The sequence below is a fragment of the Nothobranchius furzeri genome, chromosome 6 (genome assembly GCF_043380555.1).
Source record: "Nothobranchius furzeri strain GRZ-AD chromosome 6, NfurGRZ-RIMD1, whole genome shotgun sequence".
In the NCBI taxonomy this organism is placed as follows: domain Eukaryota; kingdom Metazoa; phylum Chordata; class Actinopteri; order Cyprinodontiformes; family Nothobranchiidae; genus Nothobranchius; species Nothobranchius furzeri.
Window position 1 is genome coordinate 19,346,106 of NC_091746.1, and position 72,089 is coordinate 19,418,194.

The 72,089-nt window shown below is 42.6% G+C and overlaps 1 protein-coding gene across 1 annotated transcript; it reads right to left on the reverse strand.

Moving 5' to 3' along the window:
- Window positions 1–919: 919 nt before the first annotated feature.
- LOC139070481 (uncharacterized) lies at window positions 920–50,996 on the reverse strand. Its single transcript, XM_070552786.1, has 7 exons — window positions 50,496–50,996; window positions 50,198–50,417; window positions 49,880–50,091; window positions 49,634–49,781; window positions 49,446–49,555; window positions 48,771–49,053; window positions 920–990 (listed from the first exon to the last, which is right to left on the reverse strand). Exons 1-7 carry the CDS (start codon window positions 50,673–50,675, stop codon window positions 920–922), a joined length of 1,224 nt encoding a protein of 407 aa, XP_070408887.1. The 5' UTR covers window positions 50,676–50,996.
- Window positions 50,997–72,089: the final 21,093 nt, after the last annotated feature.

Sequence of the window (72,089 nt, forward strand, 5' to 3'; positions counted from 1 at the left end):
TGGACCGCTGCATCCTGAACCGGCCGAGCACCATGTCAGCCCCCGTACACACCAGGACGTCACCCCGCCGGCCGGCTCACCAACCGACGGAGGAGCCGATGCAGCTGGGACATCTTCCCCCTGAGGAACGGGCACGGCGCTACCAGGAGGGAAGATGCGCTTACTGTGGGGACTTGGGTCACCACCGTGGCACGTGCCCAAAACGACCGGGAAAAGGTCCCTCCGGGTCGGAGTAGGAGCTGTCCCGCCCGGAGTCTCCACTTTTCTGGCTCCACACCGAACCACTCTCCCGGTCTCCCTCCACCTGGACCAAGGCCCGACCAGACTGGAGGCACTTTTAGACACTGGGGCTGCGGAGTGTTTTATCGACCACGGACTGGTTACTCGGCTCAAGATACCCCTCACCGCCCTCGACCGACCCATTCCCGTGACCTCTGTGGACGGCCGGCCCATCATGCCGTACCCTCTCACCCACCGAACTCAGGGTCTCCACATGACTATTGACCAACACCGGGAGACCCTCCACTTCCTGGTCATCCAGGCTCCGGCTACGCCTCTCATCCTAGGTCATTCCTGGTTCTGCCGCCATGAGCCTCACATCTCCTGGTCCACCAGTAAAGTCCTGGCCTGGGGCACGGGTTGCCATAACCACCGGGACTCCCCTGCACCTCGGGCAGCAGCAGCTCCTCCCAAAGACGTAGACCTGACGCTCGTCCCTCCTCAATACCACGACTTCGCTCAGGTCTTCGTTAAAGAACCCACTACCAGGTTACCTCCTCACCGACCCTACGACCTGGAGATCAGGCTCCAGCCCGGCACCACCCCCCCTCGGGGTCGCCTGTTCTCCCTCTCTCCGGCGGAAACCCGGGCTATGGACAATTACATAACTGATGCCCTGCAGAAGGGATTCATCCATCCCTCAACGTCCCTTGGGGCCGCGGGGTTTTTCTTTGTTAAAAAGAAGGAGGGGGATCTCCGGCCCTGCATAGACTATCGAGGGTTAAATAAAATATCGATCCGGGACCGCCACCCTCTCCCTCTCATGGGCACCGCTCTGGACGCCATCACACAAGCCGCAGTGTTTACTAAACTGGATCTGCGCAGCGCCTATAACCTCATCCGTATTAAGGAAGGTGAGGAGTGGAAGACCGCTTTTATCACGCCCACTGGCCACTATGAATATTTGGTGATGCCTTTTGGACTCTGCAACAGCCCCGCCGTCTTCCAGCGGTTCATTACAGATGTGCTGAGAGACATGTTGGGTCGCTGGGTCTTTGTTTATCTAGATGACATCCTCATCTACTCCCGCACGGCCGAAGAGCACATCCGTCATGTTCGAGCTGTTCTGTCCCGCCTCCTGGATCATGGACTGTACTGCAAACTGGAGAGGTGTGCGTTTCACCAGGAGTCCACCTCCTTCCTGGGTTTTACCATCTCCTCCCAGGGCCTGAAGATGGACCCCCAGAAGGTTCAGGCCGTAGCTCAGTGGCCTCTACCCACGACCCTGAAGCAGCTGCAAAGCTTCCTGGGTTTCTCGAACTTTTACCGGAGGTTTATACGCAACTTCAGTTCCCTCGCAGCACCTCTGACCTCACTCACCAAAACCACCAATCAGCCTCGCCCTTTTCGCCTTACTCCAGAGGCTGTCAGTGCTTTCCATGAGCTGGTCGGACGTTTCACTAAGGAACCCATCCTCCTCCACCCGGACCAGACCCGGCCCTTCGTCGTGGAGGTGGACGCCTCGGATGTGGGAGCGGGGGCCGTTCTCTCGCAACGGGGTCCAGACTCTAAGCTCCACCCATGTGCCTACTTCTCCCGGAAGTTTTCCCCCACACAGCAGAACTACGGGGTCGGCGACAGAGAGCTGCTGGCAATAAAGTGGGCGCTGGAGGAATGGAGGCAGTGGCTCCTGGGGACCACCGATCCCTTTCTGATCTGGACCGACCACCAGAATCTCATTCATCTACAGACTGCCCGCCAGCTCAACCCTCGTCAGGCTCGGTGGGCCCTCTTTTTCGAGCCATACCACTTCCATATCGCCTACCGGCCCGGCTCCAAGAACCTCAAGGCGGACGCTCTCTCTCGGCGTTTCGCACCAGATGCCGGCCCCCCGGAGCCTCGGACCATTCTACCGGCTCAACGCTTCCTGGCCTCCCTCCAATGGCTGTTGGAGCAGTCCATACAGGCGGCACTTCCTGGCGATCCAGCGCCGTCAGAGACCCCACCGAACCGCCTCTACGTTCCCGCCTCCTGCCGGCAAGAGGCGCTCACGTGGGGGCACTGTTCACGGCTCGCGGGACATCAAGGGCAAGCCCGTACCCTCCAGTTCCTCCGTCGGGCTCTCTGGTGGCCGTCCATGAGGAGGGACGTCCGCGAGTTCACAGCTGCATGTGATGTGTGTGCCCGATCCAAGTCCTCCAACCGACCCGGCGCTGGAGAGTTGCAGCCTCTCCCTGTGCCCAAGCGGCCGTAGTCACACATCGGGCTGGACTTTGTCACGGGACTGCCGGCGGTCGACCACCTGGACACTATATTGACTATCACGGACCGTTTCTCCAAGGCCGTGCACTTAGTGGCCCTGGCCGGCCTCCCCACGGCCAAGAGGACGGCCGAACTGCTCCTGGAACAGGTGGTGCGGCTCCATGGTTTCCCTCAGGACGTGGTTTCCGACCGAGGACCCCAGTTCGTCTCACGCTTCTGGAAAGCGTTCTGTCGCCTGGTCGGTGCTTCCACCAGTCTGTCCTCTGGATACCATCCGCAGACAAACGGTCAAACAGAGAGAGCTAACCAGCAGCTTGGACGCTACCTGCGCTGCTTCGCTTCGTCCCAGCCGACCACCTGGCCCCCGCTTTCTCCTGTGGGCGGAGCTGTCACACAACCTCCAGACCTCCTCAGCCACGAGTCTGTCTCCCTTCGAGACCTGTTACGGTTATCAGCCACCTCTGTTTGATCATCAGGTGCCCGAGGTGGAGGTCCCTGCTGCCCAGACGCTGGTCCGCCGCTGTCGGCTTGCCTGGATCCGGGCCCGTGCGGCCATCACCCGGGCCAACACGGAGTATGCCCGTCAGCATCGCCGCCGCCACCGGCCTGGCCCCGTCTTCCGGTCTGGCGACCAGGTGTGGCTCTCCTCCGCTAACCTGAGGATGCCGGCTGGCTCCCGGAAGCTCACTCCTCGCTTCCTGGGTCCGTTCCCCGTCCTTAAGGTCATCAATCCTGTCACCTGCCGTCTGCGCCTCCCGGCTACTCTCCGGATCCATCCTGTCTTTCACGTCTCCCAGCTTAAGCCGGTGATCTCCTCTCCTCTCCACCCTCCACCGGTCCGGGTGCCTCCGCCCCGCGGTGTTGAGGCGGATCGCACCTACACGGTCCGCAGGATTCTGGACGCTCGCCGCCGGGGACGAGGTTGGCAGTACCTCGTGGATTGGGAGGGGTACGGGCCTGAGGAACGCTCTTGGGAGCCCACGAGCTCGTTTGTCGACCCTACCCTGCTGACTGACTTCTGGGCCCGCCGTCCTGGGACTTCGGGAGCCGTCCCTCGAGGGGGGGGTCCTGTCACGAACTCCTCCAGCTGACTGCATTCCATTCATTCCTGCCACCAACGTGGCGACTGACGTCATCACGCCGGCACTACTTAAGGAAGTGCCGGCGTTTCATTCATTGCTCAGTCATCGTTTCTCACCAGACTTTGTATCGAGTCTCCAGGCTTACCAGCCCTCAAAACACTCAAACTACACCTACAGGAGATAACCACGCCGGCTATCTCCGTCTCTCCGCGTCTGGGCAACAGAACTCTCAGTCACGCTTCAGATCTGCCAACGAACCTGACAAAATGAACCCAGAAAGATGTGAAATTGTGCTTCGTGCAACATAATTCTGGGTGCCATTTAAAAACCATAAGTGCTAATGTCTCCATTCCTTTTTGTGGTTGTAGGGGCTGTTGAATGGAGTACACTAAAACAAACCTGATCGCTCTAGGACATTCAGAAGCCAAGGTTTAAGCCCACAAATGTGTAACTGGACTACTTCTTTAAATTGACACCAGATCCGGTGACCTTTGGGACATGGTTTGACCCCCTTAGGAAAGTGCTATCATCATTAAACATTCAGATCACTTACAACTCAATAGATTCTACCTTCCTGTAACGTTTCAGCCTGATTGGACCTTGTTTTCACACAAATGAACCCAGAATGATGTGAAATTGTGCTTCGTGCAACATAATTCTGGGTGCCATTTACAAACCATAAGTGCTAATGACTCCATTCCTTTTTGTGGTTGTAGGGGCTGTAGATTGGAGTACACTAAAACAAACCTAACCTCTCTAGGACATTCAGAAGCCAAGTTATAAGCCCACAAAGGTGTAACTGGACTACTTCTTTAAATTGAAACAGATCCGGTGACCTTTGGGACATGGTTTGACCCCCTTAGGAAAGTGCTATCATCATGAAATGTTCAGATCACTTACAACTCAATAGATTCTACCTTCTTGTAACGTTTCAGCCTGATTGGACCTTGTTTTCACACAAATGGACCCAGAATGATGTGAAATAGTGCTTCGTGCAACATAATTCTGGGTGCCATTTACAAACCATAAGTGCTAATGACTCCATTCTTTTTTGTGGTTGTAGGGGCTGTTGATTGGAGTACACTAAAATAAACTTGATCTCTCTAGGACATTCAGAAGCCAAGTTATAAGCCCACAAATGTGTAACTGGACTACTACTTTAAATTGACACCAGATCCGGTGACATTTGGGACATGGTTTGACCCCCTTAGGAAAGTGCTATCATCATGAAACGTTCAGATCACTTACAACTCAATAGATTCTACCTTCCTGTAACGTTTCTGCCTGATTGGACCTTGTTTTCACACAAATGAACCCAGAATGATGTGAAATTGTGCTTCGTGCAACATAATTCTGGGTGCCATTTACAAACCATAAGTGCTTATGACTTCATTCCTTTTTGTGGTTGTAGGGGCTGTTGATTGGAGTACATTAAAACAAACCTGATCTCTCTAGGACATTTAGAAGCCAAGTTATAAGCCTACAAAGATGTAACTGGACTACTTCTTTAAAGTGACACCAGGCCCGGTGACCTTTGGGACATGGTTTTACCCCCTATAGGAATGTGCGATCATCTTGAAACGTTCAGATCACTTACAACTCAATAGATTCTACCTTCCTGTAACGTTTCAGCCTGATTGGACCTTGTTTTCACACAAATGGACCCAGAATTATGTGAAATTGTGCTTCGTGCAACATAATTCTGGGTGCCATTTAAGAACCATAAGTGCTAATGACTCCATTCCTTTTTGTGGTTGTAGGGGCTGTTGATTGGAGTACACTAAAACAACCCTGATCTCTCTAGGACATTCAGAAGCCAAGTTATAAGCCCACAAAGGTGTAACTGGACTACTTCTTTAATGTGACCTCAGGCCCGGTGACGTTTGGGTTATGGTTTGACCCCCTATAGGAAAGTGCTATCATCATGAAACGTTCAGATCACTTACAACTCAATAGATTCTACCTTCCTGTAACGTTTCTGCCTGATTGGACCTTGTTTTCACACAAATGAACCCAGAATGATGTGAAATTGTGCTTCGTGCAACATAATTCTGGGTGCCATTTAGAAACCATAAGTGCTAATGACTCCATTCCTTTTTGTGGTTGTAGGGGCTGTTGATTGGAGTACATTAAAACAAACCTGACCTCTCTAGGACATTCAGAAGCCAAGTTATAAGCCCACAAATGTGTAACTGGACTACTACTTTAAATTGACACCAGATCCGGTGACATTTGGGACATGGTTTGACCCCCTTAGGAAAGTGCTATCATCATGAAACGTTCAGATCACTTACAACTCAATAGATTCTACCTTCCTGTAACGTTTCAGCCTGATTGGACCTTGTTTTCACACAAATGAACCCAGAATGATGTGAAATTGTGCTTCGTGCAACATAATTCTGGGTGCCATTTAAAAACCATAAGTGCTAATGACTCCATTACTTTTTGTGGTTGTAGGGGCTGTTGATTGGAGTACACTAAACAAAACCTGATCTCTCTAGGACATTCAGAAGCCAAGTTATAAGCCCACAAATGTGTAACTGGACTACTTCTTTAAATTGACACCAGATCCGGTGACCTTTGGGACATGGTTTGACCCCTTTAGGAAAGGGCTATCATCATGAAACGTTCAGATCACTTACAACTCAATAGATTCTACCTTCCTGTAACATTTCAGCCTGATTGGACCTTGTTTTCATACAAATGAACCCAGAATGATGTGAAATTGTGCTTCGTGCAACATAATTCTGGGTGCCATTTACAAACCATAAGTGCTAATGACTCCATTCCTTTTTGTGGTTGTAGGGGCTTTTGATTGGAGTACAGAAAAACAAACCTAACCTCTCTAGGACATTCAGAAGCCAAGTTATAAGCCCACAAAGGTGTAACTGGACTACTTCTTTAAAGTGACACCAGGCCCGGTGACATTTGGGACATGGTTTGACCCCCTATAGGAATGTGCGATCATCTTGAAACGTTCAGATCACTTACAACTCAATAGATTCTACCTTCCTGTATTGTTTCAGCCTGATTGGACCTTGTTTTTACACAAATGAACCCAGAATGATGTGAAATTGTGCTTCGTGCAACATAATTCTGGGTGCCATTTAAAAACCATAAGTGCTAATGTCTCCATTCCTTTTTGTGGTTGTAGGGGCTGTTGAATGGAGTACACTAAAACAAACCTGATCGCTCTAGGACATTCAGAAGCCAAGGTTTAAGCCCACAAATGTGTAACTGGACTACTTCTTTAAATTGACACCAGATCCGGTGACCTTTGGGACATGGTTTGACCCCCTTAGGAAAGTGCTATCATCATGAAACGTTCAGATCACTTACAACTCAATAGATTCTACCTTCTTGTAACGTTTCAGCCCGATTGGACCTTGTTTTCACACAAATGAACCCAGAATGATGTGAAATTGTGCTTCGTGCAACATAATTCTGGGTGCCATTTAAAAACCATAAGTGCTAATGACTCCATTCCTTTTTGTGGTTGTAGGGGCTGTTGATTGGAGTACACTAAAAAAAACTGATCTCTCTAGGACATTCAGAAGCCAAGTTATAAGCCCACAAATGTGTAACTGGACTACTTCTTTAAATTGACACCAGATCCGGTGACCTTTGGGACATGGTTTGACCCCCTTAGGAAAGTGCTATCATCATGAAACGTTCAGATCACTTACAACTCAATAGATTCTACCTTCCTGTAACATTTCAGCCTGATTGGACCTTGTTTTCATACAAATGAACCCAGAATGATGTGAAATTGTGCTTCGTGCAACGTAATTCTGGGTGCCATTTACAAACCATAAGTGCTAATGACTCCATTCCTTTTTGTGGTTGTAGGGGCTTTTGATTGGAGTACACTAAAACAAACCTAACCTCTCTAGGACATTCAGAAGCCAAGTTATAAGACCACAAAGGTGTAACTGGACTACTTCTTTAAAGTGACACCAGGCCCGGTGACATTTGGGACATGGTTTGACCCCCTATAGGAAAGTGCTATCATCATGAAACGTTCAGATCACTTACAACTCAATAGATTCTACCTTCCTGTAACGTTTCTGCCTGATTGGACCTTGTTTTCACACAAATGAACCCAGAATGATGTGAAATTTTGCTTCGTGCAACATAATTCTGGGTGCCATTTACAAACCATAAGTGCTAATGACTCCATTCCTTTTTGTGGTTGTAGGGGCTGTTGATTGGAGTACATTAAAACAAACCTGACCTCTCTAGGACATTCAGAAGCCAAGTTATAAGCCCACAAATGTGTAACTGGACTACTACTTTAAATTGACACCAGATCCGGTGACATTTGGGACATGGTTTGACCCCCTATAGGAATGTGCGATCATCTTGAAACGTTCAGTTCACTTACAACTCAATAGATTCTACCTTCCTGTATTGTTTCAGCCTGATTGGACCTTGTTTTTACACAAATGAACCCAGAATGATGTGAAATTGTGCTTCGTGCAACATAATTCTGGGTGCCATTTAAAAACCATAAGTGCTAATGTCTCCATTCCTTTTTGTGGTTGTAGGGGCTGTTGAATGGAGTACACTAAAACAAACCTGATCGCTCTAGGACATTCAGAAGCCAAGGTTTAAGCCCACAAATGTGTAACTGGACTACTTCTTTAAATTGACACCAGATCCGGTGACCTTTGGGACATGGTTTGACCCCCTTAGGAAAGTGCTATCATCATGAAACGTTCAGATCACTTACAACGCAATAGATTCTACCTTCCTGTAACGTTTCAGCCTGATTGGACCTTGTTTTCACACAAATGAACCCAGAATGATGTGAAATTGTGCTTCGTGCAACATAATTCTGGGTGCCATTTAAAAACCATAGGTCTAATGACTCCATTCCTTTTTGTGGTTGTAGGGGCTGTTGATTGGAGTACACTAAAATAAACCTGATCGCTCTAGGACATTCTGAAGCCAAGTTATAAGCCCACAAATTTGTAACTGGACTAATTCTTTAGACACCAGATCCGGTGACCTTTGGGACATGGTTTGACCCCCTTAGGAAAGTGCTATCATCATGAAACGTTCAGATCACTTACAACTCAATAGATTCTACCTTCCTGTAACGTTTCAGCCTGATTGGACCTTGTTTTCACACAAATGAACCCAGAATGATGTGAAATTGTGCTTCGTGCAACATAATTCTGGGTGCCATTTAAAAACCATAAGTGCTAATGACTCCATTCCTTTTTGTGGTTGTAGGGGCTGTTGATTGGAGTACACTAAAATAAACCTGATCGCTCTAGGACATTCAGAAGCCAAGTTATAAGCCCACAAATGTGTAACTGGACTACTTCTTTAAATTGATACCAGATCCGGTGACCTTTGGGACATGGTTTGACCCCCTTAGGAAAGTGCTATCATCATTAAATGTTCAGATCACTTACAACTCAATAGATTCTACCTTCCTGTAACATTTCAGCCTGATTGGACCTTGTTTTCACACATATGGACCCAGAATGATGTGAAATAGTGCTTCGTGCAACATAATTCTGGGTGCCATTTACAAACCATAAGTGCTAATGACTCCATTCCTTTTTGTGGTTGTAGGGGCTGTTGATTGGAGTACACTACAATAAACCTGATCTCTCTAGGACATTCAGAAGCCAAGTTATAAGCCCACAAATGTGTAACTGGACTACTTCTTTAAATTGACACCAGTTCCGGTGTCCTTTGGGACATGGTTTGACCCCCTTAGGAAAGTGCTATCATCATGAAACGTTCAGATCACTTACAACTCAATAGATTCTACCTTCCTGTAACGTTTCTGCCTGATTGGACCTTGTTTTCACAAAAATGAACCCAGAATGATGTGAAATTGTGCTTCGTGCAACATAATTCTGGGTGCCATTTACAAACCATAAGTGCTTATGACTTCATTCCTTTTTGTGGTTGTAGGGGCTGTTGATTGGAGTACATTAAAACAAACCTGATCTCTCTAGGACATTCAGAAGCCAAGTTATAAGCCTACAAAGATGTAACTGGACTACTTCTTTAAAGTGACACCAGGCCCGGTGACCTTTGGGACATGGTTTTACCCCCTATAGGAATGTGCGATCATCTTGAAACGTTCAGATCACTTACAACTCAATATATTCTACCTTCCTGTAACGTTTCAGCCTGATTGGACCTTGTTTTCACACAAATGGACCCAGAATGATGTGAAATTGTGCTTCGTGCAACATAATTCTGGGTGCCATTTAAGAACCATAAGTGCTAATGACTCCATTCCTTTTTGTGGTTGTAGGGGCTGTTGATTGGAGTACACTAAAACAACCCTGATCTCTCTAGGACATTCAGAAGCCAAGTTATAAGCCCACAAAGGTGTAACTGGAGTACTTATTTAAAGTGACCTCAGGCCCGGTTACGTTTGGGACATGGTTTGACCCCCTATAGGAAAGTGCTATCATCATGAAACGTTCAGATCACTTACAACTCAATAGATTCTACCTTCCTGTAACGTTTCTGCCTGATTGGACCTTGTTTTCACACAAATGAACCCAGAATGATGTGAATTTTTGCTTCGTGCAACATAATTCTGGGTGCCATTTAGAAACCATAAGTGCTAATGACTCCATTCCTTTTTGTGGTTGTAGGGGCTGTTGATTGGAGTACATTAAAACAAACCTGACCTCTCTAGGACATTCAGAAGCCAAGTTATAAGCCCACAAATGTGTAACTGGACTACTACTTTAAATTGACACCAGATCCGGTGACATTTGGGACATGGTTTGACCCCCTTAGGAAAGTGCTATCATCATGAAACGTTCAGATCACTTACAACTCAATAGATTCTACCTTCCTGTAACGTTTCAGCCTGATTGGACCTTGTTTCCACACAAATGAACCCAGAATGATGTGAAATTGTGCTTCGTGCAACATAATTCTGGGGGACCATTTAAAAACCATAAGTGCTAATGACTCCATTCCTTTTTGTGGTTGTAGGGGCTGTTGATTGGAGTATACTAAAACAAACCTGATCTCTCTAGGACATTCAGAAGCCAAGTTATAAGCCCACAAATGTGTAACTGGACTACTTCTTTAGACACCAGATCCGGTGCCCTTTGGGACATGGTTTGACCCCCTTAGGGAAGTGCTATCATCATGAAACGTTCAGATCACTTACAACTTAATAGATTCTACCTTCCTGTAATGTTTCAGCCTGATTGGACCTTGTTTTCACACAAATGGACCCAGAATGATGTGAAATTGTGCTTCGTGCAACATAATTCTGGGTGCCATTTACAAACCATAAGTGCTAATGACTCCATTCCTTTTTGTGGTTGTAGGGGCTGTTGATTGGAGTATACTAAAACAAACCTGATCTCTCTAGGACATTCAGAAGCCAAGTTATAAGCCTACAAAGATGTAACTGGACTACTTCTTTAAAGTGACACCAGGCCCGGTGACCTTTGGGACATGGTTTTACCCCCTATAGGAATGTGCGATCATCTTGAAACGTTCAGATCACTTACAACTCAATATATTCTACCTTCCTGTAACGTTTCAGCCTGATTGGACCTTGTTTTCACACAAATGGACCCAGAATGATGTGAAATTGTGCTTCGTGCAACATAATTCTGGGTGCCATTTAAGAACCATAAGTGCTAATGACTCCATTCCTTTTTGTGGTTGTAGGGGCTGTTGATTGGAGTACACTAAAACAACCCTGATCTCTCTAGGACATTCAGAAGCCAAGTTATAAGCCCACAAAGGTGTAACTGGAGTACTTATTTAAAGTGACCTCAGGCCCGGTTACGTTTGGGACATGGTTTGACCCCCTATAGGAAAGTGCTATCATCATGAAACGTTCAGATCACTTACAACTCAATAGATTCTACCTTCCTGTAACGTTTCTGCCTGATTGGACCTTGTTTTCACACAAATGAACCCAGAATGATGTGAAATTTTGCTTCGTGCAACATAATTCTGGGTGCCATTTAGAAACCATAAGTGCTAATGACTCCATTCCTTTTTGTGGTTGTAGGGGCTGTTGATTGGAGTACATTAAAACAAACCTGACCTCTCTAGGACATTCAGAAGCCAAGTTATAAGCCCACAAATGTGTAACTGGACTACTACTTTAAATTGACACCAGATCCGGTGACATTTGGGACATGGTTTGACCCCCTTAGGAAAGTGCTATCATCATGAAACGTTCAGATCACTTACAACTCAATAGATTCTACCTTCCTGTAACGTTTCAGCCTGATTGGACCTTGTTTCCACACAAATGAACCCAGAATGATGTGAAATTGTGCTTCGTGCAACATAATTCTGGGTGCCATTTAAAAACCATAAGTGCTAATGACTCCATTCCTTTTTGTGGTTGTAGGGGCTGTTGATTGGAGTATACTAAAACAAACCTGATCTCTCTAGGACATTCAGAAGCCAAGTTATAAGCCCACAAATGTGTAACTGGACTACTTCTTTAGACACCAGATCCGGTGCCCTTTGGGACATGGTTTGACCCCCTTAGGGAAGTGCTATCATCATGAAACGTTCAGATCACTTACAACTTAATAGATTCTACCTTCCTGTAATGTTTCAGCCTGATTGGACCTTGTTTTCACACAAATGGACCCAGAATGATGTGAAATTGTGCTTCGTGCAACATAATTCTGGGTGCCATTTACAAACCATAAGTGCTAATGACTCCATTCCTTTTTGTGGTTGTAGGGGCTGTTGATTGGAGTACACTAAAAAAAACCTGATCTCTCTAGGACATTCAGAAGCCAAGTTATAAGCCCACAAATGTGTAACTGGACTACTTCTTTAAATTGACACCAGATCCGGTGACCTTTGGGACATGGTTTGACCCCCTATAGGAATGTGAGATCATCTTGAAACGTTCAGATCACTTACAACCCAATAGATTCTACCTTCCTGTATTGTTTCAGCCTGATTGGACCTTGTTTTTACACAAATGAACCCAGAATGATGTGAAATTGTGCTTCGTGCAACATAATTCTGGGTGCCATTTAAAAACCATAAGTGCTAATGTCTCCATTCCTTTTTGTGGTTGTAGGGGCTGTTGAATGGAGTACACTAAAACAAACCTGATCGCTCTAGGACATTCTGAAGCCAAGTTATAAGCCCACAAATTTGTAACTGGACTAATTCTTTAGACACCAGATCCGGTGACCTTTGGGACATGGTTTGACCCCCTTAGGAAAGTGCTATCATCATGAAACGTTCAGATCACTTACAACTCAATAGATTCTACCTTCCTGTAACGTTTCAGCCTGATTGGACCTTGTTTTCACACGAATGAACCCAGAATGATGTGAAATTGTGCTTCGTGCAACATAATTCTGGGTGCCATTTAAAAACCATAAGTGCTAATGACTCCATTCCTTTTTGTGGTTGTAGGGGCTGTTGATTGGAGTACACTAAAACAAACCTGATCGCTCTAGGACATTCAGAAGCCAAGTTATAAGCCCACAAATGTGTAACTGGACTACTTCTTTAAATTGACACCAGATCCGGTGACCTTTGGGACATGGTTTGACCCCCTTAGGAAAGTGCTATCATCATTAAATGTTCAGATCACTTACAACTCAATAGATTCTACCTTCCTGTAACGTTTCAGCCTGATTGGACCTTGTTTTCACACATATGGACCCAGAATGATGTGAAATAGTGCTTCGTGCAACATAATTCTGGGTGCCATTTACAAACCATAAGTGCTAATGACTCCATTCCTTTTTGTGGTTGTAGGGGCTGTTGATTGGAGTACACTACAATAAACCTGATCTCTCTAGGACATTCAGAAGCCAAGTTATAAGCCCACAAAGGTGAAACTGGACTACTTCTTTAAATTGACACCAGATCCGGTGACCTTTGGGACATGGTTTGACCCCCTTAGGAAAGTGCTATCATCATGAAACGTTCAGATCACTTACAACTCAATAGATTCTACCTTCCTGTAACGTTTCAGCCTGATTGGACCTTGTTTCCACACAAATGAACCCAGAATGATGTGAAATTGTGCTTCGTGCAACATAATTCTGGGTGCCATTTAAAAACCATAAGTGCTAATGACTCCATTCCTTTTTGTGGTTGTAGGGGCTGTTGATTGGAGTATACTAAAACAAACCTGATCTCTCTAGGACATTCAGAAGCCAAGTTATAAGCCCACAAATGTGTAACTGGACTACTTCTTTAGACACCAGATCCGGTGCCCTTTGGGACATGGTTTGACCCCCTTAGGGAAGTGCTATCATCATGAAACGTTCAGATCACTTACAACTTAATAGATTCTACCTTCCTGTAATGTTTCAGCCTGATTGGACCTTGTTTTCACACAAATGGACCCAGAATGATGTGAAATTGTGCTTCGTGCAACATAATTCTGGGTGCCATTTACAAACCATAAGTGCTAATGACTCCATTCCTTTTTGTGGTTGTAGGGGCTGTTGATTGGAGTACACTAAAAAAAACCTGATCTCTCTAGGACATTCAGAAGCCAAGTTATAAGCCCACAAATGTGTAACTGGACTACTTCTTTAAATTGACACCAGATCCGGTGACCTTTGGGACATGGTTTGACCCCCTATAGGAATGTTTGATCATCTTGAAACGTTCAGATCACTTACAACCCAATAGATTCTACCTTCCTGTATTGTTTCAGCCTGATTGGACCTTGTTTTTACACAAATGAACCCAGAATGATGTGAAATTGTGCTTCGTGCAACATAATTCTGGGTGCCATTTAAAAACCATAAGTGCTAATGTCTCCATTCCTTTTTGTGGTTGTAGGGGCTGTTGAATGGAGTACACTAAAACAAACCTGATCGCTCTAGGACATTCTGAAGCCAAGTTATAAGCCCACAAATTTGTAACTGGACTAATTCTTTAGACACCAGATCCGGTGACCTTTGGGACATGGTTTGACCCCCTTAGGAAAGTGCTATCATCATGAAACGTTCAGATCACTTACAACTCAATAGATTCTACCTTCCTGTAACGTTTCAGCCTGATTGGACCTTGTTTTCACACGAATGAACCCAGAATGATGTGAAATTGTGCTTCGTGCAACATAATTCTGGGTGCCATTTAAAAACCATAAGTGCTAATGACTCCATTCCTTTTTGTGGTTGTAGGGGCTGTTGATTGGAGTACACTAAAACAAACCTGATCGCTCTAGGACATTCAGAAGCCAAGTTATAAGCCCACAAATGTGTAACTGGACTACTTCTTTAAATTGACACCAGATCCGGTGACCTTTGGGACATGGTTTGACCCCCTTAGGAAAGTGCTATCATCATTAAATGTTCAGATCACTTACAACTCAATAGATTCTACCTTCCTGTAACGTTTCAGCCTGATTGGACCTTGTTTTCACACATATGGACCCAGAATGATGTGAAATAGTGCTTCGTGCAACATAATTCTGGGTGCCATTTACAAACCATAAGTGCTAATGACTCCATTCCTTTTTGTGGTTGTAGGGGCTGTTGATTGGAGTACACTACAATAAACCTGATCTCTCTAGGACATTCAGAAGCCAAGTTATAAGCCCACAAAGGTGAAACTGGACTACTTCTTTAAATTGACACCAGATCCGGTGACCTTTGGGACATGGTTTGACCCCCTTAGGAAAGTGCTATCATCATGAAATGTTCAGATCACTTACAATTCAATAGATTCTACCTTCTTGTAACGTTTCAGCCTGATTGGACCTTGTTTTCACACAAATGGACCCAGAAGGATGTGAAATAGTGCTTCGTGCAACATAATTCTGGGTGCCATTTACAAACCATAAGTGCTAATGACTCCATTCTTTTTTGTGGTTGTAGGGGCTGTTGATTGGAGTACACTAAAACAAACCTAACCTCTCTAGGACATTCAGAAGCCAAGTTATAAGCCCACAAAGGTGAAACTGGACTACTTCTTTAAATTGACACCAGATCCGGTGACCTTTGGGACATGGTTTGACCCCCTTAGGAAAGTGCTATCATCATGAAATGTTCAGATCACTTACAACTCAATAGATTCTACCTTCTTGTAACGTTTCAGCCTGATTGGACCTTGTTTTCACACAAATGGACCCAGAAGGATGTGAAATAGTGCTTCGTGCAACATAATTCTGGGTGCCATTTACAAACCATAAGTGCTAATGACTCCATTCTTTTTTGTGGTTGTAGGGGCTGTTGATTGGAGTACACTAAAATAAACTTGATCTCTCTAGGACATTCAGAAGCCAAGTTATAAGCCCACACATGTGTAACTGGACTACTTCTTTAAATTGACACCAGATCCGGTGACCTTTGGGACATGGTTTGACCCCCTTAGGAAAGTGCTATCATCATGAAACGTTCAGATCACTTACAACTCAATAGATTCTACCTTCCTGTAACGTTTCAGCCTGATTGGACCTTGTTTTCACACAAATGGACCCAGAATGATGTGAAATAGTGCTTCGTGCAACATAATTCTGGGTGCCATTTACAAACCATAAGTGCTAATGACTTTATTCCTTTTTGTGGTTGTAGGGGCTGTTGATTGGAGTACACTAAAATAAACCTGATCTCTCTAGGACATTCAGAAGCCAAGTTATAAGCCCACAAATGTGTAACTGGACTACTTCTTTAAATTGACACCAGATCCGGTGACCTTTGGGACATGGTTTGACCCCCTTAGGAAAGTGCTATCATCATGAAACGTTCAGATCACTTACAACTCAATAGATTCTACCTTCCTGTAACGTTTCAGCCTGATTGGACCTTCTTTTCACACAAATGGACCCAGAATCATGTGAAATTGTGCTTCGTGCAACATAATTCTGGGTGCCATTTAAAAACTATAAGTGCTAATGACTCCATTCCTTTTTGTGGTTGTAGGGGCTGTTGATTGGAGTATACTAAAACAAACCTGATCTCTCTAGGACATTCAGAAGCCACGTTATAAGCCCACAAATGTGTAACTGGACTACTTCTTTAAATTGACACCAGATCCGGTGACCTTTGGGACATGGTTTGACCCCCTTAGGAAAGTGCTATCATCATGAAACGTTCAGATCACTTACAACTCAATAGATTCTAACTTCCTGTAACGTTTCAGCCTGATTGCACCTTGTTTTCACACAAATGAACCCAGAATGATGTGAAAGTGTGCTTCGTGCAACATAATTCTGGGTGCCATTTAAAAACCATAAGTGCTAATGACTCCATTCCTCTTTGGGGTAATGGGGGCTGTTAACTGGAGTACTCTAAAACAAACCTGACCTCTCTAGGATATTCAGAAGCCAAGTTATAAGCCCACAAATGTGTAACTGGACTACTTCTTTAAAGTGACACCAGGCCCGGTGACCTTTGGGACATGGTTTGACACCCTATAGGGAATGTGCGATCATCATGAAACGTTCAGATCACTTACAACTCAATAGATTCTACCTTCTTGTAACATTTCAGCCTGATTGGACCTTGTTTTCACACAAATGAACCCAGAATTATGTGAAATTGTGCTTCGTGCAACATAATTCTGGGTGCCATTTACAAACCATAAGTGCTAATGACTCCATTCCTTTTTGTGGTTGTAGGGGCTGTTGATTGGAGTACACTAAAACAAACCTAACCTCTCTAGGACATTCAGAAGCCAAGTTATAAGCCCACAAAGATGTAACTGGACTACTTCTTTAAAGTGACACCAGGCCCGATGACCTTTGGGACATGGTTTTACCCCCTATAGGAATGTGCGATCATCTTGAAACGTTCAGATCACTTACAACTCAATAGATTCTACCTTCTTATAGCGTTTCAGCCTGATTGGACCTTGTTTTCACACAAATGGACCCAGAATGAAGTGAAATTGTGCTTCGTGCAACATAATTCTGGGTGCCATTTACAAACCATAAGTGCTAATGACTCCATTCCTTTTTGTGGTTGTAGGGGCTGTTGATTGGAGTACACTAAAACAAACCTGATCTCTCTAGGACATTCAGAAGCCAAGTTATAAGCCCACAAATGTGTAACTGGACTACTTCTTTAAATTGACACCAGATCCGGTGACCTTTGGGACATGGTTTGACCCCCTTAGGAAAGTGCTATCATCATGAAACGTTCAGATCACTTACAACTCAATAGATTCTACCTTCTTGTAACGTTTCAGCCTGATTGGACCTTGTTTTCACACAAATGGACCCAGAATGATGTGAAATTTTGCTTCGTGCAACATAATTCTGGGTGCCATTTACAAACCATCAGTGCTAATGACTCCATTCCTTTTTGTGGTTGTAGGGGCTGTTGATTGGAGTACACTAAAACAAACCTGATCTCTCTAGGACATTCAGAAGCCAAGTTATAAGCCCACAAATGTGTAACTGGACTAATTCTTTAAAGTGACACCAGATCCGGTGACCTTTGCGACATGGTTTGACCCCATTAGGAAAGTGCTATCATCATGAAACGTTCAGATCACTTACAACTCGATAGATTCTACCTTCCTGTAACGTTTCTGCCTGATTGGACCTTGTTTTCACACAAATGAACCCAGAATGATGTGAAATTGTGCTTCGTGCAACATAATTCTGGGTGCCATTTACAAACCATAAGTGCTTATGACTCCATTCCTTTTTGTGGTTGTAGGGGCTGTTGATTGGAGTACATTAAAACAAACCTGATCTCTCTAGGACATTCAGAAGCCAAGTTATAAGCCTACAAAGATGTAACTGGACTACTTCTTTAAAGTGACACCAGGCCCGGTGACCTTTGGGACATTGTTTTACCCCCTATAGGAATGTGCGATCATCTTGAAACGTTCAGATCACTTACAACTCAATAGATTCTACCTTCCTGTAACGTTTCAGCCTGATTGGACCTTGTTTTCACACAAATGGACCCAGAATGATGTGAAATTGTGCTTCGTGCAACATAATTCTGGGTGCCATTTAAGAACCATAAGTGCTAATGACTCCATTCCTTTTTGTGGTTGTAGGGGCTGTTGACTGGAGTACACTAAAAAAACCCTGATCTCTCTAGGACATTCAGAAGCCAAGTTATAAGCCCACAAAGGTGTAACTGGACTACTTCTTTAAAGTGACACCAGGCCCGGTGACCTTTGGGACATGGTTTGACCCCCTATAGGAAAGTGATATCATCATGAAACGTTCAGATCACTTACAAATCAATAGATTCTACCTTCCTGTAACGTTTCTGCCTGATTGGACCTTGTTTTCACACAAATGAACCCAGAATGATGTGAAATTTTGCTTCGTGCAACATAATTCTGGGTGCCATTTAGAAACCATAAGTGCTAATGACTCCATTCCTTTTTGTGGTTGTAGGGGCTGTTGATTGGAGTACATTAAAACAAACCTGACCTCTCTAGGACATTCAGAAGCCAAGTTATAAGCCCACAAATGTGTAACTGGACTACTACTTTAAATTGACACCAGATCCGGTGACATTTGGGACATGGTTTGACCCCCTTAGGAAAGTGCTATCATCATGAAACGTTCAGATCACTTACAACTCAATAGATTCTACCTTCCTGTAACGTTTCAGCCTGATTGGACCTTGTTTTCACACAAATGAACCCAGAATTATGTGAAATTGTGCTTCGTGCAACATAATTCTGGGTGCCATTTAAAAACCATAAGTGCTAATTACTCCATTCCTTTTTGTGGTTGTAGGGGCTGTGATTGGAGTATACTAAAACAAACCTGATCTCTCTAGGACATTCAGAAGCCAAGTTATAAGCCCACAAATGTGTAACTGGACTACTTCTTTAGACACCAGATCCAGTGACCTTTGGGACATGGTTTGACCCCCTTAGGGAAGTGCTATCATCATGAAACGTTCAGATCACTTACAACTTAAGAGATTCTACCTTCCTGTAATGTTTCAGCCTGATTGGACCTTGTTTTCACACAAATGGACCCAGAATGATGTGAAATTGTGCTTCGTGCAACATAATTCTGGGTGCCATTTACAAACCATAAGTGCTAATGACTCCATTCCTTTTTGTGGTTGTAGGGGCTGTTGATTGGAGTACACTAAAACAAACCTGATCTCTCTAGGACATTCAGAAGCCAAGTTATAAGCCCACAAATGTGTAACTGAACTACTTCTTTAAATTGACACCAGATCCGGTGACCTTTGGGACATGGTTTGACCCCCTTAGGAAAGTGCTATCATCATGAAACGTTCAGATCACTTACAACTCAATAGATTCTACCTTCCTGTAACATTTCAGCCTGATTGGACCTTGTTTTCATACAAATGAACCCAGAATGATGTGAAATTGTGCTTCGTTTAACGTAATTCTGGGTGCCATTTACAAACCATAAGTGCTAATGACTCCATTCCTTTTTGTGGTTGTAGGGGCTTTTGATTGGAGTACACTAAAACAAACCTAACCTCTCTAGGACATTCAGAAGCCAAGTTATAAGCCCACAAAGGTGTAACTGGACTACTTCTTTAAAGTGACACCAGGCCCGGTGACATTTGGGACATGGTTTGACCCCCTATAGGAATGTGCGATCATCTTGAAACGTTCAGATCACTTACAACTCAATAGATTCTACCTTCCTGTATTGTTTCAGCCTGATTGGACCTTGTTTTTACACAAATGAACCCAGAATGATGTGAAATTGTGCTTCGTGCAACATAATTCTGGGTGCCATTTAAAAACCATAAGTGCTAATGTCTCCATTCCTTTTTGTGGTTGTAGGTGCTGTTGAATGGAGTACACTAAAACAAACCTGATCGCTCTAGGACATTCAGAAGCCAAGGTTTAAGCCCACAAATGTGTAACTGGACTACTTCTTTAAATTGCAACCAGATCCGGTGACCTTTGGGACATGGTTTGACCCCCTTAGGAAAGTGCTATCATCATGAAACGTTCAGATCACTTACAACGCAATAGATTCTACCTTCCTGTAACGTTTCAGCCTGATTGGACCTTGTTTTCACACAAATGAACCCAGAATGATGTGAAATTGTGCTTCGTGCAACATAATTCTGGGTGCCATTTAAAAACCATAAGTCTAATGACTCCATTCCTTTTTGTGGTTGTAGGGGCTGTTGATTGGAGTATACTAAAACAAACCTGATCTCTCTAGGACATTCTGAAGCCAAGTTATAAGCCCACAAATTTGTAACTGGACTACTTCTTTAGACACCAGATCCGGTGACCTTTGGGACATGGTTTGACCCCCTTAGGAAAGTGCTATCATCATGAAACGTTCAGATCACTTACAACTGAATAGATTCTACTTTCCTGTAACGTTTCAGCCTGATTGGACCTTGTTTTCACACAAATGAACCCAGAATGATGTGAAATTGTGCTTCGTGCAACATAATTCTGGGTGCCATTTAAAAACCATAAGTGCTAATGTCTCCATTCCTTTTTGTGGTTGTAGGGGCTGTTGATTGGAGTACACTAAAACAAACCTGATCGCTCTAGGACATTCAGAAGCCAAGTTATAAGCCCACAAATGTGTAACTGGACAACTTCTTTAAATTGACACCAGATCCGGTGACCTTTGAGACATGGTTTGACCCCCTTAGGAAAGTGCTATCATCATGAAACGTTCAGATCACTTACAACTCAATAGATTCTACCTTCATGTAACGTTTCAGCCTGATTGGACCTTGTTTTCACACAAATGGACCCAGAATGATGTGAAATAGTGCTTCGTGCAACATAATTCTGGGTGCCATTTACAAACCATAAGTGCTAATGACTCCATTCCTTTTTGTGGTTGTAGGGGCTGTTGATTGGAGTACACTAAAATAAACGTGATCTCTCTAGGACATTCAAAAGCCAAGTTATAAGCCCACACATGTGTAACTGGACTACTTCTTTAAATTGACACCAGATCCGGTGACCTTTGGGACATGGTTTGACCCCCTTAGGAAAGTGCTATCATCATGAAACGTTCAGATCACTTACAACTCAATAGATTCTACCTTCCTGTAACGTTTCAGCCTGATTGGACCTTGTTTTCACACAAATGGACCCAGAATGATGTGAAATAGTGCTTCGTGCAACATAATTCTGGGTGCCATTTACAAACCATAAGTGCTAATGACTCCATTCCTTTTTGGGGTAATGGGGGCTGTTAATTGGAGTACACTAAAACAAACCTAACCTCTCTGGGACATTCAGAAGCCAAGTTATAAGCCCACAAAGATGTAACTGGACTACTTCTTTAAAGTGACACCAGGCCCGGTGACCTTTGGGACATGGTTTTACCCCCTATAGGAATGTTCGATCATCTTGAAACGTTCTGATCACTTACAACTCAATAGATTCTACCTTCTTATAGCGTTTCAGCCTGATTGGACCTTGTTTTCACAACAAATGGACCCAGAATGAAGTGAAATTGTGCTTCGTGCAACATAATTCTGGGTGCCATTTACAAACCAGAAGAGCTAATGACTCCATTCCTTTTTGAGGTTGTAGGGGCTGTTGATTGGAGTACACTAAAACAAACCTGATCTCTCTAGGACATTCAGAAGCCAAGTTATAAGCCCACAAATTTGTAACTGGACTACTTCTTTAGACACCAGATCCGGTGACCTTTGGGACATGGTTTGACCCCCTTAGGAAAGTGCTATCATCATGAAATGTTCAGATCACTTACAACTCAATAGATTCTACCTTCCTGTAACGTTTCAGCCTGATTGGACCTTGTTTTCACACAAATGAACCCAGAATGATGTGAAATTGTGCTTCGTGCAACATAATTCTGGGTGCCATTTAAAAACCATAAGTGCTAATGTCTCCATTCCTTTTTGTGGTTGTAGGGGCTGTTGATTGGAGTACACTAAAACAAAGTACACTAAAACAAACCTGATCGCTGTAGGACATTCAGAAGCCAAGTTATAAGCCCACAAATGTGTAACTGGACAACTTCTTTAAATTGACACCAGATCCGGTGACCTTTGAGACATGGTTTAACCCCCTTAGGAAAGTGCTATCATCATGAAACCTTCAGATCACTTACAACTCAATAGATTCTACCTTCATGTAACGTTTCAGCCTGATTGGACCTTGTTTTCACACAAATGGACCCAGAATGATGTGAAATAGTGCTTCGTGCAACATAATTCTGGGTGCCATTTACAAACCATAAGTGCTAATGACTCCATTCCTTTTTGTGGTTGTAGGGGCTGTTGATTGGAGTACACTAAAATAAACTTGATCTCTCTAGGACATTCAAAAGCCAAGTTATAAGCCCACACATGTGTAACTGGACTACTTCTTTAAATTGACACCAGATCCGGTGACCTTTGGGACATGGTTTGACCCCCTTAGGAAAGTGCTATCATCATGAAACGTTCAGATCACTTACAACTCAATAGATTCTACCTTCCTGTAACGTTTCAGCCTGATTGGACCTTGTTTTCACACAAATGGACCCAGAATGATGTGAAATAGTGCTTCGTGCAACATAATTCTGGGTGCCATTTACAAACCATAAGTGCTAATGACTCTATTCCTTTTTGGGGTAATGGGGGCTGTTAATTGGAGTACACTAAAACAAACCTAACCTCTCTGGGACATTCAGAAGCCAAGTTATAAGCCCACAAAGATGTAACTGGACTACTTCTTTAAAGTGACACCAGGCCCGGTGACCTTTGGGACATGGTTTTACCCCCTATAGGAATGTTCGATCATCTTGAAACGTTCAGATCACTTACAACTCAATAGATTCTACCTTCTTATAGCGTTTCAGCCTGATTGGACCTTGTTTTCACACAAATGGACCCAGAATGAAGTGAAATTGTGCTTCGTGCAACATAATTCTGGGTGCCATTTACAAACCATAAGTGCTAATGACTCCATGCCTTTTTGTGGTTGTAGGGGCTGTTGATTGCAGTACACTAAAACAAACCTGATCTCTCTAGGACATTCAGAAGCCAAGTTATAAGCCCACAAATGTGTAACTGGACTACTTCTTTAAATTGACACCAGATCCAGTGACCTTTGGGACATGGTTTGACCCCCTTAGGAAAGTGCTATCATCATGAAACGTTCATATCACTTACAACTCAATAGATTCTACCTTCCTGTAATGTTTCAGCCTGATTGGACCTTGTTTTCACACAAATGGACCCAGAATCATGTGAAATTGTGCTTCGTGCAACATAATTCTGGGTACCATTTAAAAACCATAAGTGCTAATGTCTCCATTCCTTTTTGTGGTTGTAGGGGCTGTTGATTGGAGTATACTAAAACAAACCTGATCTCTCTAGGACATTCAGAAGCCACGTTATAAGCCCACAAATGTGTAACTGGACTACTTCTTTAAATTGACACCAGATCCGGTGACCTTTGGGACATGGTTTGACCCCCTTAGGAAAGTGCTATCATCATGAAACGTTCAGATCACTTACAACTCAATAGATTCTAACTTCCTGTAACGTTTCAGCCTGATTGGACCTTGTTTTCACACAAATGAACCCAGAATGATGTGAAAGTGTGCTTCGTGCAACATATTTCTGGGTGCCATTTAAAAACCATAAGTGCTAATGACTCCATTCCTCTTTGGGGTAATGGGGGCTGTTAACTGGAGTACTCTAAAACAAACCTGACCCCTCTAGGATATTCAGAAGCCAAGTTATAAGCCCACAAATGTGTAACTGGACTACTTCTTTAAAGTGACACCAGGCCCGGTGACCTTTGGGACATGGTTTGACACCCTATAGGAATGTGCGATCATCATGAAACGTTCAGATCACTTACAACTCAATAGATTCTACCTTCTTGTAACGTTTCAGCCTGATTGGACCTTGTTTTCATACAAATGAACCCAGAATTATGTGAAATTGTGCTTCGTGCAACATAATTCTGGGTGCCATTTACAAACCATAAGTGCTAATGACTCCATTCCTTTTTGTGGTTGTAGGGGCTGTTGATTGGAGTACACTAAAACAAACCTAACCTCTCTAGGACATTCAGAAGCCAAGTTATAAGCCCACAAAGATGTAACTGGACTACTTCTTTAAAGTAACACCAGGCCCGATGACCTTTGGGACATGGTTTTACCCCCTATAGGAATGTGCGATCATCTTCAAACGTTCAGATCACTTACAACTCAATAGATTCTACCTTCTTATAGCGTTTCAGCCTGATTGGACCTTGTTTTCACACAAATGGACCCAGAATGAAGTGAAATTGTGCTTCGTGCAACATAATTCTGGGTGCCATTTACAAACCATAAGTGCTAATGACTCCATTCCTTTTTGTGGTTGTAGGGGCTGTTGATTGGAGTACACTAAAACAAACCTGATCTATCTAGGACATTCAGAAGCCAAGTTATAAGCCCACAAATGTGTAACTGGACAACTTCTTTAAATTGACACCAGATCCGGTGACCTTTGAGACATGGTTTAACCCCCTTAGGAAAGTGCTATCATCATGAAACCTTCAGATCACTTACAACTCAATAGATTCTACCTTCATGTAACGTTTCAGCCTGATTGGACCTTGTTTTCACACAAATGGACCCAGAATGATGTGAAATAGTGCTTCGTGCAACATAATTCTGGGTGCCATTTACAAACCATAAGTGCTAATGACTCCATTCCTTTTTGTGGTTGTAGGGGCTGTTGATTGGAGTACACTAAAATAAACTTGATCTCTCTAGGACATTCAAAAGCCAAGTTATAAGCCCACACATGTGTAACTGGACTACTTCTTTAAATTGACACCAGATCCGGTGACCTTTGGGACATGGTTTGACCCCCTTAGGAAAGTGCTATCATCATGAAACGTTCAGATCACTTACAACTCAATAGATTCTACCTTCCTGTAACGTTTCAGCCTGATTGGACCTTGTTTTCACACAAATGGACCCAGAATGATGTGAAATAGTGCTTCGTGCAACATAATTCTGGGTGCCATTTACAAACCATAAGTGCTAATGACTCTATTCCTTTTTGGGGTAATGGGGGCTGTTAATTGGAGTACACTAAAACAAACCTAACCTCTCTGGGACATTCAGAAGCCAAGTTATAAGCCCACAAAGATGTAACTGGACTACTTCTTTAAAGTGACACCAGGCCCGGTGACCTTTGGGACATGGTTTTACCCCCTATAGGAATGTTCGATCATCTTGAAACGTTCAGATCACTTACAACTCAATAGATTCTACCTTCTTATAGCGTTTCAGCCTGATTGGACCTTGTTTTCACACAAATGGACCCAGAATGAAGTGAAATTGTGCTTCGTGCAACATAATTCTGGGTGCCATTTACAAACCATAAGTGCTAATGACTCCATGCCTTTTTGTGGTTGTAGGGGCTGTTGATTGCAGTACACTAAAACAAACCTGATCTCTCTAGGACATTCAGAAGCCAAGTTATAAGCCCACAAATGTGTAACTGGACTACTTCTTTAAATTGACACCAGATCCAGTGACCTTTGGGACATGGTTTGACCCCCTTAGGAAAGTGCTATCATCATGAAACGTTCATATCACTTACAACTCAATAGATTCTACCTTCCTGTAATGTTTCAGCCTGATTGGACCTTGTTTTCACACAAATGGACCCAGAATCATGTGAAATTGTGCTTCGTGCAACATAATTCTGGGTACCATTTAAAAACCATAAGTGCTAATGTCTCCATTCCTTTTTGTGGTTGTAGGGGCTGTTGATTGGAGTATACTAAAACAAACCTGATCTCTCTAGGACATTCAGAAGCCACGTTATAAGCCCACAAATGTGTAACTGGACTACTTCTTTAAATTGACACCAGATCCGGTGACCTTTGGGACATGGTTTGACCCCCTTAGGAAAGTGCTATCATCATGAAACGTTCAGATCACTTACAACTCAATAGATTCTAACTTCCTGTAACGTTTCAGCCTGATTGGACCTTGTTTTCACACAAATGAACCCAGAATGATGTGAAAGTGTGCTTCGTGCAACATATTTCTGGGTGCCATTTAAAAACCATAAGTGCTAATGACTCCATTCCTCTTTGGGGTAATGGGGGCTGTTAACTGGAGTACTCTAAAACAAACCTGACCCCTCTAGGATATTCAGAAGCCAAGTTATAAGCCCACAAATGTGTAACTGGACTACTTCTTTAAAGTGACACCAGGCCCGGTGACCTTTGGGACATGGTTTGACACCCTATAGGAATGTGCGATCATCATGAAACGTTCAGATCACTTACAACTCAATAGATTCTACCTTCTTGTAACGTTTCAGCCTGATTGGACCTTGTTTTCATACAAATGAACCCAGAATTATGTGAAATTGTGCTTCGTGCAACATAATTCTGGGTGCCATTTACAAACCATAAGTGCTAATGACTCCATTCCTTTTTGTGGTTGTAGGGGCTGTTGATTGGAGTACACTAAAACAAACCTAACCTCTCTAGGACATTCAGAAGCCAAGTTATAAGCCCACAAAGATGTAACTGGACTACTTCTTTAAAGTAACACCAGGCCCGATGACCTTTGGGACATGGTTTTACCCCCTATAGGAATGTGCGATCATCTTCAAACGTTCAGATCACTTACAACTCAATAGATTCTACCTTCTTATAGCGTTTCAGCCTGATTGGACCTTGTTTTCACACAAATGGACCCAGAATGAAGTGAAATTGTGCTTCGTGCAACATAATTCTGGGTGCCATTTACAAACCATAAGTGCTAATGACTCCATTCCTTTTTGTGGTTGTAGGGGCTGTTGATTGGAGTACACTAAAACAAACCTGATCTATCTAGGACATTCAGAAGCCAAGTTATAAGCCCACAAATGTGTAACTGGACTACTTCTTTAAATTGACACCAGATCCGGTGACCTTTGGGACATGGTTTGACCCCCTTAGGAAAGTGCTATCATCATGAAACGTTCAAATCACTTACAACTCAATAGATTCTACCTTCTTGTAACGTTTCAGCCTTATTGGACCTTGTTTTCACACAAATGGACCCAGAATGATGTGAAATTTTGCTTCGTGCAACATAATTCTGGGTGCCATTTACAAACCATCAGTGCTAATGACTCCATTCCTTTTTGTGGTTGTAGGGGCTGTTGATTGGAGTACACTAAAACAAACCTGATCTCTCTAGGACATTCAGAAGCCAAGTTATAAGCCCACAAATGTGTAACTGGACTAATTCTTTAAAGTGACACCAGATCCGGTGACCTTTGCGACATGGTTTGACCCCCTTAGGAAAGTGCTATCATCATGAAACGTTCAAATCACTTACAACTCAATAGATTCTACCTTCCTGTAACGTTTCTGCCTGATTGGACCTTGTTTTCACACAAATGAACCCAGAATGATGTGAAATTGTGCTTCGTGCAACATAATTCTGGGTGCCATTTACAAACCATAAGTGCTTATGCCTCAATTCCTTTTTGTGGTTGTAGGGGCTGTTGATTGGAGTACATTAAAACAAACCTGATCTCTCTAGGACATTCAGAAGCCAAGTTATAAGCCTACAAAGATGTAACTGGACTACTTCTTTAAAGTGACACCAGGCCCGGTGACCTTTGGGACATTGTTTTACCCCCTATAGGAATGTGCGATCATCTTGAAACGTTCAGATCACTTACAACTCAATAGATTATACCTTCCTGTAACGTTTCAGCCTGATTGGACCTTGTTTTCACACAAATGGACCCAGAATGATGTGAAATTGTGCTTCGTGCAACATAATTCTGGGTGCCATTTAAGAACCATAAGTGCTAATGACTCCATTCCTTTTTGTGGTTGTAGGGGCTGTTGATTGGAGTACACTAAAACAACCCTGATCTCTCTAGGACATTCAGAAGCCAAGTTATAAGACCACAAAGGTGTAACTGGACTACTTCTTTAAAGTGACACCAGGCCCGGTGACGTTTGGGACATGGTTTGACCCCCTATAGGAAAGTGCTATCATCATGAAACGTTCAGATCACTTACAACTCAATAGATTCTACCTTCCTGTAACGTTTCTGCCTGATTGGACCTTGTTTTCACACAAATGAACCCAGAATGATGTGAAATTTTGCTTCGTGCAACATAATTCTGGGTGCCATTTAGAAACCATAAGTGCTAATGACTCCATTCCTTTTTGTGGTTGTAGGGGCTGTTGATTGGAGTACATTAAAACAAACCTGACCTCTCTAGGACATTCAGAAGCCAAGTTATAAGCCCACAAATGTGTAACTGGACTACTACTTTAAATTGACACCAGATCCGGTGACATTTGGGACATGGTTTGACCCCCTTAGGAAAGTGCTATCATCATGAAAAGTTCAGATCACTTAAAACTCAATAGATTCTACCTTCCTGTAACGTTTCAGCCTGATTGGACCTTGTTTTCACACAAATGAACCCAGAATTATGTGAAATTGTGCTTCGTGCAACATAATTCTGGGTGCCATTTAAAAACCATAAGTGCTAATGACTCCATTCCTTTTTGTGGTTGTAGGGGCTGTGATTGGAGTATACTAAAACAAACCTGATCTCTCTAGGACATTCAGAAGCCAAGTTATAAGCCCACAAATGTGTAACTGGACTACTTCTTTAGACACCAGATCCAGTGACCTTTGGGACATGGTTTGACCCCCTTAGGGAAGTGCTATCATCATGAAACGTTCAGATCACTTACAACTTAATAGATTCTACCTTCCTGTAATGTTTCAGCCTGATTGGACCTTGTTTTCACACAAATGGACCCAGAATGATGTGAAATTGTGCTTCGTGCAACATAATTCTGGGTGCCATTTACAAACCATAAGTGCTAATGACTCCATTCCTTTTTGTGGTTGTAGGGGCTGTTGATTGGAGTACACTAAAACAAACCTGATCTCTCTAGGACATTCAGAAGCCAAGTTATAAGCCCACAAATGTGTAACTGAACTACTTCTTTAAATTGACACTAGATCCGGTGACCTTTGGGACATGGTTTGACCCCCTTAGGAAAGTGCTATCATTATGAAACGTTCAGATCACTTACAACTCAATAGATTCTACCTTACTGTAACATTTCAGCCTGATTGGACCTTGTTTTCATACAAATGAACCCAGAATGATGTGAAATTGTGCTTCGTGCAACGTAATTCTGGGTGCCATTTACAAACCATAAGTGCTAATGACTCCATTCCTTTTTGTGGTTGTAGGGGCTTTTGATTGGAGTACACTAAAACAAACCTAACCTCTCTAGGACATTCAGAAGCCAAGTTATAAGCCCACAAAGGTGTAACTGGACTACTTCTTTAAAGTGACACCAGGCCCGGTGACATTTGGGACATGGTTTGACCCCCTATAGGAATGTGCGATCATCTTGAAACGTTCAGATCACTTACAACTCAATAGATTCTACCTTCCTGTATTGTTTCAGCCTGATTGGACCTTGTTTTTACACAAATGAACCCAGAATGATGTGAAATTGTGCTTCGTGCAACATAATTCTGGGTGCCATTTAAAAACCATAAGTGCTAATGTCTCCATTCCTTTTTGTGGTTGTAGGGGCTGTTGAATGGAGTACACTAAAACAAACCTGATCGCTCTAGGACATTCAGAAGCCAAGGTTTAAGCCCACAAATGTGTAACTGGACTACTTCTTTAAATTGACACCAGATCCGGTGACCTTTGGGACATGGTTTGACCCCCTTAGGAAAGTGCTATCATCATGAAACGTTCAGATCACTTACAACGCAATAGATTCTACCTTCCTGTAACGTTTCAGCCTGATTGGACCTTGTTTTCACACAAATGAACCCAGAATGATGTGAAATTGTGCTTCGTGCAACATAATTCTGGGTGCCATTTAAAAACCATAAGTCTAATGACTCCATTCCTTTTTGTGGTTGTAGGGGCTGTTGATTGGAGTATACTAAAACAATTCTGATCTCTCTAGGACATTCTGAAGCCAAGTTATAAGCCCACAAATTTGTAACTGGACTACTTCTTTAGACACCAGATCCGGTGACCTTTGGGACATGGTTTGACCCCCTTAGGAAAGTGCTATCATCATGAAACGTTCAGATCACTTACAACTCAATAGATTCTACTTTCCTGTAACGTGTCAGCCTGATTGGACCTTGTTTTCACACAAATGAACCCAGAATGATGTGAAATTGTGCTTCGTGCAACATAATTCTGGGTGCCATTTAAAAACCATAAGTGCTAATGTCTCCATTCCTTTTTGTGGTTGTAGGGGCTGTTGATTGGAGTACACTAAAACAAACCTGATCGCTCTAGGACATTCAGAAGCCAAGTTATAAGCCCACAAATGTGTAACTGGACAACTTCTTTAAATTGACACCAGATCCGGTGACCTTTGAGACATGGTTTGACCCCCTTAGGAAAGTGCTATCATCATGAAACGTTCAGACCACTTACAACTCAATAGATTCTACCTTCATGTAACGTTTCAGCCTGATTGGACCTTGTTTTCACACAAATGGACCCAGAATGATGTGAAACAGTGCTTCGTGCAACATAATTCTGGGTGCCATTTACAAACCATAAGTGCTAATGACTCCATTCCTTTTTGTGGTTGTAGGGGCTGTTGATTGGAGTACACTAAAATAAACTTGATCTCTCTAGGACATTCAAAAGCCAAGTTATAAGCCCACACATGTGTAACTGGACTACTTCTTTAAATTGACACCAGATCCGGTGACCTCCGGGACATGGTTTGACCCCCTTAGGAAAGTGCTATCATCATGAAACGTTCAGATCACTTGCAACTCAATAGATTCTACCTTCCTGTAACGTTTCAGCCTGATTGGACCTTGTTTTCACACAAATGGACCCAGAATGATGTGAAATAGTGCTTCGTGCAACATAATTCTGGGTGCCATTTACAAACCATAAGTGCTAATGACTCCATTCCTTTTTGGGGTAATGGGGGCTGTTAATTGGAGTACACTAAAACAAACCTAACCTCTCTGGGACATTCAGAAGCCAAGTTATAAGCCCACAAAGATGTAACTGGACTACTTCTTTAAAGTGACACCAGGCCCGGTGACCTTTGGGACATGGTTTTACCCCCTATAGGAATGTTCGATCATCTTGAAACGTTCAGATCACTTACAACTCAATAGATTCTACCTTCTTATAGCGTTTCAGCCTGATTGGACCTTGTTTTCACACCAATGGACCCAGAATGAAGTGAAATTGTGCTTCGTGCAACATCATTCTGGGTGCCATTTACAAACCATAAGAGCTAATGACTCCATTCCTTTTTGAGGTTGTAGGGGCTGTTGATTGGAGTACACTAAAACAAACCTGATCTCTCTAGGACATTCAGAAGCCAAGTTATAAGCCCACAAATTTGTAACTGGACTACTTCTTTAGACACCAGATCCGGTGACCTTTGGGACATGGTTTGACCCCCTTAGGAAAGTGCTATCATCATGAAACGTTCACATCACTTACAACTCAATAGATTCTACTTTCCTGTAACGTTTCAGCCTGATTGGACCTTGTTTTCACACAAATGAACCCAGAATGATGTGAAATTGTGCTTCGTGCAACATAATTCTGTGTGCCATTTAAAAACCATAAGTGCTAATGACTCCATTCCTTTTTGTGGTTGTAGGGGCTGTTGATTGGAGTACACTGAAACAAACCTGATCGCTGTAGGACATTCAGAAGCCAAGTTATAAGCCCACAAATGTGTAACTGGACAACTTCTTTAAATTGACACCAGATCCGGTGACCTTTGAGACATGGTTTGACCCCCTTAGGAAAGTGCTATCATCATGAAACCTTCAGATCACTTACAACTCAATAGATTCTACCTTCCTGTAACGTTTCAGCCTGATTGGACCTTGTTTTCACACAAATGGACCCAGAATGATGTGAAATAGTGCTTCGTGCAACATAATTCTGGGTGCCATTTACAAACCATAAGTGCTAATGACTCCATTCCTTTTTGTGGTTGTAGGGGCTGTTGATTGGAGTACACTAAAATAAACTTGATCTCTCTAGGACATTCAAAAGCCAAGTTATAAGCCCACACATGTGTAACTGGACTACTTCTTTAAATTGACACCAGATCCGGTGACCTTTGGGACATGGTTTGACCCCCTTAGGAAAGTGCTATCATCATGAAACGTTCAGATCACTTACAACTCAATAGATTCTACCTTCCTGTAACGTGTCAGCCTGATTGGACCTTGTTTTCACACAAATGGACCCAGAATGATGTGAAATAGTGCTTCGTGCAACATAATTCTGGGTGCCATTTACAAACCATAAGTGCTAATGACTCCATTCCTTTTTGGGGTAATGGGGGCTGTTAATTGGAGTACACTAAAACAAACCTAACCTCTCTGGGACATTCAGAAGCCAAGTTATAACCCCACAAAGATGTAACTGGACTACTTCTTTAAAGTGACACCAGGCCCGGTGACCTTTGGGACATGGTTTTACCCCCTATAGGAATGTTCGATCATCTTGAAACGTTTAGAGCACTTACAACTCAATAGATTCTACCTTCTTATAGCGTTTCAGCCTGATTGGACCTTGTTTTCACACAAATGGACCCAGAATGAAGTGAAATTGTGCTTCGTGCAACATAATTCTGGGTGCCATTTACAAACCATGAGTGCTAATGACTCCATGCCTTTTTTTGGTTGTAGGGGCTGTTTATTGCAGTACACTAAAACAAACCTGATCTCTCTAGGACATTCAGAAGCCAATTTATAAGCCCACAAATGTGTAACTGGACTACTTCTTTAAATTGACACCAGATCCAGTGACCTTTGGGACATGGTTTGACCCCCTTAGGAAGTGCTTTCATCATGAAACATTCAGATCACTTACAACTCAATAGATTCTACCTTCTTGTAACGTTTCAGCCTGATTGGACCTTGTTTTCACACAAATGGACCCAGAATGATGTGAAATTGTGCTTCGTGCAATATAATTCTGGGTGCCATTTACAAACCATAAGTGCTAATGACTTCATTCCTTTTTGTGGTTGTAGGGGCTGTTGATTGGAGTACACTAAAACAAACCTGATCTCTCTAGGACATTCAGAAGCCAAGTTATAAGCCCACAAATGTGTAACTGGACTACTTCTTTAAAGTGACACCAGATCCGGTGACCTTTGCGACATGGTTTGACCCCCTTAGGAAAGTGCTATCATCATGAAACGTTCAGATCACTTACAACTCAATAGATTCTACCTTCCTGTAACGTTTCTGCCTGATTGGACCTTGTTTTCACACAAATGAACCCAGAATGATGTGAAATTGTGCTTCGTGCAACATAATTCTGGGTGCCATTTACAAACCATAAGTGCTAATGACTCCATTCCTTTTTGTGGTTGTAGGGGCTGTTGATTGGAGTACATTAAAACAAACCTGACCTCTCTAGGACATTCAGAAGCCAAGTTATAAGCCCACAAATGTGTAACTGGACTACTACTTTAAATTGACACCAGATCCGGTGACATTTGGGACATGGTTTGACCCCCTTAGGAAAGTGCTATCATCATGAAACGTTCAGATCACTTACAACTCAATAGATTCTACCTTCCTGTAACGTTTCAGCCTGATTGGACCTTGTTTTCACACAAATGAACCCAGAATTATGTGAAATTGTGCTTCGTGCAACATAATTCTGGGTGCCATTTAAAAACCATAAGTGCTAATGACTCCATTCCTTTTTGTGGTTGTAGGGGCTGTGATTGGAGTATACTAAAACAAACCTGATCTCTCTAGGACATTCAGAAGCCAAGTTATAAGCCCACAAATGTGTAACTGGACTACTTCTTTAGACACCAGATCCAGTGACCTTTGGGACATGGTTTGACCCCCTTAGGGAAGTGCTATCATCATGAAACGTTCAGATCACTTACAACTTAATAGATTCTACCTTCCTGTAATGTTTCAGCCTGACTGGACCTTGTTTTCACACAAATGGACCCAGAATGATGTGAAATTGTGCTTCGTGCAACATAATTCTGGGTGCCATTTACAAACCATAAGTGCTAATGACTCCATTCCTTTTTGTGGTTGTAGGGGCTGTTGATTGGAGTACACTAAAACAAACCTGATCTCTCTAGGACATTCAGAAGCCAAGTTATAAGCCCACAAATGTGTAACTGAACTACTTCTTTAAATTGACACTAGATCCGGTGACCTTTGGGACATGGTTTGACCCCCTTAGGAAAGTGCTATCATTATGAAACGTTCAGATCACTTACAACTCAATAGATTCTACCTTACTGTAACATTTCAGCCTGATTGGACCTTGTTTTCATACAAATGAACCCAGAATGATGTGAAATTGTGCTTCGTGCAACGTAATTCTGGGTGCCATTTACAAACCATAAGTGCTAATGACTCCATTCCTTTTTGTGGTTGTAGGGGCTTTTGATTGGAGTACACTAAAACAAACCTAACCTCTCTAGGACATTCAGAAGCCAAGTTATAAGCCCACAAAGGTGTAACTGGACTACTTCTTTAAAGTGACACCAGGCCCGGTGACATTTGGGACATGGTTTGACCCCCTATAGGAATGTGCGATCATCTTGAAACGTTCAGATCACTTACAACTCAATAGATTCTACCTTCCTGTATTGTTTCAGCCTGATTGGACCTTGTTTTTACACAAATGAACCCAGAATGATGTGAAATTGTGCTTCGTGCAACATAATTCTGGGTGCCATTTAAAAACCATAAGTGCTAATGTCTCCATTCCTTTTTGTGGTTGTAGGGGCTGTTGAATGGAGTACACTAAAACAAACCTGATCGCTCTAGGACATTCAGAAGCCAAGGTTTAAGCCAACAAATGTGTAACTGGACTACTTCTTTAAATTGACACCAGATCCGGTGACCTTTGGGACATGGTTTGACCCCCTTAGGAAAGTGCTATCATCATGAAACGTTCAGATCACTTACAACGCAATAGATTCTACCTTCCTGTAACGTTTCAGCCTGATTGGACCTTGTTTTCACACAAATGAACCCAGAATGATGTGAAATTGTGCTTCGTGCAACATAATTCTGGGTGCCATTTAAAAACCATAAGTCTAATGACTCCATTCCTTTTTGTGGTTGTAGGGGCTGTTGATTGGAGTATACTAAAACAATTCTGATCTCTCTAGGACATTCTGAAGCCAAGTTATAAGCCCACAAATTTGTAACTGGACTACTTCTTTAGACACCAGATCCGGTGACCTTTGGGACATGGTTTGACCCCCTTAGGAAAGTGCTATCATCATGAAACGTTCAGATCACTTACAACTCAATAGATTCTACTTTCCTGTAACGTGTCAGCCTGATTGGACCTTGTTTTCACACAAATGAACCCAGAATGATGTGAAATTGTGCTTCGTGCAACATAATTCTGGGTGCCATTTAAAAACCATAAGTGCTAATGTCTCCATTCCTTTTTGTGGTTGTAGGGGCTGTTGATTGGAGTACACTAAAACAACCCTGATCGCTCTAGGACATTCAGAAGCCAAGTTATAAGCCCACAAATGTGTAACTGGACAACTTCTTTAAATTGACACCAGATCCGGTGACCTTTGAGACATGGTTTGACCCCCTTAGGAAAGTGCTATCATCATGAAACGTTCAGACCACTTACAACTCAATAGATTCTACCTTCATGTAACGTTTCAGCCTGATTGGACCTTGTTTTCACACAAATGGACCCAGAATGATGTGAAACAGTGCTTCGTGCAACATAATTCTGGGTGCCATTTACAAACCATAAGTGCTAATGACTCCATTCCTTTTTGTGGTTATAGGGGCTGTTGATTGGAGTACACTAAAATAAACTTGATCTCTCTAGGACATTCAAAAGCCAAGTTATAAGCCCACACATGTGTAACTGGACTACTTCTTTAAATTGACACCAGATCCGGTGACCTCCGGGACATGGTTTGACCCCCTTAGGAAAGTGCTATCATCATGAAACGTTCAGATCACTTGCAACTCAATAGATTCTACCTTCCTGTAACGTTTCAGCCTGATTGGACCTTGTTTTCACACAAATGGACCCAGAATGATGTGAAATAGTGCTTCGTGCAACATAATTCTGGGTGCCATTTACAAACCATAAGTGCTAATGACTCCATTCCTTTTTGGGGTAATGGGGGCTGTTAATTGGAGTACACTAAAACAAACCTAACCTCTCTGGGACATTCAGAAGCCAAGTTATAAGCCCACAAAGATGTAACTGGACTACTTCTTTAAAGTGACACCAGGCCCGGTGACCTTTGGGACATGGTTTTACCCCCTATAGGAATGTTCGATCATCTTGAAACGTTCAGATCACTTACAACTCAATAGATTCTACCTTCTTATAGCGTTTCAGCCTGATTGGACCTTGTTTTCACACCAATGGACCCAGAATGAAGTGAAATTGTGCTTCGTGCAACATCATTCTGGGTGCCATTTACAAACCATAAGAGCTAATGACTCCATTCCTTTTTGAGGTTGTAGGGGCTGTTGATTGGAGTACACTAAAACAAACCTGATCTCTCTAGGACATTCAGAAGCCAAGTTATAAGCCCACAAATTTGTAACTGGACTACTTCTTTAGACACCAGATCCGGTGACCTTTGGGACATGGTTTGACCCCCTTAGGAAAGTGCTATCATCATGAAACGTTCAGATCACTTACAACTCAATAGATTCTACTTTCCTGTAACGTTTCAGCCTGATTGGACCTTGTTTTCACACAAATGAACCCAGAATGATGTGAAATTGTGCTTCGTGCAACATAATTCTGTGTGCCATTTAAAAACCATAAGTGCTAATGACTCCATTCCTTTTTGTGGTTGTAGGGGCTGTTGATTGGAGTACACTGAAACAAACCTGATCGCTGTAGGACATTCAGAAGCCAAGTTATAAGCCCACAAATGTGTAACTGGACAACTTCTTTAAATTGACACCAGATCCGGTGACCTTTGAGACATGGTTTGACCCCCTTAGGAAAGTGCTATCATCATGAAACCTTCAGATCACTTACAACTCAATAGATTCTACCTTCCTGTAACGTTTCAGCCTGATTGGACCTTGTTTTCACACAAATGGACCCAGAATGATGTGAAATAGTGCTTCGTGCAACATAATTCTGGGTGCCATTTACAAACCATAAGTGCTAATGACTCCATTCCTTTTTGTGGTTGTAGGGGCTGTTGATTGGAGTACACTAAAATAAACTTGATCTCTCTAGGACATTCAAAAGCCAAGTTATAAGCCCACACATGTGTAACTGGACTACTTCTTTAAATTGACACCAGATCCGGTGACCTTTGGGACATGGTTTGACCCCCTTAGGAAAGTGCTATCATCATGAAACGTTCAGATCACTTACAACTCAATAGATTCTACCTTCCTGTAACGTGTCAGCCTGATTGGACCTTGTTTTCACACAAATGGACCCAGAATGATGTGAAATAGTGCTTCGTGCAACATAATTCTGGGTGCCATTTACAAACCATAAGTGCTAATGACTCCATTCCTTTTTGGGGTAATGGGGGCTGTTAATTGGAGTACACTAAAACAAACCTAACCTCTCTGGGACATTCAGAAGCCAAGTTATAACCCCACAAAGATGTAACTGGACTACTTCTTTAAAGTGACACCAGGCCCGGTGACCTTTGGGACATGGTTTTACCCCCTATAGGAATGTTCGATCATCTTGAAACGTTTAGAGCACTTACAACTCAATAGATTCTACCTTCTTATAGCGTTTCAGCCTGATTGGACCTTGTTTTCACACAAATGGACCCAGAATGAAGTGAAATTGTGCTTCGTGCAACATAATTCTGGGTGCCATTTACAAACCATAAGTGCTAATGACTCCATGCCTTTTTTTGGTTGTAGGGGCTGTTTATTGCAGTACACTAAAACAAACCTGATCTCTCTAGGACATTCAGAAGCCAATTTATAAGCCCACAAATGTGTAACTGGACTACTTCTTTAAATTGACACCAGATCCAGTGACCTTTGGGACATGGTTTGACCCCCTTAGGAAGTGCTTTCATCATGAAACATTCAGATCACTTACAACTCAATAGATTCTACCTTCTTGTAACGTTTCAGCCTGATTGGACCTTGTTTTCACACAAATGGACCCAGAATGATGTGAAATTGTGCTTCGTGCAATATAATTCTGGGTGCCATTTACAAACCATAAGTGCTAATGACTTCATTCCTTTTTGTGGTTGTAGGGGCTGTTGATTGGAGTACACTAAAACAAACCTGATCTCTCTAGGACATTCAGAAGCCAAGTTATAAGCCCACAAATGTGTAACTGGACTACTTCTTTAAAGTGACACCAGATCCGGTGACCTTTGCGACATGGTTTGACCCCCTTAGGAAAGTGCTATCATCATGAAACGTTCAGATCACTTACAACTCAATAGATTCTACCTTCCTGTAACGTTTCTGCCTGATTGGACCTTGTTTTCACACAAATGAACCCAGAATGATGTGAAATTGTGCTTCGTGCAACATAATTCTGGGTGCCATTTACAAACCATAAGTGCTAATGACTCCATTCCTTTTTGTGGTTGTAGGGGCTGTTGATTGGAGTACATTAAAACAAACCTGACCTCTCTGGGACATTCAGAAGCCAAGTTATAAGCCCACAAATGTGTAACTGGACTACTACTTTAAATTGACACCAGATCCGGTGACATTTGGGACATGGTTTGACCCCCTTAGGAAAGTGCTATCATCATGAAACGTTCAGATCACTTACAACTCAATAGATTCTACCTTCCTGTAACGTTTCAGCCTGATTGGACCTTGTTTTCACACAAATGAACCCAGAATTATGTGAAATTGTGCTTCGTGCAACATAATTCTGGGTGCCATTTAAAAACCATAAGTGCTAATGACTCCATTCCTTTTTGTGGTTGTAGGGGCTGTGATTGGAGTATACTAAAACAAACCTGATCTCTCTAGGACATTCAGAAGCCAAGTTATAAGCCCACAAATGTGTAACTGGACTACTTCTTTAGACACCAGATCCAGTGACCTTTGGGACATGGTTTGACCCCCTTAGGGAAGTGCTATCATCATGAAACGTTCAGATCACTTACAACTTAATAGATTCTACCTTCCTGTAATGTTTCAGCCTGACTGGACCTTGTTTTCACACAAATGGACCCAGAATGATGTGAAATTGTGCTTCGTGCAACATAATTCTGGGTGCCATTTACAAACCATAAGTGCTAATGACTCCATTCCTTTTTGTGGTTGTAGGGGCTGTTGATTGGAGTACACTAAAACAAACCTGATCTCTCTAGGACATTCAGAAGCCAAGTTATAAGCCCACAAATGTGTAACTGAACTACTTCTTTAAATTGACACTAGATCCGGTGACCTTTGGGACATGGTTTGACCCCCTTAGGAAAGTGCTATCATTATGAAACGTTCAGATCACTTGCAACTCAATAGATTCTACCTTCCTGTAACGTTTCAGCCTGATTGGACCTTGTTTTCACACAAATGGACCCAGAATGATGTGAAATAGTGCTTCGTGCAACATAATTCTGGGTGCCATTTACAAACCATAAGTGCTAATGACTCCATTCCTTTTTGGGGTAATGGGGGCTGTTAATTGGAGTACACTAAAACAAACCTAACCTCTCTGGGACATTCAGAAGCCAAGTTATAACCCCACAAAGATGTAACTGGACTACTTCTTTAAAGTGACACCAGGCCCGGTGACCTTTGGGACATGGTTTTACCCCCTATAGGAATGTTCGATCATCTTGAAACGTTTAGAGCACTTACAACTCAATAGATTCTACCTTCTTATAGCGTTTCAGCCTGATTGGACCTTGTTTTCACACAAATGGACCCAGAATGAAGTGAAATTGTGCTTCGTGCAACATAATTCTGGGTGCCATTTACAAACCATAAGTGCTAATGACTCCATGCCTTTTTTTGGTTGTAGGGGCTGTTTATTGCAGTACACTAAAACAAACCTGATCTCTCTAGGACATTCAGAAGCCAATTTATAAGCCCACAAATGTGTAACTGGACTACTTCTTTAAATTGACACCAGATCCAGTGACCTTTGGGACATGGTTTGACCCCCTTAGGAAGTGCTATCATCATGAAACATTCAGATCACATACAACTCAATAGATTCTACCTTCTTGTAACGTTTCAGCCTGATTGGACCTTGTTTTCACACAAATGGACCCAGAATGATGTGAAATTGTGCTTCGTGCAATATAATTCTGGGTGCCATTTACAAACCATAAGTGCTAATGACTCCATTCCTTTTTGTGGTTGTAGGGGCTGTTGATTGGAGTACACTAAAACAAACCTGATCTCTCTAGGACATTCAGAAGCCAAGTTATAAGCCCACAAATGTGTAACTGGACTACTTCTTTAAAGTGACACCAGATCCGGTGACCTTTGCGACATGGTTTGACCCCCTTAGGAAAGTGCTATCATCATGAAACGTTCAGATCACTTACAACTCAATAGATTCTACCTTCCTGTAACGTTTCTGCCTGATTGGACCTTGTTTTCACACAAATGAACCCAGAATGATGTGAAATTGTGCTTCGTGCAACATAATTCTGGGTGCCATTTACAAACCATAAGTGCTAATGACTCCATTCCTTTTTGTGGTTGTAGGGGCTGTTGATTGGAGTACATTAAAACAAACCTGACCTCTCTAGGACATTCAGAAGCCAAGTTATAAGCCCACAAATGTGTAACTGGACTACTACTTTAAATTGACACCAGATCCGGTGACATTTGGGACATGGTTTGACCCCCTTAGGAAAGTGCTATCATCATGAAACGTTCAGATCACTTACAACTCAATAGATTCTACCTTCCTGTAACGTTTCAGCCTGATTGGACCTTGTTTTCACACAAATGAACCCAGAATTATGTGAAATTGTGCTTCGTGCAACATAATTCTGGGTGCCATTTAAAAACCATAAGTGCTAATGACTCCATTCCTTTTTGTGGTTGTAGGGGCTGTGATTGGAGTATACTAAAACAAACCTGATCTCTCTAGGACATTCAGAAGCCAAGTTATAAGCCCACAAATGTGTAACTGGACTACTTCTTTAGACACCAGATCCAGTGACCTTTGGGACATGGTTTGACCCCCTTAGGGAAGTGCTATCATCATGAAACGTTCAGATCACTTACAACTTAATAGATTCTACCTTCCTGTAATGTTTCAGCCTGACTGGACCTTGTTTTCACACAAATGGACCCAGAATGATGTGAAATTGTGCTTCGTGCAACATAATTCTGGGTGCCATTTACAAACCATAAGTGCTAATGACTCCATTCCTTTTTGTGGTTGTAGGGGCTGTTGATTGGAGTACACTAAAACAAACCTGATCTCTCTAGGACATTCAGAAGCCAAGTTATAAGCCCACAAATGTGTAACTGAACTACTTCTTTAAATTGACACTAGATCCGGTGACCTTTGGGACATGGTTTGACCCCCTTAGGAAAGTGCTATCATTATGAAACGTTCAGATCACTTACAACTCAATAGATTCTACCTTCCTGTAACATTTCAGCCTGATTGGACCTTGTTTTCATACAAATGAACCCAGAATGATGTGAAATTGTGCTTCGTGCAACGTAATTCTGGGTGCCATTTACAAACCATAAGTGCTAATGACTCCATTCCTTTTTGCGGTTGTAGGGGCTTTTGATTGGAGTACACTAAAACAAACCTAACCTCTCTAGGACATTCAGAAGCCAAGTTATAAGCCCACAAAGGTGTAACTGGACTACTTCTTTAAAGTGACACCAGGCCCGGTGACATTTGGGACATGGTTTGACCCCCTATAGGAATGTGCGATCATCTTGAAACGTTCAGATCACTTACAACTCAATAGATTCTACCTTCCTGTATTGTTTCAGCCTGGTTGGACCTTGTTTTTACACAAATGAACCCAGAATGATGTGAAATTGTGCTTCGTGCAACATAATTCTGGGTGCCATTTAAAAACCATAAGTGCTAATGTCTCCATTCCTTTTTGTGGTTGTAGGGGCTGTTGAATGGAGTACACTAAAACAAACCTGATCGCTCTAGGACATTCAGAAGCCAAGGTTTAAGCCCACAAATGTGTAACTGGACTACTTCTTTAAATTGACACCAGATCCGGTGACCTTTGGGACATGGTTTGACCCCCTTAGGAAAGTGCTATCATCATGAAACGTTCAGATCACTTACAACGCAATAGATTCTACCTTCCTGTAACGTTTCAGCCTGATTGGACCTTGTTTTCACACAAATGAACCCAGAATGATGTGAAATTGTGCTTCGTGCAACATAATTCTGGGTGCCATTTAAAAACCATAAGTCTAATGACTCCATTCCTTTTTGTGGTTGTAGGGGCTGTTGATTGGAGTATACTAAAACAATTCTGATCTCTCTAGGACATTCTGAAGCCAAGTTATAAGCCCACAAATTTGTAACTGGACTACTTCTTTAGACACCAGATCCGGTGACCTTTGGGACATGGTTTGACCCCCTTAGGAAAGTGCTATCATCATGAAACGTTCAGACCACTTACAACTCAATAGATTCTACCTTCATGTAACGTTTCAGCCTGATTGGACCTTGTTTTCACACAAATGGACCCAGAATGATGTGAAACAGTGCTTCGTGCAACATAATTCTGGGTGCCATTTACAAACCATAAGTGCTAATGACTCCATTCCTTTTTGTGGTTGTAGGGGCTGTTGATTGGAGTACACTAAAATAAACTTGATCTCTTTAGGACATTCAAAAGCCAAGTTATAAGCCCACACATGTGTAACTGGACTACTTCTTTAAATTGACACCAGATCCGGTGACCTCCGGGACATGGTTTGACCCCCTTAGGAAAGTGCTATCATCATGAAACGTTCAGATCACTTGCAACTCAATAGATTCTACCTTCCTGTAACGTTTCAGCCTAATTGGACCTTGTTTTCACACAAATGGACCCAGAATGATGTGAAATAGTGCTTCGTGCAACATAATTCTGGGTGCCATTTACAAACCATAAGTGCTAATGACTCCATTCCTTTTTGGGGTAATGGGGGCTGTTAATTGGAGTACACTAAAACAAACCTAACCTCTCTGGGACATTCAGAAGCCAAGTTATAAGCCCACAAAGATGTAACTGGACTACTTCTTTAAAGTGACACCAGGCCCGGTGACCTTTGGGACATGGTTTTACCCCCTATAGGAATGTTCGATCATCTTGAAACGTTCAGATCACTTACAACTCAATAGATTCTACCTTCTTATAGCGTTTCAGCCTGATTGGACCTTGTTTTCACACAAATGGACCCAGAATGAAGTGAAATTGTGCTTCGTGCAACATCATTCTGGGTGCCATTTACAAACCATAAGAGCTAATGACTCCATTCCTTTTTGAGGTTGTAGGGGCTGTTGATTGGAGTACACTAAAACAAACCTGATCTCTCTAGGACATTCAGAAGCCAAGTTATAAGCCCACAAATTTGTAACTGGACTACACTGCAAAAACCAACCTGCTTAATACTAGACAAATACACTTTTTTAAAGTCAATAATAACTAAAAACAAGTTAAATTATCTGCCAGTGCAGTGAGTGAATTTTTCTTGGTAAGATTTCTTGAAATAAGAATAATATCTAGACTTAAACAAAGCTAAAAGTAAGTGTTTTACACTTATTCTAGGCAACACACAAGACAATTAAATCTTGAAATAAGCCTTACATGCCTATTTCAGGCAATGAAAATTACAATAGAATCTTAAAATAAGCTGTTACCAGTTGTTCTAAGCAAAAAACTGTGGAAGTTAAATCTGCAAATAAGCATAAAACACTTACTCTAAGGAACAAATAAGGCAAATAATCTAAAAACTAGTAAATTTAATAATTTTTTCCTGCTTTTTACCCTTAAATTTAGCAAATAAATCCTAAAAGTAGAGCTATAAGATTATATTTCTCATTATGGACTAAATATAATAAAACTGAAACGGAGCAAGTGTCAAACTTTTATTTCTCCACTTTAACAATTACACACAGGTATGCAAATGAAAATGTGCCTTGTACAGGTCTGACAATTTCCTTATAACCCTCCCACTGTCCTAATGGGTGTGGCCCCACGAGGAAAGTAGATCATTGAGCAGTGTGGATGGTTTATCCCTTGGGTCCATGTGGCAGGGGTGAGGTGGTGCTCACTCCTCACCCCTGCCACATGGACCCAAGGGATAAACCATCCACACTGCTCAATGATCTACTTTCCTCGTGGGGCCACACCCATTAGGACAGTGGGAGGGTTAAACCTGTTTAAACATGTCAACTTTTGTTTCTACTGAGATCAAACTAAATGTAGTGTAGAGAATTACTGAAATATGCAAACATGAACAAAAATGCTGCACTTTTATGAGAGAACATGATGAAGAGTTCTGTGTTGTCCTCAACATAAAACCAAAACCAATGTTATAATAGAAACAACATGAACAATATCACAAGCATAAATCAACAGGTTTTTAGTATAACTTTCAAGGTTCATTTGGTCAGAGACATGAGATATTTCAGTAACCATCTGCAGGCCATAGATGATGGTGGATTAAACATGAGGATTTCAACATAATCCTATTGTCTGACCGACTGAACCTGGAATGTTATAGTAAAAGGCACAATAATGAATATAAAATACATTGAATGTAAGTAACTAAGTGAAAGAAAAGGGGGGATCTCTGGTCTGTGCAGCTCTTTAAATTACAGTTCCATCAGTAACTGTACCCCATAATCTCACTAAATGTACAACTACTTTCCAATAAATGCGTACCATTCGGCCAGGGCTTTTTTGTAATATGATGTAGTGTCACGCTCATGAATAGCATCCTGGAGAACTTCTATGGCGTTTAAAGCGTGCCACAACCCGTGCACGCGCATTGGGTCCACAGCGCGCGTGTGAACGGGACTCGCGAGCGGAAATATACATGGCGAGAGGTCATTTGTGCACTGAGAGGGAGCAAACTGTGTCTGTGAGCGCACAAGGATGTGCACAAGTGACAAACCTGCGTGCGCGCGTTGTCAACGAGCACACGGCAGAGGAAAACGTGCGCGCGCGGCAGCCTCTGTGCGCGCTCGGCAGCCTCTCTGCGCGCTCGGTTTCTGACTCCTGCTCGCTCGGCTGTAAGGGTTTTGGCACTCTGGAGGCGTGGCCTGTGGCAGATCTTCTCTGTCCTCTGATTGGTTAGTGTACCCCGCACTTTACCCTCTACCTATCTATACAAAAAAGTCTGCTATTCAAGCAGTTGCTGGCATAGCTCAGTTGGGAGAGCGGGTGACTCTCGCCCCGGAGAATCCGGGTTCGAGGCCGGGCAAGGAAAATGCAGTAGATGTCATGTTAATTTTTCTTAATTTCAGGTATTTTACAGTTGTGACCGTTCAACTGTCATTAAACGTCCGAATGTTTGCTGGGCAGTGTTTTAAAGAGTGCACATAAGCTAGATGGTTTTAACCATAGAAAATTACATTTTTTGTGATACTGGAAAAATACATACTGAAATAAAACTACTGATTGAAAACTTTATGACTGTGGTTGTACAATATATGACTCACTAATACACTGCAAACTCCCTTAGAGTGGGGCTTCCAGAGAGAGAGAGAGAGAGAGAGAGAGAGAGACAGAGAGAGAAAAGTTCTTGCCTCATTAATGAATTGTTTATTTTTTTCAGTATTTAATTGACAAATTATCCTTTCAAATAATTAATTGATGAGTTACATAATTGTCCATTTAGAATTGTTGAATGGACTGAGTCAAGTTTGGTGCACTTTATATATTTCAAAACATGTTTTTTTTTATTTTAATGATGCATATAAATAATTTAAATGTTAATTTAATGAAATATTTCTATTTTTTCATTACCTCACCCTTGTTTTGACAAAAACGGGACCTTGCTGGATAATATCATGGAGAAACTATTTGTTCACAGTACATGGCTCAGTGAGGATCTGTGTACCAAAGGAGGAGATACTCAGAAATCTGTCTGCAGATTGTTACAACCCAGACTGGAAGTGGTGGGCTGTAATAAGAAAGGAGACCAAACAGAGGAGTGGGGGTTCAACAACTGATTTATTTAACAAAAGTAAGGATTTACTAAAGCAAGTTAGTGAACAGAAAATGGCCAGTGAGGACTCTCCACCACACAGGAGAGACCCAGTGAAAGCAGAAAAACAGTAGGCTTTGTAGGCAGCACCACACCCTGAGCCCAGGTGCCTCCAAGGCTGCTTAACCAGCTGCCTACAACAGAAGAAAAACACAATTAAACACAAATGAAAACCCAATGAGACGGTGGGGGCATCACAACACGTTCAGGACTACCCAAACACCAGTAATTCTTGACTGCACTGATCTGAGGTGTCAATGGCCATATTCCCCTCTCTTCCAGAGTCATATATTTTCCTCAAGTTCAACTGCACTCTGAAGAGGCTCATTTGGATTGTGCCACATAGGCCAGTGACCTTTGTCTCAGCACTGTATGCTGGAACTATCAGCGACCAACCTGGGAATCTGGTGTGATGAAAATGCTACAACTAGAGATGGTCATCTTGGTAGACAGGGGTTTCTTCATTGATGACATTGTGCCCTGCAAAGTGTACAGGCCAGCTTTCCTTTCTGGCAAACCTCAAATGTCTGCATGTAAAGTTATAGAAACAGAAGCCATAACATCTCTGAGTGCATGTGGAGCGCTCCATTCATCTGGTCCAAGAACACAAGCATTTTGATTGTTATTCCCCTCCTTGCATTTGTAAACAATCAGCTATATGCTGTGGTTTTTCTCCTTACCAACTTTTAAAATAGCCCACTAGTGAAGGCCTGGGCAAAGAAGCCTGATGTCTGAGAACCTCAACATATGTACGGCAACCACACTGTATATTTACACACTTTCATAAAGAAACTGCATATCAAGCTTTCATTCAGATGACCTTCAACAGTGCTGCACCCTGCTGAGGGACATCCGAGTAAAACCTTGAGATGGCCATTTTCTGTTCACTAACTTGCTTTAGTAAATCCTTACTTTTGTTAAATAAATCAGTTGTTGAACCCCCACTGCTCTGTTTGGTCTCCTTTCTTATTACAGCCCGCCACTTCCAGTCTGGGTTGTAACAATCTGCAGACAGATTTCTGAGTATCTCCTCCTTTGGTACACAGATCCTTACGGAGCCATGTACTGTGAACAAATAGTTTCTCCATGATATTATCCAGCAAGGTCCCGTTTTTGTCAAAACAAGGGTGAGGTAATGAAAAAATAGAAATATTTCATTAAATTAACATTTAAATTATTTATATGCATCATTAAAATAAAAAAAAACATGTTTTGAAATATATAAAGTGCACCAAACTTGACTCAGTCCATTCAACAATTCTAAATGGACAATTATGTAACTCATCAATTAATTATTTGAAAGGATAATTTGTCAATTAAATACTGAAAAAAATAAACAATTCATTAATGAGGCAAGAACTTTTCTCTCTCTGTCTCTCTCTCTCTCTCTCTCTCTCTCTGGAAGCCCCACTCTAAGGGAGTTTGCAGTGTATTAGTGAGTCATATATTGTACAACCACAGTCATAAAGTTTTCAATCAGTAGTTTTATTTCAGTATGTATTTTTCCAGTATCACAAAAAATGTAATTTTCTATGGTTAAAACCATCTAGCTTATGTGCACTTTTTAAAACACTGCCCAGCAAACATTCGGACGTTTAATGACAGTTGAACGGTCACAACTGTAAAATACCTGAAACTAAGAAAAATTAACATGACATCTACTGCATTATCCTTGCCCGGCCTCGAACCTGGATCCTCCGGGGCGAGAGTCACCCGCTCTTCCAACTGAGCTATGCCAGCAACTACTTTACCAGCAGACTTTTTTATATAGATAGGTAGAGGGTAAAGTGCGGGGTACACTAACCAATCAGAGGACAGAGAAAATCTGCCACAGGCCACGCCTCCAGAGTGCCAAAACCCTTACAGCCGAGCGAGCAGGAGTCAGAAACCGAGCGCGCAGAGAGGCTGCCGAGCGCGCACAGAGGCTGCCGCGCGCGCACGTTTTCCTCTGCCGTGTGCTCGTTGACAACGCGCGCACGCAGGTTTGTCACTTGTGCACATCCTTGTGCGCTCACAGACACAGTTTGCTCCCTCTCAGTGCACAAATGACCTCTCGCCATGTATATTTCCGCTCGCGAGTCCCGTTCACACGCGCGCTGCCATGTATATTTTCGCTCGCGAGTCCCATTCACACGCGCGCTGTGGACCCAATGCGCGTGCACGGGTTTTGACACGGGTATGACGCGATAAACTTCTGTCTGAATGACAGACAGTAGGGTTGCCACGCATTTGGGATAAGTCAGATGGAGTGTATAAAAGTATGCCATCACATAAATCATAGCCTCACCAAGTTTTTCTTTGTCAAATGTTGTAACTGGCAAATTCCCAACAGCAATAACACACTTGCATCCATCGAACATCACCACTGGACATGACAAGCTTCGTTTCTGGAGGACTGCATCTGGATCTTCTGTAGGCTGCAAGACAGACATGGCACACATTTTTAGTCATAACCTCAAAAACATTTAACCCTTTTCTTTGTTGATTACACACTTTTTGTGTTTTAACTCATGGTTTATCTGTGTCTGGCCATAAGTCCCTAGAAATAGCAGGCAACACTTATAATGTTTTTCTGGTCACTTCGAACAGCAGGAGAAGCATTGAGGAAAAAAAATGGAAGAGCTTGAAAAAAAGCTACCTAAAGAATAGTCCCGGTGAAAGTCACATGCATGAGTGACTTTAAACTACTCCATGGATGTTTTATTTTAGAAAACAATGCTATAAAAACTTGATTTAGCATTACCCCTCCTTCATTTTGTTGTAGTGAGTCTGTAGTATATCTTTATAAAGCAAATTACACAAAACAAACCTTCAGGACATGTAGAAATGCATCAGAAGCAGTCCCCATCTTTTTGGGTGGATGGGCAGGTGAGGGAAAGAGTGTTGGAAGAGCCTTCATCAATGCAAGATGGGCTTCAGCTGTACACAGCAAAAACAAACCTGCATAAACTTACATTTAAAAGGATGAGAACTTTGTATTCAAATTTTTATGCTTACTTTTGTCCATAGTCATTGGTGGATTCATTGCCTTCTTTGACACGCCATAGAATTCCACCCTGGAGCAAAATTCTTGCCATCTTTGTTTGATTTGACTGATGAACTTGTTGTTGTGTGGATCCAAAATTATGCGCAGCTCACCCAACACCTACAATATTAAACACAGATAAAAAATAAAAAAACTCAAATAACAGAGAAAATACATTTCTAATTTGATTCCAATTATGAACTCTCCCAATAGCGTACATGATGCAGTTCTTTAAAGCATGGATATGCATCCAAGATGTGGGAAGCTCTGTTCTCCTCTTTCAAGGAGTCTGAGTCAATGAAGGCTCTTCTGGAGTCAAACTCGAGGTCTAATAACTGGGACACATCTTCTTGGTTTGGTTTCGGCTTCTTGCACATTTCTTGTAATGTTCTGTAAAGTCTTGCTTGTATTTGCGGACTAACCCTGCCAGCTAAAATGGGGAGAAGTACAAGAGCATTTTATAGACTTATACATAACAATGGCTATATGGCTTGTGTGTCGATAAACATTTTAAAAAATTACATGTATGTACTCACATGAAGTGGAAGCATCAGAACTGCTTGCAGGTGATAACAGCAGATTAGATGCACCACTGGAAGAACTGCAATCAACATCTTCATCATCAGCTTCTTTATCAGTTGGAGAGAGGTCAGTGAGTCTTCTCTTTGGCCGGCCCCTGTCTGGTGTTGGCCGTTGCTTTTTTACAGGAGTTTTAATATTTTGCAGCCTTTTTAGTAACTTTGCGTTGATGCTCTCCTGGTGACAAATGCATATATTTCATGCTTACTAAACAAAACAAAATGATTCATGGAGGAGACAAATAGACGAACTTACGTGTTTCACGCTTGCATCATTATCCTTTAGCATAGGATAATATTCCACGATTATTTTAGCCATTGCAGTGATTTCGTTCTTAGAGGGGTATCGCTCCATTTGGCCTTCGCTTGCTCTCAAAAGGGACACCATACTTGTGATTGTATTTCTCACTAGTCTGCATCTCAGTTCTTTGGACATGACACATTCATGTTCCCGGCTAACATGGGCCAAATCATAGTAACTCTTTCTGCATTGCTCCAACTCACTGTCTGTGTACACTACATATTCCGGAGGACTGGGGAGCTGCAAGGTCTTCTGCTGGCTTTTTTTAGCATCAGGACTTTGAGGCCTGGCTGTTGGAACTACCCTGGGTGAAGAATATGTTTCAGGGGTCTGTGTTACAGGACGGTCTTCCTGGTATAAGGTGAGAAAAGAAAAGTTTCAAGTAATGCAAAAATAAAAGCACACTTTCTAGAGATTTGCTGAAATAAATAGTTTTACACAATACCTCAGGGTGAATTACTGACCACACACGCTTTCTAGTGAGAAAGTGTTCAGGCCCAGGAAACAGGTCCCTCAGATCCTCGCAGCTCAAAGTTGAGAGCATGGGCTCGTCAATGCATGCAGCTAACAAAAAGACAAATGCCAGTTAACCACACACACACACACACACACACACACACACACACATGTAATATGAAATCTAACCTGTAAGGATAGATACTGTTACGTGATCCAGCTTCTCCATAGCTCAATCACCTGCAAAACAAATATATTTTGTCATTTGATTAAATTTTTTGATTCCTGAATAAAACTATTGAGCCCACTTTAATAAATCTAATTAATATAAAAATAACAAAAGATTTTTTCAGGAGGATGATTAAGATGAATGTCCAGCAGACATGCTCCGCTGTTTAGCTGTAAAATGGGAAAAGGAGACTTGCTAATTTATTTAATAATCGTTCTCTAAAACTCGTGCCAGGGATGCTAAGCTAACGCTAGCATTTGTTAGCATGCTCCGTTAGACATTCCCGCCCAAATAAAAATCTATTCTGTCCGCTTGAGTTGAAAACAACAATTAGGCTGAACACTGCTTATATATAACATTTTAAAATTGCTTAACTCTCTCTTGCTTATATATCACATTTTAAAATTGCTTACCTCTCTCTATTCATGAAGTGTTTGTTCTCATACAGTTTTTTCTTGCCACTGTAACGAACATCGCCCGCATGCAAATAAAATGGAGTTGGGTAACAACTAACACGGAACAAGAAGGGGGTGAAAATCTAAATTTTTGCTTCTACATAAATTTTAGTAATTTGTACATTCATGATAAAAGTTAGTATATTTAAATCTCTTATTCTATTAAATAACTTGTCTTATGGATTTCATTTCAGTGTCTTTTTTGGGGCAGTTTTATTTTGTTACATAGTTAGGATAAAAACCCCATCAAGTTGGTATGTTCCAAACTAGCGCGGTAGAAGTTCCACTTCCGGCTCAAAGGTGAAGTAGCTAAAGAGTAGCTTTTGAACTTGACTATAAACCAACATTTTATGCGTGACTTTGTAGTTATACAATGGCCTGCTGGAGGTGCGTTATTTGCTTTGTTTTTGTTGCATTAACGCTGAAGTCACTTTTAAGTCACATTAATACTGCACACAGTCGCAGTCCGGATTTCCGTGTCATTTGTGGAGTCGATGGATGCGCTGAGGAATACCGCGTTTTCAACTCTTTCTACTACCATCTCAGACGGACACATTCACAATATTTCGCCGCTGGGAAACCTCCCACAGGTTGTCTCTCAGCTTCATTCGATGCAAATCTGTTAAGAAGTGAACATTTTGGTACAGCTATTTTTGCCGACTGTACTACCGAAACAAGACCAATTGAAGCAGAAACACCAGATTTCCCACAAACGTCGGTTGTGTTGGAGCAGGAGCGACAGGAAAGTCGGAATTTGATGGACAAAGACCAATCGGATGTTCAAACACCACGTCAGAATCAGGTAATGTACTTTGTGTGTGTGTGTGATTTATGAATATCTTCCAAATGAAGCTTTCTAACACTGAAGCTTGTTTCAGATGGTTTATCCTTTACCTCATCACTTGTTTGTTGTCACTTTTCTGTCAATTTCTTACAGGCATACTGAAGTAAAATCAATGTACATCGTAATACACAAAAACAGACACAGAAATACACATTTATTTATATTAAAATATTTTAGGCGAACTTAGGCGTCAAAGTGAACATCACTATGAATATGAATATTACACACAGAGCTCAGACATGATGTTTACTGATGCTGTTATGGTTCCTCCATATTTATTTATTTGACTTATTTGTTGTGTTGTCAGCTTTTTTTTTTCAAATTGTGTCTACTGAAGTTCATTTTTGTAAAATATTGTAGGCTGAGTTACAATATTTTAAACCGATTTAAACTTCTCCTTATTTACTGGTGTATAATTGGTGTAACTGACTTAACAGTGAACCAGCAGCTTTCAACAAGCGGGTTCACTTAACTCCGGAGTCGATTCCATAAAGATTGCTTAAATTTATTAAATAATTCCTAAATTGTTTACAAAATGTGCAGCTTGACTAGATATGCCTCATTGTATTAATTTTGTAATTGCAAATAAATACAACCAACTGTTGTAATATTTGTTTTGATTTGTTTAGTTACTGATAGAATTGGAAACACATTCAGGGTGTTACTTTTCTTACACAATTGTCTTTCTTTGGTCCTGTAGGGCGTAAGAGAACCTGTTGCTCTCGCCAGACGTGCAGCTGCATTTGCTATTGGTGTGCGGGAGCAATGCCACCTATCACAGGTACTGCCTCATCTAATAATACCCCCTATTTTTGTGTCATTGTTCATTTGGAAAAAAAGGGGATAATTTTAAAGTGTAGTTCACTGGAGTGAAAAGATATTTTAACCTTAATAAGTTTTTTCATAACTATTTTACTATAAATAAATAACACTGAAAAAAGTTAACAATTCAATGCATTGTATTTATATTGCGCCAAATCATGACAAGAGTCGTCTCAGGGCACTTCACACAGTAAACAGTTAGGTATGCCACTCAGTAAAAAGTTTCCTATATAAGGAACCCAGCAGGTTGCATTGAGTCACTGACTAGTGTCAGTGTCTTTACAGCAATCCTCATACTAAGCAAGCATTTAGTGACAGTGGAGAGGAAAACTCCCTTTTAACAGGAAGAAACCTCCAGAGAATCTTGGCTCAGTATAAGCAGCCATCCTCCACAACTCACTGGGGATGGAGAAGACAAGAACACACACACACACACACACACACACACACACACACACACACACACACACACACACACACACACACACACACACACACACACACACACACACACACCACATTTACTTAATAGTGTTTCTGAGGCTGCTCATTTTATGATTCTTTAGAAGCTTATTTGTGTGAATCTGAACTATTTCTACAGCTGAAGTAGTAGTAGCACATTCTATGTTAAAGAAACATTTCAGATGAGGACAGTCATTGAGTTGCATTGCTATGTTTTTCATATTGTTTACATTTCCACTTATCTAATGTTATTTTTTTTTCCATCAGACGAGTGTGAACAACATTGTCCTTGGTGTTCAACAGTATCAAACGGCTCTTCTGGCGTCCTTGAGAGAAGAAATGAAGACCATCCTACAAAGGCATCCTGACAGCACTGGACCTTTACAAGCAGAAGTTCTTTCAACACTGGACAACTTTCAGGACCCCTTTCCTCTATGTGCAGCTATTAACCTACAGGACCCAGCAACACAGATGCATTTTAACCCGGTTTCACCTGAGGAGATCATCATTTCCAAGTATGCCTGTAGAGTTAAAAAGGGAGAATCTAGAGTTCTTGCAATCAAAAACAAGTCTTTCTACTACATCCCTCTGATTGAAAGTTTGAAACAGCTACTATCCAATTCAAGACTATTTGACATGCTCAGTGCTGCACCTCAAAGTTGCACCAAGGCCAATTTTTTGTATGACATTAATGATGGAATTATTTTCAAAACCCACCCACTGTTTTCTAAGAAGAACTCTGCTTTACAACTTATATTGTATTCTGATGAGATAGAAATTTGTAACCCCCTAGGGTCACGTGCAGGTGTAAATAAATTATTAATGTTTTATTACACATTAGGCAACATCGACCCTAAGTTTAGATCAAAGCTGGCTTCAATCAGACTTATTGGAATCGCAAAGTCTAAAGACATAGATGAGTGTGGGGTAGACATTATACTGCAGAGAATTGATGAGGACTTGAAGTTGCTGTATGACGGTGTTATGATTAACACTGTGAATGGGGAATTTTATTTAAATGGAGCAGTTATTGCTGTGTGTGGAGACACTCTTGCCCAGCATGAGCTTGCAGGATTTAAGGAAGGAGTTGGTTTTGCATATAGCAAATGCCGCCATTGTGAGTGTACTTTTGATGAAATGCAAGCAAATTTCAATGAACAGAGTTTCACCAGACGGACATTGGACGGACACATAAGACAATGCAAAGAAATTGATAGGGCAACTACTGAATTCTTAAAATCCTCGCTTAAAACGACTTTTGGCATAAATAGACAAAGCAAGTTAGTTGATGTCACGGTCTGAGGTATTTCCCTGCTGTCACTCCCTGTCTTTTGAGTTTCCCTCTGCAGGTGGGCGTGTCTGGAGGTGACCAAGCTGCAGCAGATCTGCTCATCAGCTGGCCAGGGGTATTTAAGCAGCTGGGAGACTCCTACACTTCGCTGGATGATTACTCTACCTGGGTACCTTCTATCAACCACTTGAGAAACTAATTCGAGCTCTGTAACCTCTTGAGAACTAGATTTGTTTTGTTTTTGGCTTTTTGAGATTTGATGTGCTTTTGGATTTTGGATTTTGCCTTTTTGACCTCCTGCTCTTGTTCCCAGACAAACCTACACACTCATCTCTGACTGGCAGAACTCTGGAGCCCACACCATTTGGATCTCCAACTCCGCTCGTCTCTCAGCCTCTCCCCTGGCCAGACCCACCTCCAGCTGCCCACCTAACCTCCCTGGACCTCCCCAAGCTCAGCTCCCTCCACGTCTCTTTTCTGGATCTCAGTCCCTGCTACCCAGACCGGACCACTCCTCCCTCAAACCAGTTCCCACCTCTCCAGACCGTAAGTCCTCTGCACAAGCCTGATTCCCTGTTCCATCCGCAAATTGGATCTAACTCCGATCTGTCCACAGTTTTCCCGCACCAGCTTCCTCGTGCAAGAACTCAGCTACGTTTACGCTGCTTCCTTGGTTTCCCTTCAATAAATTCTTATTTAAAACCTTTTACACCGTCTCAGATCTGATTCTGTATGTCGTGGGTTAGATTTCTTCACCACAACATGACAGAATCATCCAGCCATTCCTCTAACCTCAGTACAGAAACAGTTCCCTCTGTCGTTTCCGCCACCCTAGCTCAGCACAGTGATTCACTCCAAGCTCTGTCTGATCAACTCTCCCACACTAACTACACCTTGTTTGAAGTAGGAATGATGGTAAAGGAATTAAGCCACAGACTCACCTCCCCGGAGCAAGCCTCATCCCCCGCTCAGAGTCTGCCCGGACCCGTTCTTCCTGCACCATCCAGTCTGCCCAGCTTCCGGGTCGCTACCTCTCCTCCACCGGAGACGTTTGACGGCAACCGGGAGGTTTGTCGAGGTTTTCTCCTCCAATGCCAGCTGGCTTTCCAGCGATCTCCGGAGTCTTTTTACACCGATGAAATTAAGATCTCCTACATCATCGGTCTTCTACGAGGTAAGGCACTCCGGTGGGCGGAGGCAAAAAGCCGGAACCCGCACTTAAGAGTCCGTTGGATGAGTTTCTGGCGGATTTTAAAATGACTTTTGACAAACCTGAATCAGCGGCTGAAGTGGCCAGACAGATTTGGAGCTTACGTCAAGGGAAGCTCTCAATCGCGGATTTTGCCATAGAGTTTCGGACCCTAGCCGCCACTTCCACCCTCGATGAAGCCTCACTTAAGGGGGCGTTCACCCAGGCTCTTAACGAGCAGCTTCAGGATCAACTCGCTTTCTGCCAGGAACCACCTGATCTCGAGAGCCTTATCGCACTGTGCAGTAGGATGGAGAAGAGACATAAGGTACGCCAAAGAGGTAACAACTTCCCCTTACCTTCTCGCCTTAACTGCCCGCAAAATGTGTATCCAGCAGCTCCAGCTCCGCCCCCCAGTGAGCCCATGCAGATTGGTCGAGCTAAATTAACCCAAGAGGAGAGAAACAAGCGCATGAGTTCAGGGGCGTGTTTGTATTGTGGCATGTCTGGACATTTTGTGGCCAACTGCCCCAAGCAGTTAAACTCCAGGTCCCATCAGTAGCCCCGAGAGTACTGGTGGGAGGTTATCGGTCAGATTCAAACTCTCGGTGTTTGCTGGAATGTTTTCTGTCACATAATCACATTACTCTTCCCTCTCTCGCATTAGTTGACTCTGGCTGTGAATTAAATCTTCTTGACCAACAGCTAGTGGAGCAACTCCTGGTTACCACTTTCCCTCTACAAACACCCTACCGTGTATCCTCTCTGGACGGAGGCTCCCTCACCTCTATCACTCACAAGACTGCACCCATTCGCCTTATGACGTCAGGTAACCACAGTGAAGAACTCACCTTTTTTGTATTTCCTTCCCCTCAGTCTCCTGTGGTCCTGGGTCATCCCTGGCTTAAGAACCATAACCCCCGTATTAACTGGGTCACAAACCAAGTGGAGATGTGGAGCAATAACTGTCATTTAACCTGTTTGGGACCAGCCCGTTCTAGTTCCGAGCCTCGAGCCCTGAAGACCACACCACCCGACCTCACCGGGGTTCCGCCTGAATATCACGACCTCCAGCAGGTATTTTCTAAACATAAAGCATCCTCATTACCACCTCACCGCCCTTACGATTGTGCTATAGATCTTCTCCCTTCAGCACCTCTTCCCTCTAGCCGTCTCTACAGCATCTCCAAGCCTGAACGTGAAAGTATGGAAAAGTACATCTCCGAGTCCCTGGCATCCGGCATAATTCGGCCTTCCACCTCTCCTCTGGGTTCTGGCTTCTTCTTTGTCTCCAAGAAGGACGGCACCCTGAGGCCTTGCATCGACTACCGCGGTTTAAACCAAATCACGGTGAGAAACAAGTATCCATTACCCCTACTGTCATCCACTTTTGAACCCATACAAGATGCGACCATATTCACTAAGCTGGATCTTAGAAATGCTTACCATCTGGTTCGCATCAGAGAGGGAGATGAGTGGAAGACGGCTTTCAAAACACCAATAGGACATTTTGAGTATTTAGTCATGCCTTTTGGCCTCACGAACGCACCTGCCGTTTTTCAGAACCTGGTTAACACTGTTTTGAGTGACTACCTGAACAAGTTTGTCACAGTATATCTGGACGACATTTTGATTTTTTCGAGGACCCCCGAGGAACACACTGGTCATGTCCGAGCCGTTCTCCAATGCCTACTCGAGAATCGGCTCTACGTTAAGGCGGAGAAATGCGAGTTTCATGCCCCATCTGTTAAGTTTCTGGGTTTCGTACTGGAGAGTGGAAGGCTGGGACCTGACCCCGAAAAGGTGCAGGCAGTTAAAGACTGGCCAACTCCTTCCACACGCAGACAGCTACAGAGATTTTTGGGTTTCGCAAATTTCTATCATCGGTTTATTAAAGGGTACAGCCAGATAGCCGCCCCTTTAACACAACTAACCTCAGTTAAGAGGCTTTTCATTTGGGATGCTGAAGCCTCCAGGAGTTTCTGTGACTTAAAGGAGAGGTTCATTCAGGCCCCTATTCTCACCCGTCCAGACCCTGCAAAGCAGTTTACTCTCGAGGTTGACGCCTCGGACACTGGAGTCGGGGCTGTGCTTTCTCAAACCTCCCCCACAGATCACCGCCTCCATCCCTGCGCCTTCTTCTCACGGCGCCTCTCTCCTGCCGAGAGAAATTACGATGTGGGAGATCGTGAGCTCCTAGCTGTGAAACTCGCCTTGGAGGAGTGGAGGCACTGGCTGGAGGGAGCTGAGCACCCCATTGTGATATGGACGGATCATAAAAATCTCTCCTACCTCAAAGAAGCTAAGAGACTCAACCCACGTCAATCCAGGTGGGCCCTGTTCTTCTCACGTTTTCACTTTATCATTTCCTACAGACCAGGCAACAAGAACATCAAGCCCGACGCTCTCTCACGACAGTTCTCGGTGAATTCGGATCCCGAGCCCACTACCATCATACCACCGGATTGTGTCCTGGGAGCCGTTACCTGGGAGATACGGGATCAGGTGCTCGAGGCTCAAAAGAACTACCCCTGTCCCAATCAGGTACCCAACCGCACCCTGTTTGTTCCGCCTTCCGTCAGGCATAAGGTGATTAACTGGGCCCACACCGCCAAGTTTTCTGTCCACCCTGGTATCAGTCGTACCGTAGCCTTAATCCGGAGGTCCTTCTGGTGGCCAACAATGTTTAAGGATGTCAAGGAGTACGTTTCCGCCTGCCAAACCTGTGCCCGCAACAAGGGAAGTAACCAACCCCCTTTTGGACTATTACATCCGCTACCCATTCCCTCCAGGCCCTGGTCCCATATTGCACTAGACTTTGTCACCGGTCTTCCCCCTTCTCGAGGCTTTACGGTTATTTTGACCATTATCGACCGTTTCTCCAAGGCTTGTCACCTAGTGCCGCTAAAGGCTCTACCTTCTGCCGCTGACACTGCCACTCTGCTTGTTAAGCATGTTTTTAGGCTCCATGGCATTCCTGCGGAGATACTTTCAGACCGCGGCCCTCAGTTTATCTCAAGGGTGTGGAGGGACTTCGCCACCTGCTTAGGAGCTAAGGTGGCGCTAACATCTGGTTTTCATCCGCAGTCAAATGGCCAATGCGAGAGACTAAATCAGGAGGTAGAAGCCATGCTCCGCTGTCTGTGTTCTTCTAGCCCTTCCAGTTGGAGTACCCACCTTCCTTGGATCGAGTACGCCCATAACGCCCATGTCTCCTCCGCCACTGGACTATCCCCCTTCGAGGCCTCGACAGGTATTCAACCCAGTTTGTTCCCTTCTGTATTTCCCACCACAGTTTCCTCCGTTCCTCAGTTCCTGAAGGGGGCCCGACGGGTTTGGGCGGCCACGCAACAGGCCCTACAGAGGACTGCAGAACGCAACCGGCGTCTGGCCGACCGGCACCGGCGTCCTGCCCCAGACTATGCGCCTGGACAGCGCGTCTGGCTCTCCACCAGGGACATCAGATTAAAGGACCACTGCAGAAAACTTTCCCCCACATTCATCGGTCCCAACACGATTTCTGCTGTCGTCAACCCGTCCTCCGTCCGCTTGGATCTGCCGTCCCACATGAAGATCCACCCCGTTTTTCATGTCTCCCTCCTTAAGCCTGTCATCTCCAGTTCCCTGTGCCCTCCTGTCGACCCTCCGCCTCCTGTGCGTCTCGCTGACGGGGGCCTCGGTTACCGTGTCCAGCGCCTTCTGGATGTGCGACCTCGTGGCCGAGGTTTCCAGTACCTGGTCGAGTGGGAGGGTTATGGCCCGGAACATCGGCAGTGGGTCCCGAGGTCATGGATCGATGACCCCTCTCTCATCCGGGATTTCGAGTTGGCCCGCTCCTCCTCCTCCTCCTCCTCCTCCTCCTCCTCCTCCTCCTCCTCTGCTCGGCCGCCGGGTGGCGTCCCTTGAGGGGGGGGTACTGTCACGGTCTGAGGTATTTCCCTGCTGTCACTCCCTGTCTTTTGAGTTTCCCTCTGCAGGTGGGCGTGTCTGGAGGTGACCAAGCTGCAGCTGATCTGCTCATCAGCTGGCCAGGGGTATTTAAGCAGCTGGGAGACTCCTACACTTCGCTGGATGATAACTCTACCTGGGTACCTTCTATCAGCCACTTGAGAAACTAATTCGAGCTCTGTAACCTCTTGAGAACTAGATTTGTTTTGTTTTTGGCTTTTTGAGATTTGATGTGCTTTTGGATTTTGGATTTTGCCTTTTTGACCTCCTGCTCTTGTTCCCAGACAAACCTACACACTCATCTCTGACTGGCAGAACTCTGGAGCCCACACCATTTGGATCTCCAACTCCGCTCGTCTCTCAGCCTCTCCCCTGGCCAGACCCACCTCCAGCTGCCCACCTAACCTCCCTGGACCTCCCCAAGCTCAGCTCCCTCCACGTCTCTTTTCTGGATCTCAGTCCCTGCTACCCAGACCGGACCACTCCTCCCTCAAACCAGTTCCCACCTCTCCAGACCGTAAGTCCTCTGCACAAGCCTGATTCCCTGTTCCATCCGCAAATTGGATCTAACTCCGATCTGTCCACAGTTTTCCCGCACCAGCTTCCTCGTGCAAGAACTCAGCTACGTTTACGCTGCTTCCTTGGTTTCCCTTCAATAAATTCTTATTTAAAACATTTTACACCGTCTCAGATCTGATTCTGTATGTCGTGGGTTAGATTTCTTCACCACAACATGACAGTTGATTTCCCAGGTTTTAATCTCATAGAGCAAATGCCACAGGATATTATGCATATAATTCTTGAAGGAGTGGCACCAATGGAAATTAAGTGTGTGTTGAAATATCTTGTTTTATCTGGAAATTTAGAGTTGGACATTTTTAATTCTGCCATGCAGACTTTTCCTTTTTCATCAACAGACATACGTGACAAGCCTTCACCAATTAGTATAGCTACTTTAGCTTCAAGTGACAACAGACTTAAACAATCCTCTGGACAGATGCTTATATTGATCAAGATTTTGCCATTCTTATTGGACTGTGTTGTGGAGAAAAATCCATATATCCAGTTTATTTTGGATTTAATTGAAATTGTTAAAATACTTTTTGCCCCAGTTTTGTCTGTACAAACTGTGTCCAAACTAAAACAGATGATAGAGAATCATCTTAAACAATTCAGACAACTATTTCCTGAAAACAATGTAATCCCAAAGCAACATTACATGCTACATCTTCCCTCTCAGATTATTGCTCTAGGACCTGTAATACGGCATATGTGCATGAGATTCGAGTCTAAACATAGATTTTTTTAAACAATGGTCATCCAAATTAAATTTTAAGAATGTGTGCAAGTCTCTTGTAAACCACAATCAGCTGCTGGAGTGTTGTCAAAGTGAAACAGGAATTGAGCATCCAATTTTTTTACATGAAAAAGAACTAGGTCCTGTATCAGATGTATCTAATATTAATCATTTACAATCAAAGGTTGTAGATTTTTTGGGCATTGAAGATGCTGTACATCATGCTGTTAGAGTAAAGTGGCTTATTTCACACGGTAGCAAATACATCTGTGACAGATCCATGATTCTTATTTCAGCAAATGGTTTAATCCCTACCTTTGGACTTATAAAAAACATTTTCGTTGTTAATAGTGTGCTATATTGCTTTGAATACCAGGTGTATGAAACATTGGGTTTTAACAAAGAGTTTCTTGCCTATGAAGTTGCGATACCTAACCTTGCCCAAGCAACCGAACTGACTGATGTTGAAAACCTACTTGATTGTACCTCATATTACACAGTCAATTTCAAAAACTGTGTCTATGTTATGACAAAATATAACCTGGAAGATGTCATTGCTTTAAACCTATAATAAATATGTTGATGGGACTGTGTTTTTCTTATTTAAAGAAAATCAAGTGAGTGGTTCTTATTTTGAGAAAGATTTTTATTTGAAACGATAGCTGAATTTTTTTTTGCTTGAAATTAATGTAAAATGGTTAAATTTCAGATTTACAGACTACATAAGAATAAAAAACAAAATTAACTTAAAACAAGACTGATCTTCTAACGCATTAGACTGGAAACTAGCTTGTAATGTTTAAAACAAGATGGAGAAGATAATTTGGCTAGATTAAAGACAACAAATCTTGTTAAGCTGCAAATAATTTGCAGTGTATAGATTCTACCTTCCTGTAACGTTTCACATCATTCTGGGTTCATTTGTATGAAAACAAGGTCCAATCAGGCTGAAACAATACAGGAAGGTAGAATCTATTGAGTTGTAAGTGATCTGAACGTTTCATGATGATCACACTTTCCTAAGGGGGTCAAACCATGTCCCAAAGGTCACCGGATCTGGTGTCACTTTAAAGAAGTAGTCCAGTTACACATTTGTGGGCTTATAACTTGGCTTCTGAATGTCCTAGAGAGGTCAGGGTTGTTTTAGTGTACTCCAATCAACAGCCCCTACAACCACAAAAAGGAATGGAGTCATTAGCACTTATGGTTTGTAAATGGCACCCAGAATTATGTTGCACGAAGCACAATTTCACATCATTCTGGGTCCATTTGTGTGAAAACAAGGTCCAATCAGGCTGAAACGTTACAGGAAGGTAGAATCTATTGAGTTGTAAGTGATCTGAACGTTTCATGATGATAGCACTTTCCTAAGGGGGTCAAACCATGTCCCAAAGGTCACCGGATCTGGTGTCAATTTAAAGAAGTAGTCCAGTTACACATTTGTGGGCTTATAACTTGGCTTCTGAATGTCCTAGAGAGATCAGGTTTATTTTAGTGTACTCCAATCAACAGCCCTTACAACCACAAAAAGGAATGGAGTCATTAGCACTTATGGTTTGTAAATGGCACCCAGAATTATGTTGCACGAAGCACAATTTCACATCATTCTGGGTTCATTTGTGTAAAAACAAGGTCCAATCAGGCTGAAACAATACAGGAAGGTAGAATCTATTGAGTTGTAAGTGATCTGAACGTTTCAAGATGATCGCACATTCCTATAGGGGGTCAAACCATGTCCCAAATGTCACCGGGCCTGGTGTCACTTTAAAGAAGTAGTCCAGTTACACCTTTGTGGGCTTATAACTTGGCTTCTGAATGTCCTAGAGAGGTTAGGTTTGTTTTAGTGTACTCCAATCAAAAGCCCCTACAACCACAAAAAGGAATGGAGTCATTAGCACTTATGGTTTGTAAATGGCACCCAGAATTACGTTGCACGAAGCACAATTTCACATCATTCTGGGTTCATTTGTATGAAAACAAGGTCCAATCAGGCTGAAATGTTACAGGAAGGTAGAATCTATTGAGTTGGAAGTGATCTGAACGTTTCATGATGATAGCACTTTCCTAAGGGGGTCAAACCATGTCCCAAAGGTCACCGGATCTGGTGTCAATTTAAAGAAGTAGTCCAGTTACACATTTGTGGGCTTATAACTTGGCTTCTGAATGTCCTAGAGCGATCAGGTTTGATTTAGTGTACTCCAATCAACAGCCCCTACAACCACAAAAAGGAATGGAGTCATTAGCACTAATGGTTTTTAAATGGCACCCAGAATTATGTTGCACGAAGCACAATTTCACATCATTCTGGGTTAGTTTGTGGGAAAACAAGGTCCAATAAGGCTGAAACGTTACAGGAAGGTAGAATCTATTGAGTTGTAAGTGATCTGAACGTTTCATGATGATAGCACTTTCCTAAGGGGGTCAAACCATGTCCCAAAGGTCACCGGATCTGGTGTCAATTTAAAGAAGTAGTCCAGTTACACATTTGTGGGCTTATAACTTGGCTTCTGAATGTCCTAGAGAGATCAGGTTTGTTTTAGTGTACTCCAATCAACAGCCCCTACAACCACAAAAAGGAATGGAGTCATTAGCACTTATGGTTTGTAAATGGCACCCAGAATTATGTTGCACGAAGCACAATTTCACTTCATTCTGGGTCCATTTGTGTGAAAACAAGGTCCAATCAGGCTGAAACGCTATAAGAAGGTAGAATCTATTGAGTTGTAAGTGATCTGAACGTTTCAAGATGATCGCACATTCCTATAGGGGGTAAAACCATGTCCCAAAGGTCACCGGGCCTGGTGTCAATTTAAAGAAGTAGTCCAGTTACACATTTGTGGGCTTAAACCTTGGCTTCTGAATGTCCTAGAGCGATCAGGTTTGTTTTAGTGTACTCCAATCAACAGCCCCTACAACCACAAAAAGGAATGGAGACATTAGCACTTATGGTTTTTAAATGGCACCCAGAATTATGTTGCACGAAGCACAATTTCACATCATTCTGGGTTCATTTGTGTAAAAACAAGGTCCAATCAGGCTGAAACAATACAGGAAGGTAGAATCTATTGAGTTGTAAGTGATCTGAACGTTTCAAGATGATCGCACATTCCTATAGGGGGTCAAACCATGTCCCAAATGTCACCGGGCCTGGTGTCACTTTAAAGAAGTAGTCCAGTTACACCTTTGTGGGCTTATAACTTGGCTTCTGAATGTCCTAGAGAGGTTAGGTTTGTTTTAGTGTACTCCAATCAAAAGCCCCTACAACCACAAAAAGGAATGGAGTCATTAGCACTTATGGTTTGTAAATGGCACCCAGAATTACGTTGCACGAAGCACAATTTCACATCATTCTGGGTTCATTTGTATGAAAACAAGGTCCAATCAGGCTGAAATGTTACAGGAAGGTAGAATCTATTGAGTTGTAAGTGATCTGAACGTTTCATGATGATAGCACTTTCCTAAGGGGGTCAAACCATGTCCCAAAGGTCACCGGATCTGGTGTCAATTTAAAGAAGTAGTCCAGTTACACATTTGTGGGCTTATAACTTGGCTTCTGAATGTCCTAGAGCGATCAGGTTTGATTTAGTGTACTCCAATCAACAGCCCCTACAACCACAAAAAGGAATGGAGTCATTAGCACTAATGGTTTTTAAATGGCACCCAGAATTATGTTGCACGAAGCACAATTTCACATCATTCTGGGTTAGTTTGTGGGAAAACAAGGTCCAATCAGGCTGAAACGTTACAGGAAGGTAGAATCTATTGAGTTGTAAGTGATCTGAACATTTCATGATGATAGCACTTTCCTAAGGGGGTCAAACCATGTCCCAAAGGTCACCGGATCTGGTGTCAATTTAAAGAAGTAGTCCAGTTACACATTTGTGGGCTTATAACTTGGCTTCTGAATGTCCTAGAGAGATCAGGTTTGTTTTAGTGTACTCCAATCAACAGCCCCTACAACCACAAAAAGGAATGGAGTCATTAGCACTTATGGTTTGTAAATGGCACCCAGAATGATGTTGCACGAAGCACAATTTCACATGATTCTGGGTCCATTTGTGTGAAAACAAGGTCCAATCAGGCTGAAACGTTACAGGAAGGTAGAATCTATTGAGTTGTAAGTGATCTGAACGTTTAATGATGATAGCACTTTCCTAAGGGGGTCAAACCATGTCCCAAAGGTCACCGGATCTGGTGTCAATTTAAAGTAGTCCAGTTACACATTTGTGGGCTTATAACTTGGCTTCTGAATGTCCTAGAGAGATCAGGTTTATTTTAGTGTACTCCAATCAACAGCCCCTACAACCACAAAAAGGATTGGAGTCATTAGCACTTATGGTTTGTAAATGGCACCCAGAATTATGTTGCACAAAGCACTATTTCACATCATTCTGGGTCCATTTGTGTGAAAACAAGGTCCAATCAGGCTGAAACGTTACAGGAAGGTAGAATCTATTGAGTTGTAAGTGATCTGAACGTTTCATGATGATAGCACTTTCCTAAGGGGGTCAAACCATGTCCCAAAGGTCACCGGATCTGGTGTCAATTTAAAGAAGTAGTCCAGTTACACATGTGTGGGCTTATAACTTGGCTTCTGAATGTCCTAGAGAGATCGTTTATTTTAGTGTACTCCGATCAACAGCCCCTACAACCACAAAAAGGAATGGAGTCATTAGCACTTATGGTTTGTAAATGGCACCCAGAATTATGTTGCACGAAGCACAATTTCACATCATTCTGCGTCCATTTGTGTGAAAACAAGGTCCAATCAGGCTGAAACGTTACAAGAAGGTAGAATCTATTGAGTTGTAAGTGATCTGAACATTTCATGATGATAGCACTTTCCTAAGGGGGTCAAACCATGTCCCAAAGGTCACCGGATCTGGTGTCAATTTAAAGAAGTAGTCCAGTTACACCTTTGTGGGCTTATAACTTGGCTTCTGAATGTCCTAGAGAGGTTAGGTTTGTTTTAGTGTACTCCAATCTACAGCCCCTACAACCACAAAAAGGAATGGAGTCATTAGCACTTATGGTTTGTAAATGGCACCCAGAATTATGTTGCACGAAGCACAATTTCACATCATTCTGGGTTCATTTGTGTGAAAACAAGGTCCAATCAGGCTGAAACGTTACAGGAAGGTAGAATCTATTGAGTTGTAAGTGATCTGAACGTTTAATGATGATAGCACTTTCCTAAGGGGGTCAAACCATGTCCCAAAGGTCACCGGATCTGGTGTCAATTTAAAGAAGTAGTCCAGTTACACATTTGTGGGCTTATAACTTGGCTTCTGAATGTCCTAGAGAGATCAGGTTTATTGTAGTGTACTCCAATCAACAGCCCCTACAACCACAAAAAGGAATGGAGTCATTAGCACTTATGGTTTGTAAATGGCACCCAGAATTATGTTGCACGAAGCACTATTTCACATCATTCTGGGTCCATTTGTGTGAAAACAAGGTCCAATCAGGCTGAAACGTTACAAGAAGGTAGAATCTATTGAGTTGTAAGTGATCTGAAAATTTCATGATGATAGCACTTTCCTAAGGGGGTCAAACCATGTCCCAAAGGTCACCGGATCTGGTGTCATTTAAAGAAGTAGTCCAGTTACACCTTTGTGGGCTTATAACTTGGCTTCTGAATGTCCTAGAGAGGTTAGGTTTGTTTAAGTGTACTCCAATCTACAGCCCCTACAACCACAAAAAGGAATGGAGTCATTAGCACTTATGGTTTGTAAATGGCACCCAGAATTATGTTGCACGAAGCACAATTTCACATCATTCTGGGTTCATTTGTGTGAAAACAAGGTCCAATCAGGCTGAAACGTTACAGGAAGGTAGAATCTATTGAGTTGTAAGTGATCTGAACGTTTAATGATGATAGCACTTTCCTGAGGGGGTCAAACCATGTCCCAAAGGTCACCGGATCTGGTGTCAATTTAAAGAAGTAGTCCAGTTACACATTTGTGGGCTTATAACTTGGCTTCTGAATGTCCTAGAGAGATCAGGTTTATTGTAGTGTACTCCAATCAACAGCCCCTACAACCACAAAAAGGAATGGAGTCATTAGCACTTATGGATTGTAAATGGCACCCAGAATTATGTTGCACGAAGCACTATTTCACATCATTCTGGGTCCATTTGTGTGAAAACAAGGTCCAATCAGGCTGAAACGTTACAGGAAGGTAGAATCTATTGAGTTGTAAGTGATCTGAACGTTTCATGATGATAGCACTTTCCTAAGGGGGTCAAACCATGTCCCAAAGGTCACCGGATCTGGTGTCAATTTAAAGAAGTTGTCCAGTTACACATTTGTGGGCTTATAACTTGGCTTCTGAATGTCCTAGAGCGATCAGGTTTGTTTTAGTGTACTCCAATCAACAGCCCCTACAACCACAAAAAGGAATGGAGTCATTAGCACTTATGGCTTTTAAATGGCACCCAGAATTATGTTGCACGAAGCACAATTTCACATTATTCTGGGTTCATTTGTGTGAAAACAAGGTCCAATCAGGCTGAAACGTTACATGAAGGTAGAATCTATTGAGTTGTAAGTGATCTGAAGGTTTCATGATGATAGCACTTTCCTAAGGGGGTCAAACCATGTCTCAAAGGTCACCGGATCTGGTGTCAATTTAAAGAAGTAGTCCAGTTACACATTTGTGGGCTTATAACTTGGCTTCTGAATGTCCTAGAGCGATCAGGTTTGTTTTAGTGTACTCCAATCAACAGCCCCTAGAACCACAAAAAGGAATGGAGACATTAGCACTTATGGTTTTTAAATGGCACCCAGAATTATGTTGCACGAAGCACAATTTCACATCATTCTGGGTTCATTTGTGTGAAAACAAGGTCCAATCAGGCTGAAACGTTACAGGAAGGTAGAATCTATTGAGTTGTAAGTGATCTGAACGTTTCATGTTGATAGCACTTTCCTAAGGGGGTCAAACCATGTCCCAAAGGTCACCGGATCTGGTGTCTAAAGAAGTAGTCCAGTTACAAATTTGTGGGCTTATAACTTGGCTTCAGAATGTCCTAGAGAGATCAGGTTTGTTTTAGTATACTCCAATCAACAGCCCCTACAACCACAAAAAGGAATGGAGTCATTAGACTTAAGGTTTTTAAATAGCACCCAGAATTATGTTGCACGAAGCACAATTTCACATCATTCTGGGTTCATTTGTGTGAAAACAAGGTCCAATCAGGCTGAAACGTTACAGGAAGGTAGAATCTATTGCGTTGTAAGTGATCTGAACGTTTCATGATGATAGCATTTTCCTAAGGGGGTCAAACCATGTCCCAAAGGTCACCGGATCTGGTGTCAATTTAAAGAAGTAGTCCAGTTACACATTTGTGGGCTTAAACCTTGGCTTCTGAATGTCCTAGAGCGATCAGGTTTGTTTTCGTGTACTCCAATCAACAGCCCCTACAACCACAAAAAGGAATGGAGACATTAGCACTTATGGTTTTTAAATGGCACCCAGAATTATGTTGCACGAAGCACAATTTCACATCATTCTGGGTTCATTTGTGTGAAAACAAGGTCCAATCAGGCTGAAACGTTACAGGAAGGTAGAATCTATTGAGTTGTAAGTGATCTGAACGTTTCAAGATGATCGCACATTCCTATAGGGGGTCAAACCATGTCCCAAATGTCACCGGGCCTGGTGTCACTTTAAAGAAGTAGTCCAGTTACACATTTGTGGGCTTATAACTTGGCTTCTGAATGTCCTAGAGAGATCAGGTTTGTTTTAGTGTACTCCAATCAAAAGCCCCTACAACCACAAAAAGGAATGGAGTCATTAGCACTTATGGTTTGTAAATGGCACCCAGAATTACGTTGCACGAAGCACAATTTCACATCATTCTGGGTTCATTTGTATGAAAACAAGGTCCAATCAGAATGAAATGTTACAGGAAGGTAGAATCTATTGAGTTGTAAGTGATCTGAACGTTTCATGATGATAGCACTTTCCTAAGGGGGTCAAACCATGTCCCAAAGGTCACCGGATCTGGTGTCAATTTAAAGAAGTAGTCCAGTTACACATTTGTGGGCTTATAACTTGGCTTCTGAATGTCCTAGAGCGATCAGGTTTGTTTTAGTGTACTCCAATCAACAGCCCCTACAACCACAAAAAGGAATGGAGTCATTAGCACTTATGGTTTTTAAATGGCACCCAGAATTATGTTGCACGAAGTACAATTTCACATCATTCTGGGTTCATTTGTGTGAAAACAAGGTCCAATCAGGCTGAAACGTTACAGGAAGGTAGAATCTATTGAGTTGTAAGTGATCTGAACGTTTCATGATGATAGCACTTTCCTAAGGGGGTCAAACCATGTCCCAAAGGTCACCGGATCTGGTGTCAATTTAAAGAAGTTGTCCAGTTACACATTTGTGGGCTTATAACTTGGCTTCTGAATGTCCTAGAGAGATCAGGTTTGTTTTAGTGTACTCCAATCAACAGCCCCTACAACCACAAAAAGGAATGGAGTCATTAGCACTTATGGTTTGTAAATGGCACCCAGAATTATGTTGCACGAAGCACAATTTCACATCATTCTGGGTCCATTTGTGTGAAAACAAGGTCCAATCAGGCTGAAACATTACAGGAAGGTAGAATCTATTAAGTTGCAAGTGATCTGAACGTTTCATGATGATAGCACTTCCCTAAGGGGGTCAAACCATGTCCCAAAGGTCACCGGATCTGGTGTCTTAAGAAGTAGTCCAGTTACAAATTTGTGGGCTTATAACTTGGCTTCAGAATGTCCTAGAGAGATCAGGTTTGTTTTAGTATACTCCAATCAACAGCCCCTACAACCACAAAAAGAAATGGAGTCATTAGACTTATGGTTTTTAAATGGCACCCAGAATTATGTTGCACGAAGCACAATTTCACATCATTCTGGGTTCATTTGTGTGAAAACAAGGTCCAATCAGGCTGAAACGTTACAGGAAGGTAGAATCTATTGCGTTGTAAGTGATCTGAACGTTTCATGATGATAGCATTTTCCTAAGGGGGTCAAACCATGTCCCAAAGGTCACCGGATCTGGTGTCAATTTAAAGAAGTAGTCCAGTTACACATTTGTGGGCTTAAACCTTGGCTTCTGAATGTCCTAGAGCGATCAGGTTTGTTTTAGTGTACTCCAATCAACAGCCCCTACAACCACAAAAAGGAATGGAGACATTAGCACTTATGGTTTTTAAATGGCACCCAGAATTATGTTGCACGAAGCACAATTTCACATCATTCTGGGTTCATTTGTGTGAAAACAAGGTCCAATCAGGCTGAAACGTTACAGGAAGGTAGAATCTATTGAGTTGTAAGTGATCTGAACGTTTCAAGATAATCGCACATTCCTATAGGGGGTCAAACCATGTCCCAAATGTCACCGGGCCTGGTGTCACTTTAAAGAAGCAGTCCAGTTACACATTTGTGGGCTTATAACTTGGCTTCTGAATGTCCTAGAGAGGTTAGGTTTGTTTTAGTGTACTCCAATCAAAAGCCCCTACAACCACAAAAAGGAATGGAGTCATTAGCACTTATGGTTTGTAAATGGCACCCAGAATTACGTTGCACGAAGCACAATTTCACATCATTCTGGGTTCATTTGTATGAAAACAAGGTCCAATCAGGCTGAAATGTTACAGGAAGGTAGAATCTATTTAGTTGTAAGTGATCTGAACGTTTCATGATGATAGCACTTTCCTAAGGGGGTCAAACCATGTCCCAAAGGTCACCGGATCTGGTGTCAATTTAAAGAAGTAGTCCAGTTACACATTTGTGGGCTTATAACTTGGCTTCTGAATGTCCTAGAGCGATCAGGTTTGTTTTAGTGTACTCCAATCAACAGCCCCTACAACCACAAAAAGGAATGGAGTCATTAGCACTTATGGTTTTTAAATGGCACCCAGAATTATGTTGCACGAAGCACAATTTCACATCATTCTGGGTTCATTTATGTGAAAACAAGGTCCAATCAGGCTGAAACGTTACAGGAAGGTAGAATCTATTGAGTTGTAAGTGATCTGAACGTTTCATGATGATAGCACTTTCCTAAGGGGGTCAAACCATGTCCCAAAGGTCACCGGATCTGGTGTCAATTTAAAGAAGTTGTCCAGTTACACATTTGTGGGCTTATAACTTGGCTTCTGAATGTCCTAGAGAGATCAGGTTTGTTTTAGTGTACTCCAATCAACAGCCCCTACAACCACAAAAAGGAATGGAGTCATTAGCACTTATGGTTTGTAAATGGCACCCAGAATTATGTTGCACGAAGCACAATTTCACATCATTCTGGGTCCATTTGTGTGAAAACAAGGTCCAATCAGGCTGAAACATTACAGGAAGGTAGAATCTATTAAGTTGCAAGTGATCTGAACGTTTCATGATGATAGCACTTCCCTAAGGGGGTCAAACCATGTCCCAAAGTTCACCGGATCTGGTGTCTAAAGAAGTAGTCCAGTTACACATTTGTGGGCTTATAACTTGGCTTCTGAATGTCCTAGAGAGATCAGGTTTGTTTTAGTATACTCCAATCAACAGCCCCTACAACC

Bases quoted from the DNA above. Each gene is read 5' to 3' on its own strand.
- LOC139070481 (XM_070552786.1), bottom strand. From the start codon at position 50,675: ATGTCCAAAGAACTGAGATGCAGACTAGTGAGAAATACAATCACAAGT. The intron at 50,418-50,495 runs GTAAGTTCGTCT...ATTTGTCACCAG, and splicing joins ATGATGCAAGCGTGAAACAC to GAGAGCATCAACGCAAAGTT. The intron at 49,054-49,445 runs GTTTGTTTTGTG...TCTGTCTTGCAG, and splicing joins CATTTCTACATGTCCTGAAG to CCTACAGAAGATCCAGATGC.